Below are 67,138 nucleotides of genomic sequence, written 5' to 3'. Positions count from 1 at the left end.
CCCACATAGGAGGTTTGCTCCACCTTCCAAAACCTGAAACAATTGGGTGCTCCTGTGCCTGAGGCCAGCCCCACCCAGCTGCAATCCTCAGAGAGCTGACAAGAGACCTAATAGGCTAGAGGCTTACAGCAATTGTAAGGCCCTGAGCCTAACAACCTGCCACGGTGGGGGCCTACTCACTTAAAAGAAATACTGCAACACAAATGTGGTATTAGAACTTGCAGCCAACTGTGCTGGGGCTCCCCACAGCTGATAAAGAGACTGAAGGGCCCACAACAACTACAAGCAGCTGAGCATTACAACAGCTGGCCAGGAGCATAACTCAGCCTCCTGGGCGCCTACAGGGAGAGCAAACAGGCCACAGCAGAAGGATACACGTAGCCCACTTAGGGGTCACCCTGGAACATTGAGAACTGAGGGAAGCACACTGGAAGCCTCCTAAGCCATCACTTACATAAGGTCACCTATCCAAGAGCAGGAGACGTAGCTGACCTACCTAATACGTAGACACAAGCACAGGGAAAGAGGCAAAATGAAGAGGCAAAAGAATACATTCCAAGTAAGGGAACAGGACAAAACCCCAGAAAAGGAACTTAGTGAAACAGAAATGAGCAACCTACCCGACAGAGAGTTCAAACTAAGAGTGTTAAGGATGCTCACTGATCTGGGGAGAAGAATAGATGGACTCAGTGAGAATGTCAACAAAGAAATGGAAGATATAAAAAGAACCAAGCAGAAATGAAGAATACAATACTGGAAATGAAAAACTCATTAGAGGGACTCAAAAGCAGAGTAGAGGATACAGAAGAACGGATCTGTGAGCTGGAAGAAAGACTAGAAGAAATTACCCAAGGTGAACAGGTAAAAGAGAAAAGAATTAAAAAGAGTGAGGACAGTCTAAGGGACCTCTGGGACAACATCAAGTGCACTAACATCCGTGTTATAGGTGTCCCGGAAGGAGAAGAGCGAGACAAGGGGGCAGAGAATCTATTTCAAGAAATAATAGATGAAAACTTCCCTAACCTAAGGAAGGAAACAGACATCCAGGTACAGGAGGCACAGAGAGCCCCAAACAAGATAAACCCAAAGAGGCCCACACCAAGACACATCATAATCAGAATGTCCAGAATTAAAGATAAAGAGAGAATCCTAAAAGCCGCAAGAGAATGTCAAGTTACATACAAAGGAAACCCCATAAGGCTATCAGCTGACTTCTCAGCAGAAACCTTACAGGCTAGAAGAGAATGGCATGATATATTTAAAGTGCTAAAAGGAAAAAACTTACAGCCAAGAATACTCTACCCAGCAAGGTTATCGTACAAAATGGAAGGAGAGATCAAAATTTTCCCAGATAAGCAAAAATTAAAGGAGTTTGTCACCAAGAAACCAGTGTTACAAGAAATGTTAAAGGGACTGATTTAAGGGGAAAAGAGAAGACCACAAATAGGAAAAATTATCTATTTCCACGATTAGAACGTAATGGATACAAATGCACAAAAAGAGGTTGGATATGATATCAAAAACATAAAAGGAGGGAGGAGGGTAGTTAAAGAGTACAGCTTTCAGACAGAGGTCAAACTAAAGTGACCATCAATCCTGTATAGAAGAAGAAAGGAACAGAGAAGGACTACTAAAACACTGAGGAAAAAAAAAAAAAAAATTAAAAATGGCAGTAAGTACATACTTATCAATAGCTACTTTAAACGTCAATGGACTAAATGCTCCAATTAAAAGGCATAGGGTGGCTGACTGGATAAAAAAACAAGACCCATATATATGCTGCATACAAGAGACACACTTCAGACCTAAAGACACTCACAAACTGAAAGTGAAGGGATGGAAAAAGATACTCCATAAATGGCAATGAAAAGAAAGCTGGGGTAGCAGTACTCATATCAGACAAAATAGACTTTAAAACAAAAACTGTAAAACGAGACAAGGAAGGGCATTACATAATGATCAAGGGAACAATCCAACAAGAGGATATAACACTTGTAAATATCTATGCACCCAATGTAGGTGCACCTAAATATATAAAGCAATTATTAACAGACATAAAAACAGAAATAGACAGTAACACAATAATAGTAGGGGACTTTAACACTCCACTTACACCAACGGATAGATCATCCAAACAGAAGATCAATAAGGAAACATTGGCCTTAAACGACACACTAGAACAGATGGACCTAGTAGATATATACAGAGCATTCCATCCAAAAACCGAAGAATACACGTTCTTTTCAAATGCACATGGAACGTTCTCCAGGATTGATCACATATTAGGCCACAAAACAAGTCTCCATAAATTTAAGAAGATTGAAGTAATACCAAGCATCTTTTCTGACCACAAAGGCATGAAACTAGAAATCAACTATAGGAAGAAAATCAGAAAAGCCACAAATACATGGAGATTAAACAAAATGCTACTGAACAACGACTGGGTTAATGAAGAAATCAAAGAAGAAATCAAAAATACCTGGAGACAAATGAAAATGAAAATACGACATACCAGAATTTATGGGATACAGCAAAAGCGGTTCTAAGAGGGAAGTTTATAGCAATACAGGCCTATCTCAACAAACAAGAAAAATCTCAAATAAACAATCTAACAATGCACCTAAAGGAACTGGAAAAAGAAGAACAAACAAAGCCCAAAATCAGTAGAAGAAGGGAAATAATAAAAATCAGAGCAGAAATAAATGAAATAGAGACCAAAAAAACAATAGAAAAATTAATAAAACCAAGAGCTGGTTCTTTGAAAAGATCAACAAAATAGACAAACCTTTAGCTAGACTCACCAAGAAAAAAAGAGAGAAGGCACAAATAAGTAAAATCAGAAATGAAAGAGGAGAGGTTACAACAGACACCTCAGAAATACAAAAGATTATAAGAGAATACTATGAAAAACTATATGCCAACCAATTCGACAATCTGGAAGAAATGGATAAATTCTTAGAATCATACAATCTTCCAAAACTGGATCAAGAAGAAGTAGAGAATTTGAATAGACCAATCACCAGTAAGGAGATTGAAACACTAATCAAAAACCTCCCCAAAAATAAAAGTCCAGGACCAGACGGCTTCCCTGGTGAATTCTACCAAACATTCAAAGAAGACTTAACACATATCCTTCTCAGACTCTGCCATAAAATTGAGGAGGGGGAAGCTCCTAACTCATTCTCTGAAGCTGACATTACCCTGATACCAAAACCAGACAAGGACAACACAAAAAGAAAATTACAGGCCAATATCACTGATGACCCTCGATGTGAAAATCCTCAACAAAATACTACCAAATCGTATACAACAATACGTTAAAAAGCTTATACACCATGATCAAGTGGGATTTATTCCAGGTATGCAGGGATGGTTTAATATTCGCAAATCAATCAACGTAATACACCACATTAATAAAATGAAGAACAAAAATCACATGATCATCTCAATAGATGCAGAGAAAGCATTTGACAAGATCCAGCATCCATTTATGATAAAAACTCTGAATAAAATGGGTATAGAAGGAAAGTACCTCAACATAATAAAGACCATATATGAGAAACCCACAGCTAATATCATCCTCAATGGTGAAAAACTGAAAGCTATCCCTCTAAGAACAGGAACCAGACAAGGATGCCCACTCTCACCACTCCTATTTAACATAGTATTGGAAGTCCTAGCCAGAGCAATCAGGCAAGAGAAAGAAATAAAAGGGATCCAAATTGGAAAGGAAGAAGTGAAACTGTCACTATTTGCAGATGACATGATTTTATATATAGAAAACCCTAAAGAATCCACCAGAAAACTTTTAGAAGTAATAAACGAATATGGGAAAGTTGCAGGATACAAAATCAACATACAAAAATCAGTTGCATTTCTGTACACTAACAACGAAGTAGCAGAAAGAGAAATTAAGAATACCATCCCATTTACAATTGCAACAAAAAGAATAAAATACCTAGGAATAAACTTAACCAAAGAGGTGAAAGATCTGTACACGAAAACTATAAAACATTGCTGAAAGAAATTGAAGAAGACACAAAGAAATGGAAAGATATTCCGTGCTCTTGGATTGGAAGAATTAACATAGTTAAGATGTCCATACTTCCTAAAGCCATCTATAGATTCAATGCAATCCCTATCAAAGTTCCAACAACATTTTTCACAGAAATAGAACAAAGAATCCTAAAATTTATATGGAACAACAAAAGACCCCGAATAGCTAAAGGAATCCTGAGAAAAAAGAACAAAGCTGGAGGTATCACACTCCCTGATTTCAAAATATACTACAAAGCTAAAGTAACCAAAACAGCATGGTACTGGCACAAAAACAGACCCACAGATCAATGGAATAGAATCGAAAGCCCAGAAATAAACCCACACATCTATGGACAGCTAATCTTTGACAAAGGAGCCAAGAACATACAATGGGGAAAAGAAAGTCTCTTCAACAAATGGTGTTGGGAAAACTGGATAGCCATATGCAAAAAAATGAAAGTAGACTCTTACCTTACACCATACACAAAAATTAACTCCAAATGGATTAAAGACTTGAATGTAAGACCTGAAACTGTGAAAGTTCTAGAAGAAAACATAGGCAGTACGCTCTTCGACATCAGTCTTAGCAACATCTTTTCAAACACCACATCTGACCGGGCAAGAGAAACAATAGAAAAAATAAACAAATGGGACTACATCAAACTAAAAAGCTTCTGCACAGCAAAGGAAACCATCAACAAAACGAAAAGACAACCTCACAATTGGGAGAAGATATTTGCAAACCATACATCTGATAAGGGCTTAATCTCCAAAATATATAAAGAACTCATGCATCTCAACAACAAAAAACCTACCAACCCAATTAAAAAATGGGCAAAAGACCTGAACAGACATTTCTCCAAAGAAGATATACAGATGGCCAACAGACACATGAAAAGATGTTCAAAATCACTAACTATCAGGGAAATGCAAATCAAAACTACAATGAGATATCACCTCACGCCCGTCAGAATGGCTATAATTAACAAGACAGGAAACAACATGTGTTGGAGAGGTTGTGGAGAGAAGGGAACTCTCATACACTGCTGGTGGGAGTGCAAACTGGTGCAGCCACTATGGAAAACAGTATGGAGATTCCTCAAAAAATCAACGATAGAACTACCATATGATCCAGCTATTCCACTGTTGGGTATTTATCCAAAGAACTTGAAAACACCAATTTGCAAAGGTACGTGCACCCCTGTGTTCATTGCAGCCTTATTCACAATAGCCAAGACTTGGAAGCAACCTAAGTGCCCATCAAGGGACGAATGGATAAAAAAGCTGTGGTATATATACACAATGGAATACTACTCAGCCATAAGAAACGATGAAATCCAGCCATTTGTGACAACATGGATGGACACTGAGGGCATGATGCAAAGTGAAATAAGTCAGAGGGAGAAGGTCAAATACCGTATGATTTCCTTCATGAAGTAGTAGATAATAACAACAATAAACAAACACATAGGGACAGAGATTGGATTGGTGGTTACCAGAGGGGAAGGGGGGAGGGAGGAGGGTGAAAGGGATAATTGGGTACATGTGTGTGGTGATGGGTTGTAATTAGTATTTTGGTGGTGAACATGATGTAATCTATGCAGAAATAGAGGTACAATGATGTACACCTGAAATTTTTACAATGTTATAAACCAATGTTACTGCAATAAACAAAAAATTAAAAAAAAAAAAAATGATCTGTCTTCCAATTGTTTTTCTGTAAATAGGGCTAAAAGTTATAATTAGTATGGATGATTGAGACAACAGTGGGAACAATAGTAACAGAAAAACACAACTGTGTATACAAAGTAATGGGCTAAGTGTTTGTTTTCCAAGGGAAAAAAGAGAGTAGTTTTGTTTTCAAATGCCTGGTTCTTTCATAATGTGAAGTAGATCCATGAAAGAGAAAGCCTGAGTGGATGTAGAATAAAGTCTGCAGGAAGTGAATTCTTTTCCTTCATTTATAACATTGAATCTGGAAAAAAAAGCAATACAATTTTTTCCATAGCTGGCACATTTTTTTTTGCAATTTTTTATTTAGATGTAATTTATATAATATAAAAGTCACCATTTTCAAGTGTACAATTAAGTGACTTTTAGTATTTTCATGGTGTTTTGCATCCATCACTGCTATCTAATTATTGAACATTTCATTACCCCAAAATAAATGTTATACCTCTTCCTAATTCCTTGCTCCCCCGACCCCTGACAACCACCAATCTATTTTCTGTCTCTATAGGTTTGTCTATGTGGACCATTCATACAAGTAAATGGAATAATACCATATGGGGCCTTCATGTTTGGCTTTTTTCACTTAGCATGGTATTTTCAAGGTTCATCCGTATTGTTGAATGTATCAGTACTTCTTTCTGTGGGTGAGAAATATTCCATTGTATGGATATACCATTCATCATCTGTTTATCCGTTCATCAATTGGTAAGACATTTGGGTTGTTTCTACTTTTTACTATTATGAATAATTCTGCTATGAATAGTTGTGCAAGAGTTTTTGTGTGAACATATGTTTTCAGTTCTTTTGGGTATGTAAGTAGGAGTGGAATTGCTGGGTCACATGAGAACTCTAACTTTTTGAGGAACTGCCAAACTGCTTTCTACAACAGCTGCAGCTTTTTACATTGCTGCCTGCAATGTTGAGGCTTCTATTTTCTCCACGTTCTTCCCAACACTTGCCATTCTCTGTTTTTTTTGTTTGTTTTTATTATACCAATTCTAGTGGGTTTGAAGAGGTGTCTCATTGTGGTTTTGATTTGCATTTCCCTAATAACTAATGATGTTGAACATATTTTCATAAGCTTATTAGCCATTTGTATATTTTCTTTAGAGAAGTTTCTACTCAATTCCTTTGCCATATTTTAATTCAGTTGTTTGTTTTCTTATTGTTGAGTTGTAAAAGTTCTTTATATGTTCTGGATCTTAGATAGATATCAGATATATGATGTGCAAATATTTTCTTCCATTGTGTGGTTTGTTTTTCACTATTGATAGTGCCTTTTGATGCACAAAAGTTTTTAATTTTAATAAGGTGCAATTTATCAATTTTTCTTTGATTGCTTGTGCTTTTGGTGTCGTATTTAAGAAATTGTTGCCTAGTCCAAAGTCATAAAGATTTACACTTAGGTTTCCTTCTAAGAGTTTTTAAATTTTAGGTCTTACAGTTAGGTCTATGATTTATTTTGAGTTAATTTTTGTATACAGTGTGAGTTAGGCTCCCAACTTCCTTCTTTTGTTTGTGGATCTCCAGTTGTCCTAGCACCATTTGTTGAAAAGACTATTCTTTCTTCATTGAACATTCTTGGCACCCTTGTTAAAAAATCAGTCGGCCATAGATGTATGAGTTTACTTATGGACCCTCGATTCTATTCTCTTGATCCCTATGTGTATTCTTCTGCTAGTGCCATGCTATCTTGATCACTATAGTTTGGTAGAGAGTTTTGAAATTGGGAAGTGTGAGTCTTCCTTCTTTGTTGTTTTTCAATATTGTTTTTGCTATTATGGGTTCCTTGCACCTCCAAATGAATAGGATCAACTTCTCCATTTTTGAAAGAAAAGTAGTTGTAATTTTGATAGGGATTGAATTGAATCTATAGATCAATTTGAGGAATAATTACCATCTTAACAACATTAATATATTAATATAATTGTGTTAGTATATTAATATATGTCTTTCGATTCATGAACATTTCGTGTTTTGGAGTTCCTTACTCCACCATTTTTGCTGATGTTACTCTTGGCTTAATTTTGATGGGTTTTGTAATTTAAAAAAAGCTTAAAAAAACTTTTAAAAAAACTTCTACTGCAATGCAAAGCTAAAATTTGGCTTTGTCTCTGTTAAACAGTATATTGGTCTTAGAAATTAATTTGTGGTTATTTATTTGGAATATAGTAGGTATTCTTTTAAATATTGTGTTTTTAATGAATATGAGATAAGTCCTTTCTCTTTCTTTTTATGCTATATCTAACCCTAAGTTTAGGAGATTTTGCTCTTAACAATGGTTGAGACTGTCATTTATTTTCTGTTGCAATATGTCCAGATAGCAGTTATTCAGTGTTGCACCAGAATATTATTCTCTGCTTTGTGTTGACTTTACAATCATGTTATTTTCTCGTATGTTAATTTTAAAGTATTTTGTCACTTTGATTAAATAATAGGTAACAGAGTATTGTTTTTCTTGTTTAATCTAGTTATCAGTTGCAACTTGGTAACTCTTTCTTTTGCCTTTCCAAGATTGAATTGTAAATTTAAAAAAAAGTTTAAGTCAAAATGTTTTTCATTATATTTATTAATTAGTTCAACAGTGTTGTAAGAGCTACATGGGAAGAATGATCAAGCTGGAAGATATACTCAGCCTTCTCTAGGTTAAGTTTGTATAGGTAAAATGTTATTAATGTAAATATTTCAGAAATTGTACCTTTTATGTGAAGGCAATAGAGATTTGTCAGTATCTTCACTGTCCATACTATATTCTTAGTCTTAAGAAAACATTGATCAATCCTTATGAATTAGCTATGTGCAGTACGCCTATAGAGAGTTTCTCCCTCCTTCATGATGATGTTATTGGTTACTGTAATAAATTAACTAATTTTGCTATCTAGCAGGAGTCTGCTTCTTGATGCTTGCTGAAGGCTTTTGGAAAGGACTCTACTAGCTATTCTGAACTTTGATACTTCAAAGAACAGACTCTTATGTTCAGGTTTCTGAGCTGTTATTCCTTAGATAACTTTCAAATTGTACTAGTGGATCAAGACAGGATTTCCAGGCCTCTTTTTAGTTTAGAAGCAAATGTACTTCATGAAAGAAGAATGCTTGACCTAAGATCAAGTAGAACAAGAATTACTAGGATTGAATGAACTGAGGAGGGAAATTAAAATGTGGTTATTTATTTGGAATATGGTAGGTATTATTTTAAATGTCGTATTTTTAACAAATGTGGGAAACGTTTTTCTTTCTTTTTACACTATATCTAACCCTCAGTGTAGTAGATTTTATTTCTGTGGATGGAAACAAAACATGTTAAAACGATATCTGATTCCCACTGACTCTCTTTGAATTCAGAAACAGATACTTTTCCTCGATTTCTGGACTTTTCGTGGCATCATAGTTATTTGCATTAGTTTAATAAGAATCTGTCCTTTTGTTTGTTTGTTTTAGGCTGGATATAATTGGGCATGTTGATTCTATAATCATGGCATACCTAGAGCAGAAATATTTGAAAATAATTCTCATTTAATTAGACATAATAAGCTCACTGTTGAGAAATATTGGTGGAGTTGATGCCTACAAAGTCTTTCATGAAAACTGACCTGGGACCTCACTTATAGGGTCTCAGTGTCACAAGTATAAAGAAGATTGTTTCCTGGCAGGCCAAGGGTCTTGGGAATTTTGGGGACTTCTAGATGAGAGAAATTCACCCAACTTTGCAGGTACTACAGATGAAATAATAAGTCGTAGAGGTTCTTAAAAGTCTAAACCAAGATTCCTTAAGAAAGCTTCTGGGCAGAAGTTAATTATGTGACCTTAGTGGTTTCTTAATACTGAAGGTTCAAGATTTGCAGACAAACTCAAGGAGGTCTACCTGGTTAATTAACCCTCCTATGCAGCAGTGGAAACAGTCAGTCTAAGCCTAGTGAGAATATCACTTCCTTTTTTAAAACCAAGAATAATCTATCAAGAGAGGAGACTGTCAGAAAAATTACCAGAAACTCAGAAATAAGACAAAAATGAGGAGTAGCACGTTCTTTCAATACAACTTGGGGGCAAGGGACACTTAGGATTATCTAGGGGAATATGCTTAGTTGATCTCATTAGGTACTACAAATAAAAGGTTTCAGTCTTAGTGAAGTTACTTGTTGAGTTTTGTCAGGCACACATGCAAATAATTTCTGTCCAGTGGAACAGATAACCCCAAAGGTTTTGCGGTATATTTTAGTGATTATTCAGTTTTATACCTAACACATCATTCTTATCCTAACAGTTTTTTGCTACATTGTCTGTAAATATCCAAGCTTTTTAGATGCTCTTTGAACTGGTTATAATACCTTACTGGTCATCTCATTAATTAATAGGTTAAATAAAATCTTTGACACATGTTCATTTTATATTTGCCTGAGAATATAAATTTTCTTTATATATATACAAGAACATATGTTTTTTTTGAAAATTATACTTTGACAAATACTTTGTCAAAATAAGAAGCTACCATGGTTAATACTATCCATCTCTGAGTCCCAGTATGAATTATACAGTATTTTATAGAAAAAGTGCTCTTTTACTTTACATAATTTGACAAAGGCATTCCTTTCTTTTTGTTTTTGTTTTTTTTGTGAGAAAGATCAACCCTGAGTTAACATCCATGCTAATCCTCCTCTTTTTGCTGAGGAAGATTGGCTCTGAGCTAACATCTATTGCCAATCCTCCTCCTTTTTTTTTTTTTTCCCCAAAGCCCCAGTAGATAGTTGTACGTCATAGTTGCACATCCTTCTAGTTGCTGTATGTGGGACGCCGCCCCAGCATGGCCCGGAGAAGCGGTGTGTCGGTGCGCGCCGGGATCCAAACCCGGGCCACCAGTAGCGGAGTGTGTGCACTTAACCGCTAAGCCACGGGGCTGGCCCTTCCTTTCTGTTTTTAATCTTTTCTTTTTTTATGCCTGATACCAAGAAGCAATTTAATTTTATATTCAGCTGCTCAGTGCCTATGGAGAGAGAATTTTGGGGGCAAGTGTTATCCAAGTGTACTAATGGTGAAAGTCTTTTGTGTAGTTTACATATTAACAGAGTTTAAGTAATCAAAGATTATGTACTGAACATGACAAGTTTTATTTTGTCAGATTAAGTACACATTACATCTTGGCACAGATTTTCTCAGGCAAAACTCTGTTCAACAATAACTTGAGTCCTTGCAGAACTTTTGCCTTTAGTGCTTTGAATATTCTTTATTTTAATGTTATATCATTAATTCTAATTTAATTAATTGATTCTGATTAATTCTAAATTTTATAAGAAAAATGCCTGAGATTATTAAGTAAAAAGCATAAAGATATTTCTTACACTATTGTTATTTAAATAACAGTGACTCCTTTATATTTTTAAATTGACCTAGAAGAAAGGCCTTCAATAACACTTCTATTTTGTATTGAAAATTAATCAAACATTCCTTGAAGGGGTGTACCAGAACAGGTTAAAATCTACAAGTCAGCCTTTTCACCCAAACATGCCTTGAAGTCCAGCAATATTAATGATGTGTGGATTTATTCACTTTTATTATGAATCATTTTATCTTCCTCATGACCACAGGAGGAATAAAGAAGAAAATTCTTCCCAGAGAACTTTAACAACAAGAAGAGATTCATCTTTTTTTGAGATAAGCTGTAAGCATGGCAGAGGGCCAGAAGGTACTGGATCTCATATCTCAGATTTTTTTTTTTAATTTGTTTTAAGTTATAGAGTAAGACATTCTCATTGTTAAATTAAACTGCATGGAAATATATAAAACAGAAAGAAAATTCCTTGCTTTTTCCTTCCTCCACCTGATCATTTGGGACTTGCTTATTTATTTGTTCTGATTTAAAAGGCAAATAATGAACTAAGTAGACTGGGCCGATGAATGAAATTATGTTATTTTAATTAGATGTTATAGTAATTTCCTATGCTGTAACAAAGTACCACAAACTAGGTGGCTTAAAACAGTGGAAATTTCTACTCCAATAGTTCTGGAAGCTAGAAGTCAGAAATGGCGGTATTCGTGGGGCCAGGCTGCCTGCAAATGCCCTAACAGGGAGTCTGTTCTGTTCCTTTCTCTTAGTTTCTTTTGTTGCCAGCAATCCTTGGTGTTCCTGTCTCTGCCTCCATCATCACATGGCATTCTTCCTGTGTGTCTGATACTGTCTTACATCTACGCGTGCCTGTCTCCATGTATCTTCTCCTCTTCTTATAAGACAACAGTAATATTGGAAAAGGGCCCATCCTACTCCCGTATGACCTCATTTTAACTTATATCTTAATTACATTTGCAGAGATCCTATTTCTAAATAAGGTCACATTCACAGGTACCAGTAATTAGGATTTCAACATATCTTTTTGGGGGACGCTATTCAACCCACAACAGAGATAATTTATATTTACCCTTTTGATGGTTGCTGACAGCTAGTTTTGCAAGGTAGAGGCAATGCTTTCCCTCTGTGTATGTATGAATGTATAAAATGTATGAATGTATAATGAATGTATAAAATGTAACTTTTTCTTTTTGTGAGGAGATCAGCCCTGTGCTAACATCTGCCAATCCTCTTCTTTTTTTTTGCCAAGGAAGACTGGCCCTGGCCTAACATCCGTGCCCATCTTTCTCCACTTTATATGGGACACTGCCACAGCATGGCTTGCCAAGCAGTGCGTCGGTGCACGCCCGGGATCCGAACTGGCAAACTCCGGGCTGCCGCAGCCGATCCCGCACACTTAACCCCTTGCACCACCAGGCCAGCCCCTATAAAATGTAGTTTTAAACAAGTTTTGCTTAAAGTCCTAGTAAATAACCTAAATTCATTTTTCTTCTCATTTATTTGACTTTGGAAAAGCGTGAAAATCTTTTCCATAAATTGTTTGTGAAACATTTGAGTCAGGTTTGAGTGAAAATGATCCTTCTAGCTCATTTTTCCTCCTGGTGTATGCTAAAACCTTTGTGTACTCCATTTCTCCTCTATCTCTCTACCTGTGGGACTATGCTCACACAGACACTGACCCATTCAATCACTCCTTTGTTTTACTGAGTGCCTACAATATTCTCAGCACTGTGTTGGGTGAACAGGCTGCAGTCATGACTAAGATACAGATTTGGCTTTCAAAGAGGTCTGAGTCTATAGATGAGAGGAAAATAAACAATTGTTTAGAGTGTGGAATTGTATAAGTGTGGAGGAGAGATATATGTGCTAAACCATTTGATGAAGCATGAGGAAGAGAGCCCAGCTCTGTGCTAATGGGCTGTGTACCTGGAGGTCAGCAAAAACTTGCCTTCTTTTTCCTGCCGTCGACCAGAAAATGAACTCTCATAATGCAAATCTGAAATATTCTCTTGCTTAAAATCTTCCAGTGGTTTCTATCAACAAATGAGAAATATTGCTCTTGTCTTTCATTAGCTTGCAATTTTATTTTTGCTCATGTCTTTTGTTTCCATGTATATATTGTTTTATGCTTTCAATTTATCTTACTATATATGTCCATGAAGTTAATCTTTAATTTTAACTTGTAGTTCAGTCCTAATTAAGAAATTAAGTCAGAATTAGAATTCACTTCATGTGAATGGAATAAATGAAGATGAAATGTGTCTGAATAGAGAAGGCTAAATATTGTAAAATGTTGACATTCATAATCATTGTACGTTCATTCATATTCAATGCAATACTAAACAATACCAAGCGTGACCATGGGGATAATTAACTTGATAAAAAAGATTTCAGTTTGACCTGTAATAAATAATGAGCTTAGTATTGCAAAGAAAATAGGAGAGACTATCCATAGTAGTTATTATGAGGAGGGACCAGCCATAGTGGTTATTAAAACATTTTATTAAGCCACAGTAATTCCAATATTTTAGTACTTGTTAAAGAATAGACTAGATAATCAATGGAATAGAATAAATCACTCAGAAACAAGCCTTAGAATGTATGATAATTTAATGTGTGTTAAGGAGGCACTTTTTCTGAGCAGGAAAATATTGGATTGGCTGATAAATGATAATGGGACTGTTAGAAAGCTATATAAGAAAAAAATTCAATTTAGATACTCACTCACCACAATAGACAACAAAATAATTTGAGATGGAATTAAATGTAAAAATTTGAACCAGGACTTTTACTCCCATACATGCAGGATTTCATCACCACAAAGATCTCTCTAGTGCTATCCCTTTATAGTGGGCACCCCCCCTCACCATTCATAACCCTTGGAAACTATTAATTTGTTTTTCATTTCTATAATTTTGTCATTTCAAGAATGTTATATGAAAGGAATCATATAGTATGACCTTTTGAAATTGGCTTTCTTTTCACTTAGCATAACATTTTTGAGATCCCTCCAAGTTGTTGTGTTTATCAATAGTTTGTTCCTTTTTATTGCTGAGTAGTATTCCATGGTATGGATATACCACAATCATTTTAAACCATTCACCTATTGATGGACATTTCAGTTGTTTCCAATATTTGGAAACACTGTTTTCATTTCCCTACCTTCCTGTGGGTTACTTGACCATTTTTTGGAATTCCATTTTGATTTATTTATAGTGTTTTTGAGTGTACCTCTCTGTATAGTTTTTTAGTGTTTTTAAAAATACTATGGGGAATAGATACATATTTCAGATGGAAAATGCAACACTGATAACAAAAGAAAAGATAAAGTTGTAAATGTTATAAATTTATTCAACATGCAAATTGTATGTATTTCAATTCCTGTCCCTTCTTTCTCCAACTATCTTCTCTCCTGGTAAGTCTTTGTTCTTCATTTCCAGAGAAGTTCATCTGATGAGGTCGATAGGTTTGCAATTTCAAGCATTTACATGTTCAGATTCTAAACAGCAGAAGAAAAGGTGGAAATATTAGGGAAATTCCATGATCTACTAAAGAAATAATTTTTTAAATTTCAATTTTAAAAATTTGAACCTAATAAATTTTAATTATTTTTAATGATAGGGCTGTTTGAAGTTTTTTTCACGATTTAAAGTGGCAAACTGAAGGTCTCACAGCAGGTGTTATATTGTCAAAGATGAACCCTGTCAACCAGCCTAAAGGAAGGTCTTGTAGATTACATCTCTCATGCTGTGCTATATGCATAATTATAGTGAAAAGTTTCCTGACTTGACTTTAAGTAGTATAAGTTTATAAACGTATTAGAAAGGTCATAAGTGGTAAATCTATCACCTCTGGGTATAGAATGTAAACTAACTATTACATGATTTAGTTTTTACATGTGGCAAATTCCTGGATTCATCTTTAAACAAGTCACCCCAGACACCAATAATTATACTTTATTTGGATTTTTTTCTACTGAGAAATTCTGTAATACATTTGAAATAGTTTAATTCATAATTGATACACCAGGGAGTTTTATAATACACTAAGGATGTGCTCAAGCAGCAGCCTTATGCAGACAACAGATGTTTATTTATTTTCTTTACGTGGACATTAGATTTTACTGTTTGTACTTTACCAACACTGCAGGGATCACTGTATTCTTCAATGGTGAATTCCTCTGAAATGCAAAAGTAGTGAGAGAGAATGAGTTAAGACATTCAGTAAGAAGCACATGAGTGGTCAATTGTAAATAAACTGTGTAAGCTAAGAAAGAAAGTATGAAGCACAGTTATGGAGCCAATAAAATGACTTATTTCTGTACTAAGTCATTTGGATTGGTGGGAGGGGAGTAAGAGAAAATTGGGCTTGGATACAGAATTGAGGGGCAGGTTTCACAGATGAAAAACTGTGTCTATCTATAGGACACTGTAGAGCCCTTTTTCACAGCTGTGTTTTTCTTGTTGGCGTTGTACCTTCCTCTCTGAACCTTTCCTTAACCTAGGAAGGAGTCAAGTTTTAACACTATCAGCATGCTATGATGCTGGTAAGTTTTTAGTTCAGTCACAAGCAAATGGAAGAATTTCCTGATATATTACAACGTTTCTCAAATTTTGTGAGACTATCCAAGGCACAAGGCAAAAATAGATCAAATTTTAGGTCTCATATCACACATCAGTACTGAGATGTGTGTTTTTAGTTATTCCTACTCTTATTATCTTTCTGAAATAATTCAGTCCAGAACAACTTTATATGAGAATTTAGAAAGAATTGATCCCCTTATTGCTTTATCATCAGTTTATACGAATGGCTCTGAGATTTGTTTAGGGGGCACATGCGTGGTTAACATACAAGAACATGATCATCTGGTGTCCATAAACTCACTTTTTCTTCTAGTGAAAGATTGTGGAGTTTTGTTTTAGTTAAGGTGACCCTTTCCAGGTTAGTCATTTTTGTTCTTTCAAAGCTCAGCATAATTTCACTCACCTGTCTCATAGTAATCATAGGCTTTTACAGTGGCTGGTTTTAAATTCTTTACTTGGATATCTTGTTCCACTGAGAAGGAGAAACTCAGGGTTTGATTGGTTAGCTGGAGAGACAAGAAAACTGAATTGGAATCAAAGATTAACTTAGTTATTAGTTACCATCCTCTCTTCTTAAGATATTATTAAATGCTGTAGTTATGCTATTCATCTGTATCAAAACCTGTGGAAAGAACGGGACATTTTTAGACTTGCATAACACACTCAATGACAGATAAAAGAAGGACAAAAGAGATGATTTTCTGGACAGTCAAATATAGTAAACTGAGCCTTGCTGACCAGTCTACACTCCATTTCCCTCTGCAGCTATTTTCTCCCCCCTTACCTGTGGATGTGAAAAACACTATTTGGAATCTGGATTGGATTGTTAGAACCTCTAGTAGTTCTCTCAGATCTAGCAGAGTCACAGAGAATCTTACCTCTTCAAAGTAAATCAGGACATGGTTGGTGCTCACTTCAGTCCTTCGAATCTGAGGCCTTTCTTGGAGCTGTTGACCAAGAGGATAAGCCAGAGATATGGGATGAGGAAATTTCAGACTGAGAGCAGTTTTCACCTATTTATGATCTAAGTGGCTGCTCAGAAACATTGAAACTACTAATTTTGATTTCTTCAAGAATGATAGTAATAGTGATAACAATAATAGTAATAAATGATAACAATAATAACAGTAATACTTATTAACACCCCCTATATGTTTACAGAATTTTCTTCCTACTCTATATGTATAAAAAAGAAGAGAATATATCATATATATCTCTCTCACATATATCACAATATATGTGTATTTATATACACATATATATGATATATTATCCCTTTTTCTTTTTATATATAGTTGAAAGATAATTCAATGCCACTCCATATACCTAGATGTCTCAGGGACTGCTGGAACCTTATTAACCATGTTTATGACTTATGTCTTATACTTGAAACCATATAACTGTGATACCCATTATTAAAATGATGGTAACAGACTCTAGAGAAGCAAGTTTGAGGGAGAAAACCTTGAAAACTGAATCAATAAAATAAAATTGACAAGCATAAATTTCAGCATTTATTAGGACTTTGCCATCTGTAAGGATTTAGGGTTACCTTTTTCACTGATGTTTTCACAGGAATGAAGCCTGATACCATCTTCACGTCAACAATGACCATATTGGAGCTGGGTCGCTCCCCAGTATAACTACAAAGTCAAGGCATAGGGACAAGGCAGTCACACAAAATTCTTTGGAATTCATTCAAGACAGAAATCTCCCCTACTCTTTTATTTCTAACGTTCCCTATGCCTAACTACCACTCAACTTCTCCATCTAGTCTATTTGCTTCTTCCATGGTTGTTTGGAATACCTATCATTATGAACTCACACTCTGCAGGTGTGGAAACATCATATTCTCAGTGTTAAGGCTTTTTAGTAAGAGTGAAGAAAAATTTCTTGTTAATGAATATTGCAAGAACTCCATAATCTTTATGTGTTACTTTGGACAATGGAGTCCCCCCACAGAAAAAAATTCAGTTTTGCCAAATTCTACAAGAGGTCTGGTAGTGATTTAGGATTTACCTAATGTTGATATGAATCTGGAATTTCCTGTGAGCATCTACTCCACCACAGTTCTTGGGGAGAGTATCAACCTTCAGGCTGAAGGGAACTTTTCCTTCTTTCTTGGGCATGATGTTGTATCTCAGGGATGTCTAAAACAAATTGAAAAAAATCCTTTATCTTTGTACTCAAATAGTCTATCTCTTCTAGAGGATTCATATCTCCCCTGAGCACACATTTCTTTTTCTATTTTGAAATTCAAATCTAATTCTTGAGACGTTTTCTCCCATTTGCAGCATCCCCTAATCTCTGGCAGTCTCACCTGGAGGTACACACATCCCGACCCTGACACTGTTGTGTTGTACTCCCCCGGAATGTCTGGCAACCAGACCTCCTGCAGCAATAGGCGATTGGCATCGTCTACTTGGAATTCTTCAGAGAAAGTCTCTGAAGACTTGACAGTGACGGTAGCTGCTTTCTCCTTTTTAGTGAAAGTTGCTGCTCCGTATTTGGAGAGGGCTTGGAGAGCTACCACTGTGTCCTGAAAAATATGGGTGCAGAAACACAGGAGAGGAAGGTAACAAAGTCATACTGGATGTAAACCATATCAACACTACTCTCTTTCAGAGTTATTTAGTCATAAATGTAGTTCATTAACTGAGTTTTAGTTCAGTTCAGACCTGGTTATTAATCATAAACTGTTCTAGGTACTTTAGGGGGAAATGAAGTTTCCTAATTCAAGCAGTTTACAATATACATATTGAAATGAGACTCAAATATTTGACACAAAGTAGAGGCTATTTCAATGATTTATAAATTTATATAACCGTATTTGTTGTAAAAATTCAGAGAAGGGAGAAGAAATTGAGCTAGAATAGTAAGAGAAGACTGTGAAGAAGGTCAGAAATAATATTATCTCTGAATAATCAAAAGGTTTATATAGCTGGAAGAGAAGTGTCAAGGAGTACTGGGTGGGAAATGTTATAAATGAAGACATAGAAAAGAGAGTGAGTCAATTCCAGAAAAAGTGAAGGGATCAGCCTAATTAGATAGGAGTATTCATGTTTACTGGAAAGAAAATATTTTGGGTAAAATAATAGTAATGTTAGTCTTTGAATGAAAAAAGATTTACTTTATCAGAGAAATAATCTTATGAAAACATTGGTTTCAAAAGATTAATCCACTTTATAGTCGAGGGTCCACTAAGGAGAGAAAATATTAGAGACTGTACAGAGGACAGAGCAATAATTCATATATAAAATAATGAGGCTGGACCTTTCTGGTGATAGAGGAATGCAGAAAGTATGAATTAGAAATACTATTCAATTATTCAACTCCTAGAATATGGTTATGTCTACATATGTATTAATATATTAATTTTTCTTCCTAGAGTCTCTCCACAGACCTGAGTGGAGGAGAAGCCCCCATTGGGGTTTTGTTGCTTGGTGATCCATTTCACAATACGTGAAGCCACAGACAGGTCTTCTGAGGATGGGGCAGGCTGGGCAGTAAGATAGGCAAGGAGCAAGTAAGATGTCATCTCCACTTCAGCAGAAGGAGCCCTGGGTTGATGATAGAGTTCCTTAGCTTCTTGAAGTTTCCCAGGACGTTGCCAGTGGATTGAGTCCTCTTTGAAATGGAAAAGGATATGATCTTAAGCTTAGATAATGGTTTCAATACCTAATTCATGAATGATCCTTATAATTGGAACTCAGCTAGTGAATTGATGTAAATGAAGTAAAAGTATTAAGTAATCACCAGTCAAGCAAATTTTTGCCAAGAAAGTAAATTAAGCTTCTAGTAAATCACATTGTGTCTTTGTGTCTACTACATACTACTTGTTTGATATTAGAAGTTGGGCTGTTTAGAGTCTATCATGTGTGAACTGATAAACTGATCCATGTTACCCAGGGAACTTAACTTTTAGATCAATGATAATTATTCTTATCATCATTAGAATAATATAATGTAATATATATAATATAGTATAATATATATACTATTTATTATATAATATATACTATATTATAATATAGTATATATTATATATAGTATCTATTATATATTTTATATATTGTATTGTATATAATATATAGTATATATATTATAATATAGTATTATATTATATTATAATAATATAATATAGTAATATAATATAATATAAGCATGACAGGTGTGAGTTCAATAAGTCCTCTCTCTTCTTTTGATCACTGGTGATTTTTGGAAGTAAATTTTGCAGTAGCAGCTCATACCTTCTTTTACAGCGTCTTTGTCTAGTGATTCAAGCAGCTCACTTCGCTTGGCCTGGTATCCTGCTAGGGCGAAGGCATAGGCTAACAATGCCTTGGTATAGACAAGACTTCCTTGGGCCTCTGATGTGGCTCTCCAGGCATTTTCCAGGCAGAATAGAGCATTGCGGACAACTGGGTGCTATAAAGAAGGTGAAAGGAGATCTTAAGATAGCAGAACCAGGTTAGTGAACTGTCCCCAGGCTAATACCAAATTAAAAGCCCCGATGTGCCTGTGCAGCATTACCGTTCTGACCAGAGAATAATTTCCTCTGCTGCTTCCAAAAGGATATAGTCCTTTATGTTCCAGTGAAATTTACTAAAATTAAATAATGTGAAAACCAAAACTCATTTTCCTCAGAGATTCATAGTTCTATCATTTTTATTCCTTACATTTGTGAGGGAGGTACAGGGAATGTGCAGTACATACAGTGACAGGCAGTGGCATCTCCAGCAGAGCAATGGTGATGTAGGCAGAGAGCGTCACCTCATCATCCACCCCACCCTGTAAGGACCAAAAGCAGAGATACTCAAACCCTCCAATAGTCATTAGCCAGGGTCAGGTATCTCTACTTTTCCCCTTGGCGTCTTCACTAGAAAGCATCTTTTCTTGTGCAATATTGTTGATTTCCCTCTTCCGCCTCTACTCTAAAATTCCTGAATCTTCCCCAAATCACCTTCCCTCACTTTTATTAATATATTGGGGTTTTTTGCACACTATTTTCATTCAACAAAAACCTACTAATTCATTGCTAGATTTTAGAAGCTTTAGAGTCTACCGCCCTTCCTCAAAGCTATGTCGCCAGGACTTGAGAAATCAATAGGAGCATCACTGCTTCTACATATCGCTGTCTTTTGGGACCAGAACAAAATTAAAGGCATCACCTTAATAGCATTGTTTAGCAGGGATCCAGAGCGTTGGAAACAACCATTTTCCTTTTGCTTCCGTGAGAGCCAGGTAAGAGCATTCAAAATGTGTGAGTCCTCCACAAAGATGTATGACCGGGCTTGCGCAAAGGACTTGAGCACAAATGCAGTGAGCCTGTCCAGCAAAGAAGAGACTGAGACATGAGGACTATCTCATTTTTAAAGCTCACTTTGTGGAATTGCCTCATTGATCCTCACAGTTCAGTGGAGGAAATTGTTGGGGAGATGATACCTGAACACTGAATATTCTCTTGTTTGTCCAGCAAACACCTGAATCTCTTTTTTTTTAATCTCTCAACTTTATTGGTTTCTCTAGAATTGATGCTTTTCACATTTTTTCCTCATGAAATGTTTATTGGAGCCTCCAAGTCTTCCCACCACCAAAGCTGCCATTTTCTGAATGATTTCACTACATCATAGTCTCTTTTTGTCCTCCCCCTCCTCTCCTCCCTTAACGCACAGTGTAGAAGCTTCTTCTCCTATCATTTCACATTATGACACTTTCTGTCCAATGGTTTCATTTTGGGGGATCCTTATTTTACTGCTCTCTACTGTGCTATCAGAGCAGGTGAGCTTTCATAGATGAAATGGTGAGATCATCCAGTAGTGATGACACACTAATGGGTTTTTAAAGGATAATAAATTTCCATGAAAGAACTTCAGGTATCAGAGAATAGCTATATTCAGAATTCTGAAATATCATGCATCTACAGAGAGCATATGGAAATAATTATCTTACCAAGTATTTGCCTGACTTCTACCATCACGATCCCCAAAGGTGCTGTATGAACCATCACTGTGCTTATAATTCAACTGTCTTTGGTATCCTGAAGAGGAAGTTTTCATAGATTTATGAAATAGCAGAGACATTGGAGAATTAATCAATCTTTTCCTTAAAATTTATTGAGGAATCATAAGGAAACTACTATTTTATTAAAATGTCTCCAAGACTTGATGATGCTATTGAATTTTCTGGTTGTATTGTGGGACATTTTATTGGATATCACAGCAACAATGATTATTAAGTCTTAACCAAAGGGATGCTGATTTGCGTTCACGGAAGGAGATATTTAGGGAATCAGTTAAGGTTTCTCCTTTTGGGGTAATCTCTTACCGCTGATGAGGTGGCTGATGGCTTTGGACTTGATCTTCTCTGTAAGCTGTTGTGTCTCATTCAGATAGTTCAGAACATAGATGTTAGGGACAAAAAGGACCATATTCTGCTCTCCACAACCATAGGGCATCTTGAGAAGATTCTGAAGATTTTGCATTGCAGAGCCTAATATATCACCTGGGGAATGAAAGATACAAAAACATCAGAGGACTTCAGAGCTGATTTATGTTGGGATAAGAAGATAGATTACTAGCTAAGTGAGAGTTCAAATCATTTTTGGAGAGGAGAATGAGAAAGCATAAGAGGTGAAGAAAAACAAGAAATAGGAAGGAAGGAGAAAAGTGGGAAAAGTAAAGTAGATGCTTCAAGTGTGGAAAAAACAGGGAAAAAACTGAATGGCAGGATACATCTTTTCTGATGAGCACATGTCTGGTAAAAACCAAATATTTTCAAATCTACTAGGAAACATCAGCACCTTGTCAATATCTTGAAGCTGAGGGCACAGAGAGGTGACCCTTCTTACTTTTTGCAGTATATCAAGGTATAATATGTAGCACGACATCTATTCAACCCCCTTTCTGACTAATACACAATGCAATCCTTAGCTCAGTGCTCTTTGTCACAATCCAGCGCCTAGAGTCAGTGACTTCACTAACTGTGGATGGTGAGGCCCCACACACTAGAATTATGGAGATGGACAGCTACTTCCCTTGGGCTGGGAGACTCACCCAAAACTGAATATGTCGCCCTGGCAGATCCTTCAACCACATTTGAAGGAACATTTAGTGACAACTTTTCAGGTACTCCAGTTTCTAATGAAAGAAAACAAGTACATATAAGGGAGGGAAAAAATGAGAGGTATGTTCTATTTTTGTTTGTAATTTTTTCCTCTATATGATCAAGGTCCAACCTCTCATTTCTCTTGGTCATTATATAATTTCTTTGGTGCAATCCGAGTTTCTCCTAAAGCCAGGACTCATCTCACAGTGAAGTTCATATTAATCATATATATTTGTGCTAAATTTCTATAGATTTCCCTATAAGCATATACCTTATGGTATATTTATTTCCTTCTCTTCATTGTTTATTTAATTTTTACTATTGATAGTGTTTTTTAAAAATCACATTCATTTAATAAGTACGTATTATGTGTATGCTATGTACCAGGTTCTGTTTTAAGTACAATGGTATAGCAATTTTCGAAAGAAATTTTCTGACTTCCTGGGGTTTTCATTTTAATGGGAGTAATGGGATAACAAATAAATATTTAGTATGATAGATGTTTATAAGTTCTATAGAGAAAATTAAAGCAGAGAAAGTGTTTATATGGGTGAGGTAGTAAGACAAGGCAAATTAGGAAGTGCAGGGCACGGGGAGGGGGCTCCCTGCAAAAAAGCTCATTGATAAAAATTCATAGGTGACTAGAGACTTTAAGTTAGGGAGTAAGATTTATAGATATCTAGGGAAAGAGACTTCCAGGGAAAAGGAACAAAAAATGAAAAGACTCCAGAGATTAGAGCATGCTGGGTATGTTCCAAGAGCAGATTAAGATGCCAGTGTGGCCAGAGCAGGGTGAGTGAAGGAGAGAGTAATAGGATATGAAGTCATGGGGTTGTGAGGGTGTGTAGATGACATTGGAAATGTAGGCTTTAACTTTGATGAATATGGGAAACACTTGGAAGATTTGATCAGAGGAAGGTCATGATCTGAAATATGCTTTAAATGATCCCCCTTGCTGTAGGGGAACAAGAGGAGATGATCAGGAGACCAGTTAGGAGGTTATTGAGGTAGTTCAGGAGAGAAAGGACTAGAGTAGGAGTAGACATGGTGAGAAGTAGGAAAATTCTGCATATAATTTGAAGGCGAAGCCAACTAGATTTGAGAATGGATTGGCTGTGGAGTGTAAGAGAAAGAACATAATAAAGAATGACTCTAAAGATTTTTTGTCCAGCAAGAAGAATAGAATTTCCATTATCTGAGATGGAGAAAATTGTAGGAGGAGCAGGTTTGTAGGACCAGCAGAGGTTCAGTTTTGAACATGCTAGTTTTGGGATGCCTATTGGACCTACAGGCCTATAAGTGGAGATGATAAGTGGGCAGTTGAATACATGACTATGAGTTCAGGAAAGAAGCGTGGATCAAAGATGTAAATTTTATGGTCTCCAATACAAAGTTGTTATTAAAGTTCTGTGACTAGATGAGATCATCAAGGGATGCTTATACAGTCATGCGTCGTTTAGTAAGTGAGATATGTACTGAGAAACGTGGTGTTTTGTCATTGTGCGATCATCATAGAATGTACTTATACAAATCTGGATGGTATAGCCTACTTCACAGCTGGACTATACGGTACTAATCTTATGGGGCCACGTTGTATATGCGGTCCATCATTGACCGAAATGTCATTACGCAGCTCATGACTGTATAGAGAAGAGAAAAGATCTGCATACTGAGCATTGGCCTCAACATGATTCCAGATGCTGCAGAGTTGAATATTTTAATGATAATTTTTATATAATTGTACTAATGGTATTAGTAAATATGTAAGCGACCTGAAGTTCTTTTTAAAATAACTTGTTTAAATAAAAATGAGTACATTTAAATTATTAATTGAATCACAACTAGTACTAGTGCCACAAAGATATTTCAATATTTTGATAATTGTTTGGGAAGAAGTTTGTAAAACACAGGTGTATTGGAAAGAATCCTGTCCTATGGTCACAGCTTTAGTCCTCATTATTAGCCAAGAGCTTTTTTTTTTTTTTAATTTTTTGTTTATTGCAGTAACATTGGTTTATAACATTGTAAAAATTTCAGGTGTACATCATTGTACTTCTATTTCTGCATGGACTACATCATGTTCACCACCAAAATACTAATTACAACCCATCACCACACACATGTACCGAATTATCCCTTTCACCCTCCTCCCTCAAGCTTTTAAGTGAGTCTTTTAACTTCTCTATGCCTTTTTCGTCAGGAAAAGATTGTTCTTCATCAGGAAAAGATTGTTCTTCATCAAATGTCCTTAGATTTTGCACATGGGAGAGTATACTAGTTTTTTTTTTCCCAGAGGAAAACATGCCCCAAAGGGCATTCTACAGCTATACACTTTGGAAGTGGCTTAACATGAGAATTTTGTCTATTTTTGACACTTACCTGACGCACAGAGGAGTGTGTTGAAAGTTTCCTCCTTTTCTATTCCTTCAGGCTTTGTATTGAAAGAAAAAATCAAAAAGTAAAGTAATACTGAATGTACAGGAGAAAAATCAATCAATTTAAAATAGAGGAGGAAATAGTGAAAAATTGAGTTGTGGATTCACCCACATTCATGGGAATGAAATTATGTTATATGATAAGGCCTCTGAGACTCAGAGAAGGTATACTTGCACACCTCAACTAGCAAGGGCTTGACTACAGTGTCCTTCTGTCCAAGTGCTGGGACCTCAGGCACCTCACTGCCACACAATTCCAGAGACTGCAGGGCTTCCGCAGTAGCTGTGAAATTCACCTTTCCTGAGGGATAAGACGCTCAAGGAGTTAAACAGTGATTCTACATTGAATCGTTTCTTTTTAAGTTTCCCTAATCTGTATAATGGGTTTTTTTCAATGGATCATTGTTAAAGAGGAGAAAAAAACATGTATCTGGGTCAGAGTGGAAAGCAAATCATTACAAGATCAGAAATAGGATTTGTCAACAACTTTACCACTCACCCAGTGACTTTGGGGTCACAGCCCAGGACACAGTTTTCCGCCCATTTCCACAGACACAGTGAGAGTCTTCATTCTTCTCTACTGGGATGGCCGAGAAGGCAGGAGAGACCTCCAGCTGCACGGTGACCTGTCCCCCATACCCACCCACAAGTTTGAGAAAGGACATACGTGGAGGGTCAGTAATAAGGGAAAGAAGCATGAAAGGCCAGTGCATACTAATTGAGAGGCTCTGAGAAATTATTCACACAAGATAGACCCTGTCAAATATTTTGTAGTTTAGAAGTTTGCAATGAGGGAATTGAAAAATTTGTAGTTTAGATGTTTTTAATCAGGGAATTAGGAAAAAGAATTAGGATAAATTCCTAGGATTTAAGCTTGTGCCAACACAAGGAAGAGATGTTTTCTTTAGTCAGAGTAAAAAAATTAAGTAAGCAGGTGGAAATAATGTCTGACTTTAGGAATACACAGGTAATATAGAGTCTCAAATGAATATAACCTTACCACCTTGACTTGTCAGGTAGCTTTGCTCTTAGTACCTATTCCATTCCAAAATTAGGCTACATCATATTCAGTTATGATTTACCAGAAAATTACCTAGGAAACCTGGGTAATGAATGGTGATTGTGTTCCTTCCTTCTGTTTTCACTCACTTCCAGAGAAGTGCCCTTACCCGAATGCAGTGGAATAAATAGTTGAAGACAGTGGCTTTGAGTGTAAAGGCCTCTCCTCGCACCACAGAGTAGGGGAGAGTGAGTTCCAGGAAGAAGGGCTGGAAGGCTTGAAAAGAGATGATGGGTGAGAGGCCAAGCCCTGTAGCTTCGGACAAGCAGAGTACGCTGGCCTTCCACTCCGTGATGGTGTCAGGGACCTGCTTTGCCAACTCACTTCCACCTGATGAACTAGTAAAGGGAAAGAGAGCAGGAGAGTGAATGTATCCCTTTTCTTAGCCTGGACCACAGCTGACCCTAGAGCATGATAACTTAGTAACCTAGTGTGTTAATGCTAATCTTAATATACGGTTTGGCATTCCTAGTGAGGTCTCTGAAAGTTTTTCTTTTCTTTTTAGGAGAGAGGGTAGTTTTCTGCTTTCTATTATTTTAGGTATCTCAGGACCAAATTAGAAAAAAATCTGCATTGTTTAGCTATGAGATAAATGAACTATGAACCCAGATATTTACTAAAAAGGAGTGGAGCAGAACTGAAAGGACCAGGAGCCAAGATTAACACCAAAATCATAGAGGAGGATGCAAATCTCCAAAACTAAATTCCAGGCAACACACAACTTACTCAAGTGGCACTAAGTCCCAGATCCAAGTCTCAGGGAAATACTTCCGGATGGTCTCTTTCACTTCCGTGGCCGGAAACTCTTCTCTCCTTGTCATTGGATAACCTGCTCTAGCACCATGTGCTAGAGCTAAGCCTTGTGGAACTGCTATGGACAGACAACACACAGGGCCCGATGTGAACCTCATTTTTATCATGAATTTCTTATAGTTGCCTAATTTCTCAGGTAGAATAAGGTCATTTGCTCAGGGAATGTTTATTATTGGAACAATTTAACCTGCCAGTTTGCTATTTTGCTCACTTATCTATTTGTCCTGTAGGAAGGCTAATCCTATTGCTTCTTCAAATAGTCTGGAGGTAAATGTATTCTTCTCTAGAAATGAAAACAAATGTAGCTCCCCCTAAGCTGATTATTCAACTGGTGAAGAGAAGAATAAAGAGTAATTTAATACACCAAATATTGCTTTTACACTGATATAATGACCATATGTTCTCCATTTGCAGTGAGAATCAAACAAGAGGAATGGATGGTAGCCACAGCAAGAGGATTTCAGGAATGATTTTTTATTTAACAGTGAATGAGATATGGAGACATAATAGGATATAGTAAAGTATGTGTTATAGACAGCAGACTCAATAAAAGACAGAAAATAAACTTTAGATTGGCCAGAAAGGATTTTACCAAAGTAGAACTTCAGGTGATCATTGAAGGATGAGAAACAGAGAATGAGAAAGGCATTCCAAGGACGTGGCTACACAGGAAGGCACACAGAGGTCAGAAGGGATGCTCCAAAGGGATGATGAAAAACTTAGCCCTCCGGAGTGGAATGTCTATTTTAGGAGTGTGTTTAACATAGGTGAGTAAATAGTAAGTGTCATTATATAAGAAAACATCATGAAGACTAGGAAAAATAAATTAGATCTGTTAAGGCAGGAGTTAGCTTGATTAAAAAAAAGTGATACTCCAGAGATCAGAAGATAGATAAAGATAATATGAATAAATACATAAATATATATATGATATATGTATGCATATATACAGTATATATGTAAAATAATAGAATTGGACATGCTCTTTTAAAACATTAAGTACAACAGTTCTGTGAATTCTGGAAGTAGTAACTATGTATGAGAAATAAGTAACATGGTAAAAGCAATATTGAAGGGTGATATGCCTCTCATAATACAAGAAATAGATGAAAGTGGAGAAAACTGGAGGGAAGGAAGGTAAATTAGCATGGTTTTTAAGTAATTTGGTTATGAAACAATGAGGAACGGGACTAAGGTGTAACTGAAAATGAGAAAGAAAGAATGGAAAGGTGACAAATACCGAATGCAAAATTTGTATAGAGTTTTACAGAATGTTTGGAGAAGAATGTAATGATGGTACTCTGTTTTCGGGTTTTCTTGCTCATTCCATCACCATATTTTCTCTTAGGGTTGGAAAAAAAATATACACTTGGTATTAGGAGGGATATGAAAATACAGTAAATATTTTTCAGGTTTTTTTAAACAAAAAACATGCTATTCCATGGCATGATGTATTTTCACAATTATATTTTTTTCATTTTATGCTCACAACACCTCAGTGACCTTAATGTTGTCATTCCAACTTTAGATATGAAGAAATTGAGCCTCCAAAAGGTTAAATGAGTCTGCAAATTTTCAAAGTCACATATGTCGTACCAGGTAAGGGTAGGATAAGACCATGTCTGTTTTCTCTTAGCATAGTGTTCTTTTTTCACTATACAGAATTTTCTTTCTGTTGAGAGAATATTCTTATTCATTCCTCTGTTTTCGACTAGAACTTTATTCTTTGTCTTATAATTTCTACTGTATTAAAAATACGTGTTTATTTTATTTTTAAAGAACACTTTACACCACCACATTTCTTTTTGAAAAGGAGGATTAGTAGACATCTGAGCATGCAGAGAGAAATTTCTCTAGGCCTGATAGCAGTAGAAAAGAAGACTCAGAATCTTTTCATCACTTCCAAGTATGCTTGAAACACACAAAGAGACTAATAGTATATCTGCCAAAAGTTGAATTATCTTCTTTTGTTCAGTATATCAAAATCACTTTGATTTCCAAGACAGAATATGACAGAGACAATATTCATATGATCCTTCACATTTCTCAGCCTCCCTTGCAGTTAGGGCAGATGTGAGATGTGCCACTTCCACTGCTGGCCATTAAACCCATGTGCAGACCTACACTTTTTTCCCCTCGAAAGGCACATTGGAGATGATGGAGTCACAAAATGAAAGCAGAATGGATATCCCTGCCTCGCTGATTGGTAGGGAGCTATTCTGGACAGCTACTGGACTCACAGGCAGATTTGTGTGAGAAAAAAATGCACTGTTACCCGCTTAGCTACTGAGATGTGGGGGCTTGTTTGTTACTGCAGTATAATCTATCTTACTGTGACTAATTTAGGTACCGAATCCATAGTGGCTAGGGAGGATTTGAGTAGTAAGAGTAGTGAAGGCTACGACAAAAAGTAGTTGATTTTGATTTCAGAGAGAGAGAGAAAAAAATAACAATTGCTTAAAAAATCCTATTTTTTAGGGGAAAAAATGTTATTTGAAGAAAATTTATCAAAAAGTTGCTGCAGAGGCACAACAGTCAATACTTAGAAAAATAGCTTTTTATCCCAACCAAATCTAGCAAAGCATCGCTTTTCTTTTATTATTCTAGCAAACAAATAAATCTCACCCTTACCTCCCACATAGGCCATAGGCACTCCTGGGTACGCCTGAGGCAGCTGACAAAAATGTGGCCTGTGGATCTTTGAGTTGGTAAAAATATTTAATCCTATAGACTGGAAGAAAATTAATTATTAAAGCATATTGTCAATCCAATCTTGAGACTGGAATATTTTCTTACATTTGTCTTATACTTTTGCTGGCATTATACACATAGCTCATAGGATCATCATGAAAATTCCACACTATAGACAAGAGAGCTATTTTGTAAAAGCCCAGTTCACCCAGTTAGTGAATGGGAGTGAGGATTAGAACCTACTTCTTCTGAGTCCTATTTCTGAATTTTGTCTGCTGTATGCTGATGCCTCTTTAATTATCTTTTGCATCCAGGAAACTGAGTATTTTAGCCTTGGATGTTTTCCCTTCCTTCCCTTCCCCCCCAAAAGACAAATATATATATATATATTTATTCTATATATGTAAATATATACATATACACCTTACGTCTTTATTGCAGAGAGTAATTATTTTATTTATTTTCATTTGAAATTGTAGGGTTGCATGTTGGAGATTTTTCTTCATAGTCTTAGGAAATTTTGCTTTGCTTCTGTTTTGTTGGAAAATATGCCTTTCCATGAATATCTATGTTCAACTCATCCCTTTTGTGATTTATCCTTTCCTCTTTTCTTTATCAGTTTCTTTTAACTAGTTTGAATCTCTGCATCCAAAACACCAGATGCCCACAGTAGCCTGCTGCTTAGAGCCCACCTGTTCCCCACTTCCTCTCTCTTCAACATTAGTCACAGTTAAACACTACTTGAAGCTGTCCTATCTCAGAGTACATGGGACACTGTGGGACTCGGAGGCATGGCTGTCAGTGGTGGTAGTGATATAGAATAGGGAGAAAGAAGCCAGAAATAAATGTTTAAAGATTAAACATTTAACCAATAAACCTAAAGAGTCTTCTTTCTATCCCTCCGCCACCAACTGATTTATGAATCTGGAGGCTCCAGAAGGGGGAGATTTAAATTGCTCTCAGCTAAGCTGTAGACCTCTATCAGAAGAATGACATATGTTTTCCTCAAGGTATGATGAGAGTTTTTAGTCCTTTCTGGTAGAGACAAGATTTAATCTCACAACCTGGATAAACTCCCCTTCCATAACTCTGCCTGGTTATAGTTAATCCTAAAGATACTCATTTTATCCAGCATACCTAAGCGTGCTGACATTTCTATCCCAAGTTTTGTAAGGCTGCTTTCAGTTTCCCTCAAATTTCACTGCACTAAAGGTGATGACTGAAGTATTGTACTTTGTGTATTCAGTCATTTACTCATTCACCACGCATTTATTGTACAAATGACTGATGTAATGGCTGCCATTAGGTACTCACCTTTCCAAGGGTGTCAGAGGCACCATGGAAAATGTTTTGTTTTTCTCACATATTACAGGGGAATATGACAGTGGTAAATAGCTTTGGGATCAACTTGGTTAAGGTTGTGGGCCCTAAACGTACATCACTTGTTGTTTAAGGTACCAGAGAAATTCATGATTGAACTTTGTATGTATACAAAGTTCTGTGCTTCTAAGTTTCAATATTTTTCTATTAGTCATAGCTTTGTTTTGGGGGGTGGAGCAAAATCAGATTCTAGAGCTTAGAAGTTCATTTGTTGTCCACTTTAACAAAGACTTAGAAGTCAATTTTGTTTGTGTTTTTAGGAAGAAGAATTACCTCAAAGATGCTGTAAGCATCATCATCATCATCCAGGATCCTCTTTGGTGTGTAAATGATTCCGTTGTGAGTTATGTCTTCTGCATGGATGCATTTTTCACCATCTTCATTCATGGGACCACTATATCTAATGCTAAGGAGACTCTTTCCTGGGAGCAAATTATAGACCTGCAAAATTGAGAGAACAAAGGGAAAACTCTTGTTTGTTTTTTTTAAATTTTATTTTAAGTGTAATAATGTTCAATCTGAGATTTAAAAAGTCATGGTGTTCATTTAACACTCCATGCCAACATTATAAAAAGCAACACAGATAATCATGCAGAGATATTAAAGTTTATGGATCCTAATCCTCTTGTTGTACAAAAGAAATTAATATATAGAGAAATCAAATTAATTGATCAAAGTCTCACAGCCCATTATTCTTACTTAGGTTGAGTAAGAATAAAACCCAAGTCTCCCATCTCCCCATCCAAATGCCTACTTTTAAAAGGAAGCAGAAAATGTGGACAGTACAGAGAAGCGTAATGAGAGAATAAGAGCCACTCATAATCCCGTCGCCCAGAAATAACCTCTGTAAATACTCGATTCATTTCCTTTTCCCATTTTATATGATTAAGTTATTACCAAGTTTTGTTTTTTGTTTTTGTTTTTTGTTCAGTCTACTATGTTAGGACCAAGTTTAGCTTGAGAAAAAACTAGATGCAGGGGCAACCTAGAAATAAATCAATTCCAGTTCAGTTTTTGCTCAGAGCATAGTGTAAGGCCATCTGCTCAGTCATATAGTGTTCAGTCCGTTAACCATACACTGGTCCATGCAGACTTCCTAATCTGGCTGCTGTCATGTCTTCTCTAGGCTGACTCAATAACCTCCTAATTGTTTCCATTCTTTCATGCTTGCTCTCTTACTCTCAGCAGCAAACGAGATCTTCTTAATAGATGAACCTATATTGTCGCTCTCCTGCTTAAAACGCCTCAGTGATTTACCGTTGCGTTTACTGTCCACTCCAGACTCCACTCCAAGCTAGCAGAGCTCATCATGATCTTCCTTACCTTGCATTCCACCTACAGCCTCTGCCACGCTCTTCTCTCACCACCACATATTAGGACAGTACCTTTTCCTTTGTAGAACATTCCAGGCTTATTCTGACCTCAAGACCTTCAGACATGCTGCTTTCATTCTTTGTAATGCCTGTCCCTGCCCCTCCAGTATCCGACAATCTAGGAAGACACCTCTAGTCATATAGCAAAAATTGTTCTACTCTTTTTTCTGTATCTAATTGCTTTTTCCTTTCATTATACTTATCAAAATCTGGAACTATTATATGTTTATATGTTTTTGTTGTTTGTTCGTTTTAATACATCACAAGACTAAAGTCTAAAATGGTCAAAGACTACATCTGATTGTTTACCATTAGAACTCCTATTCCCAGAGCACTATCCAGCCTGTAGTCAAGACGCAGTGAATACTTGTTAAATAAGTAAGCGGACTGTGAAGCCTATAAACTATAGGGCCTTTTTGAAAGTGATTCATTATAAGAGACATCTTTAAAAGACAAGTTTGAATGGAAATTCGCTTTTGTTCATACTTAAGACCAGTGAGTAAGTGCTTGGATTTGAAGGAAAGCTTAAAAATCTGGCATTTCACATACTACCTTGAAATGTGGTGTGTTAGAAGTAGCAGTAAATGAAATTTGGTTGGAATTCCACCTTTAAAATATATTTTTGGCATGCTCTTTCTATAGTTGCTTAATCTATCTTAGCTATGTTTTTTTCATTCACAAAGTTAAGGTAATAATAACCACCTTAAAGAATTATTATTCATTTATGCATTCAGTAAAAATGTGTTGAGCATCTTCTATACGTAAGGTACTGTGCTAGGCACAGGGAGTATAGTGGTAAGCAAGACTGCTCCCTTCCTGAGAAAATATTATAACACAGAATGAAATGAGATGATATATGTAAAGCACATTGTGCAATGTCTTTGTGGAACTCAGTTGAATTCTAACTCATATATAACTTATAACATTATGCCTCACACTCTAAGGAACTTGTCTTTTCCAGTTATAACTTCCAACTTCTAAAAATGGTCTTATCATGCGTGCATTTTCTCATTCAAGACAGAAATGGGACTCACTGATTGAGGTGAGAGCTCGGCTTCAGGCTTCATTAGCAGAACACTCTGGTCTACTGCACGGAGGGCACAGAGGGAGTGAGGAGTGGCTGTGACCCTCAGGTTGGTGTCTGAGGCTGGCAGGCCCTGGGCTGAGGAGAAGCTCAAATTTACCTGTAAAGAGGGTATGATTATAGCAGCAAATATTCTAATTATTACAATCTCAAAATTCTCTTCTACCCCAGGCTAGGACTGATCCTTTCAACACTTCCTTTCTCTTCATCCATTTTACAGCGAGATTAAGAGGGGAAGCTGCCTAGAGACTATCAGTTAACCACCTCTGGAATAAACTGGAAATGTGGTTCCAGTTAATTCAGGTTTCCCACTCCTTATATAACTGGTCTATATCTAGACCTTATATAACTGAACTATAAATTGGTTTTGGTCACAACAAACTAGAATCCTGACTGGGAATGTGAGAACACACATGCTAACTGAGATACATACTTTGCTGTAGCTGCCCTATCTCCGTGCAGTGTTTTTGTGATGAATGCATGTAGTTTGCATGGTGCTGTGAAAAAAATCACACTCCACCTCTGAGACCAGCCAACTGGTCTCCTCCAGTTGGCAGTCTTAGTCACCTCAGATTCTAACACAGTGTAGTATTGTTTATCAGTATCAGGGATTTATTGGGTCGTTTAAAAAATTAAACATGTAATATGCATCCTAAGAGCTGATAAAATTTTTAAAAACTGTGAGTAAAGAATAAGAACTACAAACTAATGAAAAATTGCACATAATTTTTTCAGAGATTTGATTCTGCTTTGACCAGTAGAAATTCATTGGTAAGTGAATCTATTGTTTCCTTATGTTTGTGTAAACATTTTTTGAGTAGATTCTGAGTTTTATTTTGTATTAAAATATAAAATAAAATAATTTAGAATTTAGTTACTGCAGTAGCATCATGTAACTTTCTAGGTTCTTGAACTGAAAGCTGGTTTGGATTGGAATAAAATGTCAGTGCATTTAGTTAAATAATATTTGACTTGGATTGCTGAATTTACTATGATAATCCTGATATGTGGTCTACTGAATTAATGTGACAGTTTGGATTCATGTATCATGAGATATATATTAAAAAATAATTCATTGATTTATCCTCAAGATGCTGTATTATTCACCTCTATAATTCAATATATTGTGAAAACACTGCTTATGGAGAATTCTATTTTAAACATGTTTGTTTTTATTTTTGGAAAATTTAACTTCATTAAAATATGTGTGTTAATGTCCATGTCAAATGAACAAGTGAGTTATTTGGGATTATAATCAACTGAAAATACTGTTAACCAAGAAATGAATATGTTAGAAAATGTAAAGTATTTTACTGGTATGAGAACCAAAAAAGAACTTTAAGGCATATTTTGAGAGTTTGTACCTATCTATATTAATCAATGTTATCCTTAATGAATAATTACATCCAGTTGAGAATGACACGTAATTTAAATTGTTACATAGTATTTAATGTGTATACTAAATCCGTTATTTGTAAAGTAAAAAAGAGGTACATGTAGTTTGAATAGAAAACAGTTTTTCTCTACCCTAATTAAGATTGAAAAAAATAAAGTATATTGGTTTCAAGGAACACACATCTCAAACTGGCCGGGATCCTCCCTCACATAGTTTGTGCATCAGCCTGTCAGGATGTCTAACTTCTAGGATCTTTAATTTTTAACTTTAATAGCTCTCTTTTCTAAGATTTTGTGGTAAATAAAAAATAGTCAACTTTCCTCTAAATACTGCATAAATCTTCATTTATATTACTTTGGTTTTTTTCTTTTTGCTGAGGAAGATTTGCCCTGAGCTAACATCTGTGCCAGTCTTCCTCTATTTTTTAGTATGTGGGCCACCAGCACAACACGGCTGCTAACAGAGCAGTGTAGGTCCACACCTGGGAACTGAACCCAGGCTGCCGAAACAGAGTGTGCTGAACTTAACCACTAGGCCACAGGGGCTGGTCCAATATTTTACTTAGTTTTTCATAGCATTTCTCCACTTCTGATCAATGATAATTTAAAAGGTATTTGACATGAAGTGATTGAATATAACGTCCATGGACTTTTGCTTCTGTGTGGAAGTTGTATGGTGTTACACCAGAGTTGTCATATGTTTTGCACCAGAAAGAGACCACTGCTGGAATGAGTAAAGTGTGCTGGAAGCTGTAGCATAACATGGCCATTCCAAAGTTTAACAAACAACTGACTACCCCTGTTTAGCAATAAGGGCATTGAAACTCAAAGCAGGAATCTCTTCTAGGTTCATATGAAACACACAGAACATCCAAACAGAACAGAAACTATCCTCTTGAAAACCTGCCCAGGTTTAACAGCATTCTTTAGTAAGATGGAGTTGAAAATTTATATCAGAATCTGCTGTGTGTTTTTCTTAGATCATTGTATTTTAAAAAAGAATAATCTAAATATAGTTCTCACTGCAGAAATGTTCACTTGCTATAAATGCATATTGTTTTAATCTCCATAAAATCCATGGTAAAGAGTCCTTCTAGATGTATTTTTAAAAAGATATCTGAAGTCAGTGGGTCCTATCTGATTGTTAGTGTTAAGATTAAAGCACCAAATTCTGTTGGGAAAAAGCTTATTTATATTTCAGTGGGCTTCTCATTACAGCTATGTATTCTTTGAAAATATAAGAAGATCCCATTTGCAATTATGTTAGATTTTTATACTATAATCATTATTAGAGTGCCCAGGCTATGTTTCTTGAAATGGAGTACATATATGTACTCTTGTTCTGTATGCTCAAACTGGATTTAAACTCACAATAACTTACTGATTTCTGCAGTAGTATATGGAGGTATGTCATGGGAGTATTATGGGATAAAGCTGACATATCCTTGTGAAGCATCATTTTCACTTGAAAAATTTGGAAACAAAACATTTCAAATTTAAAACTATTAAAAGTTTATAATGAAATAGATTTTGAATTCCACACAAATTTTAAGATAAAACAAGAGACTTCAAAAACTGTGCTTGTGGCCGCCTACATTGGACCACTCCACTAGACCTCTCGGTATGGTATCACTCTCTGGCTTTAGAGGTCCTTTGGAGGAAAGTTTTAGGAACACCATATGGCAGTCTTTTAATGTGCATTTGTTGTTAGTGCTGTTGAGTCGATTAGGACTCCTAGCGACCCTGTGTACAGTAGAACGAAACCCTGCCTGGTGTTTTTGTGACATCCTCTCACCTTCTGGTGCTATCAGACAATGCTCCACTGCTATTCATAGGGTTTTCATGGCCAATTTTTTCGGAAGTGGGTGGCCAAGTCCTTCTTCCTAGTCTATCTAGTCTGGAAGCTCCACTGAAACCTGTCCACCATGGGTGACCCCGCTGGTATTTGAAATACCACTGGCATAGCTTTCAGCATCACAGCAACATGCAGCTGCCACAGTATGACAACCAACAGATAGGTGGTGTGGTTGCCTGAGCTCTGAATCTTAACCACTAGACCACCAGGGCTGGCTTTTAATGTACATAACTTCCTTATTTTCCATATTTCAAAAAAGGAGATGGATAAAAGAACTGGGCTTAAACAAAATACCCACCTTATTGGCAAAACAATTTTCAATCTCGAGTTTCTCAGCATCTGCAACAATTTCTCCATTAGGTAAAATAGTATAAACAAGCAACTGAGCCGTAGGAGCAATGTATGATTCCACTTGAAAGGAGAAGGAAAATACCCCTTTCACTGGAAAATAAAGTTCAAGATAATAGATTAGAAAGAAGGAAGAGTTCTCAACTTGATAAATAAGAGGTTCTCAAATTATTTAACTTGTTCTCATTTGGAGCATCCTGAAGAAAAGACTTGCATTTATATCATTGTGCTTATAGTAGTATTCAATAGATAGATGCTGAACTAATGACATTTTTCCTTAAAGACGTAGATTAAATAGTTCATTTCCTCTGCTTAAATAGGAAAAAACATTTAGTGCATGTCTCTATTTGTAGATTAAAAAAATATTTTTTAAGAAAGAAGTGAAGAGAGAAGAACTTCTAGACATCTTTAATTATCTCTATCTATGATCCAAATCAGCACAAATCTTGTCATGTGCATGAAGACAATTCAAAGGACACAACACAGTCTCTACCTTCAGGTCATTTACAATACAGCAGAGACACAGGTACAAATAATCACATACAAAACAAGGTATGCCTCTGATTATGACAAAAGAATTCTGTGTATTTATCTTAGTGTTTGTTTTCTGTGTGAACTACATAGTGCTTATATAATGTATTTGCTTAATTTTCTCATAAATCTGCTAAGTTTGATGTTTGTGGCATAAAATTCTTTAAAAACGATAACCTTCTTGTATCTATAGAAGATTTGAGGGCAGCTTGTGGTGAAAATACACAAAAATAACAAGGTCAAAATAAATTTGAAACCATTAGAAAGGTGGATTTCTGGAGCAGGGTTAAACATAGGCAGGAATTAATTTTATTAAGAAACTGTAACAAAATGGTTATGTATTAGAATAATGAAATTTAGCACTAAGTTTTCTAGAAGTCAAAAACAAATGGAAAAACAACCATTTACATAGTTATCATTAAATAAAATGAAGTGTATTTTTTCTTCAGAAGAGAGACACTTCCTTCTCCTCATTCCACCTCTCTAGGTATTCAATCCATATAGGACTTAAACTCTATTACAGGAACTAATTTTGAAGAAATTGCTTTATTAGACAGTTTGGTTTTGATATGCTATTAGGAACAACCTTACCTGCTCTAGAAATGTCAATATAATGTTCAATCCCATAAAAATCAATGACTAAATAGAAATTTAGAGCGAATGTTCCATATTTGGGTGAATGTATTCAGTTTTTTTTAAGCAATAGAAAACATTTAGTAAGATAGATTTTATACGTCTAAGAGATTTTTCAGACCTAAGAGGAACATATGTTGAGCAGGGTTTCAGAGTGGTGGACGTTGCATCTTTATCATGGCCTTGATAGTCTCGTGCTGACTGAAAAATGGAATGACTAGAAAAAAAGGAAGCTTTCATCTACAAGTAGAGTTAGAAGAAATTTAATAGGAGGCTAAGCTAAAATTCAAAGAATTACAAATAAATTTGAGATTTTGAATACAAACTAAAATTCATGATTAATTATCAAGGTATATTGAAACAAGATTTATATGACTATTTGAAATAAAAGTTGTAAATAATTGGGTTAGGTGACTAATTAAAAATCAGTTTTCATTTAGAAGATTCTAAAGGCTAAGGTGCAATGCTTGCTTCATGTTATGTTGAACTGTTTAAATAAAAAGAGATAAAGGGCAACTAGAGAAATATAATAGACTGAGATGAGACTCTTCTTGGCACAGTAGTTTGTCTTGAGCAAATTGAGACACTGTTCTGGCTACCAATTTTCCCATTTGCAAAATAAACAAACTGGACTAATGATCTCTAACTTCTTCCATTCAGATTTTTAAGAAAGAATGGGATTTGTTCAAACAGAAAAGCAGAAGAGCACTTGAAAATATAACATCTTGAGGGCATGGACCATGTTTCATTGATGCTTTTATCCAAAACTCCTATTACAGAGATGTTTCAAGGTGGGAAGATATACTCTCTTCAAATATAGTTCTGAGGGGGAAGATTTTTCAAAGTTTAGCTGTCATAAATTATAAATCCTTCATTTATGAATTTAAAAATATTTGTTGTGTATCCACTTTGTGTCAGGTACTAATATAAGAAATTATGTTTCGGAGATAAAAGACAAACACAATCAATACATAGTCTTTGTTTTTTCCTGGAGATATTGATGCGCCTGGGGTGAATGGGCTTTTTGATCTTTCTAAATATGCCTTGTTAATAAAAATTGCTGTAGTAAAATGATAGCCTATAACTACTCAAATGAACAGAAAAAAAGGAAGGTACTTACGAGATTTAGCCTGAGGACGTGTAATAAATAAATAGAGCAAATGTACTTATCTTTTTTAAAGGAACCTTTTCTTGAAAAGTTAATTATTCTTCCTTGGATAACAGAAATCAATAGATATTTATGATTCAAAGAAATCCAGAAGGAAAGTGTGATCTAAGATACAGAAATGCTATGAACCAACTGGAACTAAGTGGCATTTAGAAAATACTTCACTTAATAGCCGAAGAATGCAAATTCTAACATTTATAAGATAGACCATATTTTTTGCCATAACACGTATTTTAATACTTTTAAAAGAATTAGAGTCATACAATCTAGAGTATAAAATGAAAAAATGATATTGTATTCATTAAATTCTACAGGCAAGAAACAAGCTGATAAAACTATTCAGCTGCAGACGTGTTATCCTTCTTCAAAAAGAAAGGATGATTCCGAGAGTGGAGCCGTTAGCCCAAAGGGCAGAGACATGAACCAAAGAGGATTATTCCCAGGCCTAATATTGTTTGCCAGCTGGGTTTTAAAATTTCTTTGGCCTGATGACCCTTTTTGACCTAGAATAGATTATACTCAGGGCCTCACCAATACCTAATTTAAATGATTGAAATGATATTTGGGACTTTCGAGTTGATGAGACTTAGAAGAGATTTTGGACTTAATGCTATAATGGATTGAACCTTTTAGGGATGTTGAGATGGGGTGAATGCATTTTGCATGCGGGATGGCTGTAAATCTTTGGGGCCAGGGGACAGTTTATGGTAGGCAGAATAATGACCCGCAAAGATATCTGTGTCCTAATCTCAAAAACTTGTGAATGTTACTTTCTATATAACAAAAGGGACTTTGCAGATACGATTAAGTCAAGAAACTTGAGATGGGAAGATTATCCTGGGTTATCCAAGTGGGCCCAATGTAATCATAATGCTCTTTAGAAGAGGGAGGCAGGAATGTAAGAGAGAGATTTGAAGATGGTGTGCTGCCGGCATTGAAGATAGAAGAAGGGGCCATGAACAAGAAATGCAGGAAATCTTTGGAAGCTGGAAAAGACGAAGAAACAGGTAACCCCCTAGAGCTCCAGAAGGAATGTAGTCCTGTTGACACCTTGATATTAGCCCAGTGAGACTTCTGACCTCCAGAACTGTAAGATAATAAATTTGTGTGGTTTTAAGCCAGACAGTGTGTGGTGAGCTATTACAGCAGCAATAGGCGACTCATACAAAAATACACACAGTAAAATTGTTCTGTGGTGATTTTCTGCATTTTTCAATTGTTTTCTGCATTTTTAACACATTTAATTATAGAATGCATATATTTTATTTTAGGAATAAAATTTAAAATATAGAAATGCTATAAAAAGAAGAAAGAAATACTAAATGCACTAAAATAAGCCTAGTATGTCATCCTTTTGTGTCAGCTTTCTCATTTTTGGTTGATGGAGGAAGGCTGGTGACCATTTCCTCTACATGGAAATAACTTTGTCTTGCTAAATTGTTCAGGATTTGACAACATGAGAGAAACAAAAAAGTACTTACTGTCTTGTTCAATGGACAACACATAGATTCCTGATTGGACAATGCTTCCTCTTGCTTTGATCTGAAAACAGAGGGAAATGCATTCATTAGCATTTTAATGGGTACATAATAAACTTACTTAAACACATTTATAATATATAAATAAACAACAATCTCCTAACTCCAACCCAGAAGTTATTTTTGATCACTAAATTACTCTTCCAATATTTTTGTACATGTATAGTTACACACGTTAAATAAAAAACATACAATTTTACGTTTTACTATTTTACTTAATATTTACTATATATCTTTAATATTAATATTGAATATTTACATATTCTTCCAACAAATATTTTGAACATCTATTATATGCAAAGCAATATATAGTGGAAGTAGCTATAACATATATGTAAGTATTCTCTACTGTTGTTTCTCTTTTTTGTTTTTTTTTTGTGAGGAAGATCAGCCCTGAGCTAACATCCATGCCAATCCTCCTCTTTTTGCTGAGGAAGACTGGACCCTGGCTAACATCTGTGCCCATCTTCCTCCACTTTATATGGGGTGCTGCCACAGCATGGCCTGACGAGCAGTGCATTGGTGGGTGGCCGGGATCTGAACCCGGGCCGCCAGCAGTGGACCGCACGCACTTAACCTCTACACCAAGGGGCCGGCCCCTGTTGTTTCTGTTTTTAAAAAACTAAATAGGGGCTGGCCCAGTGGCACAAGCGGTTACGTGTGTGCGCTCCGCTGCAGTGGCCCAGGGTTTGCCGCTTGGGATCCTGGGCGCACACCTACGCACCGCTTGTTAAGCCGTGCTGTGGTGGTGTCCCATATAAAGTGGAGGAAGATGGACACGGATGTTAGCCCAGGGCCAGTCTTCCTCAGCAAAAAAGAGAGGATTGGCATTGGATGTTAGCTTGGGGCTGACCCTCCTCACACACACAAAAAATAAAAATAAAAAAACTAAATATATTGATACTCTCCATGTACCAGGCACTCAACTAAATAATTTAGTTTTTAGATTTTATTTAATTTGCACTATAACCCCAGGAAGTATGTATAAGTACTGTTTCCAGGATTCAGGTGAGATGACTGATATTTCTCTTTACAGATGAGATTAGGTAAATTATCAAAAGTCATATAACTAGGAAGCATTAAAGCTAAGATTCTAACTACTGTTAATTTTTTTACTTTTTCATAGAATTTTTAAAAATATTATTTATAGTTAATGTTGCTGTAAAGAATTTCCTACACATAAATTTCTCTTCTTAAATTGACTTACTTGGGTAACTATCAGCTTTGAATATTTTAAATTTTGGGACATAAGTAGGTATATTGGCCTCAAAAGTATCATACCAATTTATTATATGCCTGTCAATGTACTTTTTCCCTGAAATTATACCAGTCACGAACTTTGTAAATTATTCAGAACCTTTATAGATGTAAAATGCTACTTCTTTATTGTTTTAATTTTTACTTTTACAATTAATGTCAAAATTGAATATTTTCCCAGAAGATTGTTTATAATTTTTATTTCCTGTTGAATAAGTTCTTGATTTTTGTCCTTAGCTTATTTACCTGCTGAGTTCTAAGAAAAACATTCTCTTCAACTAAGAAGGCATTTGTCATAGGTTCTTTCTCTCTCACTCAATAATTTTCCATTAGAAAAATAGGAAAAAAAACCCAATAATTTTCCACTGGAAAAATAGAAAAAAAAAACTTAAAAGTTTCAGTGGAGACCAGAGCATAAATGAGAAATTAAAGCATTAATAATTTGTTAGGAAGCAGCTTCTCTTCAAGCATAAAAACAAAAAAAATTTATATTGATATCTTATAAAAGGTATTACTTAGATAGGAACCCAATCTTTTCAGCGTCTACATAATTAGAAAGAAGTACAGTGGCTTTTACTCTTACCAAATAATAGAAGGTTAACTCTTTTTCCTCCTTCAGAATCTGTCCATTCAGGATGTAGTGTGCCCGGATCTCCTGGGTTTGCCCACAGGTCATAGTGCCAGCTACAGGTTCAAGGTGAACATAACTCTTGCTCGGGGAGAAAATATGCTTTGCAGTGTGCTGTGCTTGTGTATGAAATTCTTCAAGCCACCAGTTATCAAAACAGTGCTTATTCTGTTTGTAAGTCACCTAATGGAAGGAATAAATAAATATGCTATTTGTTATTAATACATATCATATATATATTGGTCACTCTCTGTCATTTTGAAGATTTTATATGAACCACGCTTACCTGGTTCCATTATAGGCTGCTTTCCCAAATAAAGCGTAATCTATGAATGACTTTCTCGTAAGTTTATTTAAGATTATGCTATACTGATTTAGTAGATATTATTCACTCACAATCAAGATCACTCAATTCCTTTTTCTTAATACCCTTATGGCTGTAAATTGCATAAGGCCATTTAAATATTCAACACAAAACAAAAATAGTGGTACACCAAAGAAACCAAGCAAAATCTAATTTTAATAAAATGGTAAAAATGTTAAATTTTTCAAGGGAATATGAAGATAATTTAATAAACATCTCCTGAAACTAAATCATCTTTTAAACAGGGTCTATCTAAAGTAAAAGTTTTTTGACAGAATTTTTTGTTTCTTATAATTTAGGTCTCCACATTGTTTAATTTCTATTTTACTCTTTACCATCTTATTTTTATCCTTGTATCCTTATCTTTATATATACCCTTCACTTATGTGGCCCCGGTGATCTCTTTATTTTTGGTCCCACATGCCCCTTTCTACTTACCATAACTGTAATGAAAGAAGATGTGAAGTTGGTGGTATCAATGGAAATGTCCACCAAACCATGCTCATTAGTAGTAAAGCTGGAATGGTACATATTTATACCCACATCAACAACTATTGTTTCATTGGGGATTGGCTGATCCTTCTCATCAACTAGAAGAACCTAGAAATATGAAAGTGTTAGCTGGTTTCACGTGTCATATAGCAATAACATCTTCCACTCTTTGTCATGTTCACCTTTTGACCTCTTGGCCGTTATCTTTTACTGAAGATCTTAGAATCTGAAAATAAGATTTGTTTTCTGGGCTCTAAACTATGACTTTTCTTTTTGATATTTCTATTTGTATATCTCATGAGCATTCAACTAAGAATATCCAAAGGTGGACTCATAATGTTACCCTCCCAAATTTTCTTTATGTCCTGTGTTCTCTATCTCAATGTAAGGTGCTTCTATTCATCCAATAGTTTCTGCAAGAATACTGAGGGCCTCTTTTCATCATTTTCTGTCTTTAACTGCCTATATCTTACCCATTGCCAAGTGCTATCTCTTCCCCTTTTAAGCATATTTCATTCCTATTTACTTCTCTCAAAATCCCAGTTAAAACCACAATATTTTTTACCCATTTGGTTTCCAATAGCTTTCTATTTAATCGTATGCAATCCACCCTCTTGCTGCTTCATCCTTGCTTCAAACTGGTCTCTCTATAGCCTGAGCTAGTCTGACCGTGTTACTCTTCTTAAAACCTCCAGTAACTTAACCCAAAATTCTGAACTTATCCTAAAAGTCCCTTAAAGATCTGTTCTAGCTTACCTACAATTATTCAGTCTAACCAGTTATATCTTCTGTCTCAGCCAGTTACACTGGCTACTTAGTTCTTTGCTCTTGAAAAGTTGTTTCACACCTAGAGTATTGGCTATTTTTACATATTTCTTAAATTTCTGGCCAAGTCATACTTATCCTTCAAGTCTTCACTTTTCTCATACTCTTCTCTTGACTTTAAAAGACCTTGCCAAATCATATCTATACATGTATTAATTTTTTGCCAATTTGAAATGAAATACTAGAATAAATGAAGAAAATATAAAATTCATAATAAGCCACTAAAAATGAGGAAATTGCCTATAAACTGTCAATTCAAAGATGAGTTACTACAAAAGAAAATTAAAAATGCCTAGAAATCTTACATCTCCTATATGAAAGAAAATTGATATTTACTAAATTGGATATCAATCCTAAAATTTACCAATATTATTACCAATATTGAGTCTTGAAATTGAAAAAAAGTTTCTAAAACTATCAATAATAAAAAAATTCAAATCATCTAGATGAAAGAATATCTTTTTATTCTTTTAATGGAAAGTGATACTACAAAATCATTGTTTGCAAAGAGGCAATCAAAGAGTATGCAGTCAAACTACACAGGAAAAATGTATTATAGAAGTATGTCAGAAAGGTTAGAGAGACTGTATTAAGATGGCAGTGTAGGAAGTCTCTGAACTCACCTCTTCCCATGGACACAACAAATTTACAACTACTCTTGGAACAATTACCCCTGAGAGAGAACTGAAAACTGGATAAAAAGAACCTCCACACTGTTTTCCATAGTGGCTGCACCAGTTTGCACTCCCACCAGCAGTGTATGAGAGTTCCCTTCTCTCCACATCCTCTCCAACATATGTTGTTTCCTGTCTTGTTAATTATAGCCATTCTGACGGGCGTGAGGTGATATCTCATTGTAGTTTTGATTTGCATTTCCCTGATAGTTAATCATTTTGAACATCTTTTCATGTGTCTGTTGGCCATCTGTATATCTTCTTTGGAGAAATGTCTGTTCAGGTCTTTTGCCCATTTTTTAATTGGGTTGTTAGTTTTTTTGTTGTTGAGATGCATGAGTTGTTTATATATTTTGGAGATTAACCCCTTATCAGATGTATGGTGCAGCCACTATGGAAAACAGTATGGAGATTCCTCAAAAAATCAAGGATGGAATTACCATATGATCCAGCTATTCCACTGCTGGGTATTTATCCAAAGAACTTGAAAACACCATTGCATAAAGATACGTGCACCCCTGTGTTCATTGCAGCATTATTCACAATAGCCAAGACTTGGAAGCAACCTAAGTGCCCATCAAGGGCTGAATGGATAAAGAAGCTGTGGTATATATACACAATGGAATACTACTCAGCCATAAGAAACGATGAAATCCAGCCATTTGTGACAACATGGATGGACATTGAGGATATTGTGCAAAGCGAAATAAGTCAGAGGGAGAAGGTCAAATGCCATATGATTTCCTTCATTAAGTAGTAGATAATAACAACAATAAACGAACACATAGAGACAGAAATTGGATTGGTGGTTACCAGAGGGGAAGGGGGGAGGGGGGAGGGTGAAAGGGATAATTTGGCACATGTGTGTGGTGATGGGTTGTAATTAGTATTTTGGTGGTGAACATGATGTAATCTATGCAGAAATAGAAGTATAATGATGTACACCTGAAATTTATATAATGTTAGAAACCAAAGTTACTGCAATAAATAAAAAATTAAAAAAAAAAAAAAGAACCTTCACAATAAGGGGCAGTGCTGACTGAGGTGGAAGAGGCAGAAATTCCTTTCTGGAGAGAAGAAAGCTACCTTCTAGCTGTGGTACTTCATGGCTGGCCAGGAGCAATCCTAAAGTATGCAGCCTTCCCTGGAGGAGTGGGGAACCTGAGAAGGGGGGCTTTACCACAATAAGCAACTTTTGGATTCAGCACAACTGAGACAAGTTTCATAATATCTGGCTTTGCTGGCTACTAACAACAATGGGAAATACCTCCAGAAAAGCTATCAGACATAAAGGGAAGGAAAAGCCTGCTCTTAAAGGGCCCATTCACAAATTTGCCCATTTTGGAAAGCAACCTAAAAGCACCAGAAAGAAAGGTTCACAGTCCTTTGGAGAAAAGAGACTCACCTGCTAGGCTCTGGGTGCATCTTGGTGAGAGGTGAGACCTCTCCAGGGACTGAGATATTGGCAGCAGCCATTATTGTGACCTAGTACAGGCATGCTGACACAGATGCTGGCAGATGCCATTGGAGCTCTTCCCCTGGCATGTTAGCCCAGGGTCTGCCCCACCCACTAGAGCACTGATTTAATCCAGCTGAGCCGGGGCAGGCAGCCCATCCTAGGGACTGGCCCCACTCAACAGCAAGCCCTCAGGCAACTTGTGGGCCTGCATAGGCAGGGTGCCTGGAACCTCTGCACTGGGTGAGTGGGTCCACCTCTGTGGGGCAGGGCATGTGCAAGGAGTGGGTGGAGTGTGTGGGGCATTGGTGGAGTGTATGTGGCCTCTGCAATGGGGCGACTGCAGGTGGAGCAGGACTGTGTTGATGGGGTGCCTGGCCCTGCAGGTGGTGAGTCCTGACAGCTGCAACACATTCATGCTCAAACAGCCACATGGGGATAGGCCCCACCTTCCAAAGCCTGAAACAATTGAGTGTTCCCATATCTAGGTCCAATCCCACTCAGCTGCAACCCTAAGAGATCTGACAACAGCCTTGCAGGCCAGAGGCCTACAGCAATTGTAAGCTCCTGAGCCTAGCAACCAGCCACACTGGGGGCCTCCTCACTTAACAGAAAAACTGCAACAAGAATGTGCTAATAGACCTGGCAGCCAACTGTGCTGGGGCTCACCATGCCCAATAAAGTGACTGAAGCATCCATAGCAGCTACATTTAGCTGAGCATTACAACCAGCTGGCCAGGGGGACAGCCTAGCCTCCCTGGGCACCTGCAGCAAGATCAACTCTGCCACAAAAGAAGGACACATGTAGCCCATACAGGGGTCACTCCTCAAACATTTGGAACTGATGATGAGATGGAAGCACACTGCTGGACCTCATAAGGCATCTCTTACATAACGGAGTATGTAAGATTGGGAGACATAGCTGACCCACCTAATACAAAGATATAAGCACAGAGAAAGAGGCAAAATGAGGAGACAAAGGAATACATTCCAAATAAGGGAACAGGGCAAAACCCCAGAAAAAGAACTAAACAAAACAGAAGTAATCTACCTGACAAAGAGTTCAAACAAAGAGTCATAAGGATGCTCACTGATTCTGGGAAAAGAATGGATGAACTCAGTGAGAACTTCAACAAAGAATTGGAAAATATAAAAAAGAACCAATCAGAAATGAAGAATGCAATACTGGAAATGAAAAATTCACCAGAAGGACTCAATAGCAGAGTAGATGATAGAGAAGAACGGATCAGCAAGCTGGACAAAAGACTAGAGGAAATCACCCAAGCTGAACAGACAAAAGAAAAAAGAATTAAAAAGAATGAGAACAGTCTAAGAGACTCTGGGACAACATCAAGCACCCTAACATCCATGTTATAGGTGTCCCAGAAGGAGAAGAGAGCGACAAAGGGGCAGAGAATCTATTTGAAGAAATGATAGCTGAAAACTTTCCTATCTAAGGAAAGAAGCAGACATCCAGGTATGGGAAGCACAGAGAGCACCAAACAAGATAAACCCAAAGAGGACCACACTGAGACACATTATAATTAAAATGTCAACAACTAAAGAAAAAGAGAGAATCCTAAAAGCTGCAAGAGAAAGGCAACAAGTTACATACAAAGGAAACCCCATAAGGCTATCAGCGACTTCTCAGCAGAAACTTTACAGACTAGAAGTCAGTGGCATGATATATTTAAAGTGCTGAAAGGAAAAAGCATACATCCAAGATAACTCTACCCAGCAAGGTTATCATTCAGAAAGGAAGGAGACATAAAGAGTTTCCCAGACAAGCAAAAACTAAAGGAGTTTATCACCAAGACCAAGCCTTTCAAGAAATGCTAAAGGGACTTAGTTAAGTGGGAAAGATAAGACCACAAATAGGAATAAGAAAATTATCAAAAGAAAAAAAAGAAATAAAATCACTGGTAAAGGCAAATGTACAGTAAAGGTAGCAGCAGATCAACCACCTATGAAGATAATATGTAGGTCAAAAGACAAAAGTGTTAATCTATTTCCGTGATAAAAGGGTAACAATACACACACTGAAAAAAGAGGTTAGATATGATATCAAAAACATAAAATGTGGGAGAAGGGGAGTAAAAGAGTAGAGCTTTTAGCAAGACGTCAAACTAAAGCGACCAGCAACTTAATATAGATTGCTATATATGTAGCTTATTATATATGAACCTCATGGTAATCACAAACTAGAAACTATAATAAATTCACAAAAAATTAAGAGAAAGGAACCCAAACATAATAGTAAAGAAAGACATCAAAGCACAAGGGAAGTGAGCAAGAGAAGAAGAGAGGAAGAGGGAAGAACTACTAAAATACCCAGAAAAAAAGTAACAAAATGACAATAGGTACATACTTATCAATAGCTACTTTAAATGTCAATGGACTAAATACTTCAATGAAAAGCTTTAAGGTGGCTGGTTGGATAAAAAAACAAGACTGATATATATATGCTGCATACAAGAGACACACTTCAGACCTAAAGACACTCACAAACTGAAAGTGAAGGGATGGAAAAAGATACTCCGTGCAAATGGTAATGAAAGGAAAGCTGGGGTAGAAACACATATGTCAGACAAAATAGTCTTTAAAACAAAAACTGTAACAAGAGACAGAGAAGGGCACTACATAATGATCAAGGGAAAATTCCAACAAGAGAATATAACACTTGTAAATATCTATGCGCACAACATAGGAGCACCTAAATATATAAAGCAATTATTAACATACATAAAAGGACAAATAGAGAGCAACACAATAATACTAGGGGAATTTAACACCCCACTTACACAAATGGATAGATCTTCCAAACAGAAGACCAATAAGGAACAATTAGGCTTAAATGACACACTAGACCAGATGGCCTTAGTAGATATATACAGAACATTCCATCCAAAAAATGAAGAGTACACATTCTTTTCAAATGCACATGGAACATTCTCCAGGATAGATCAAACATTAGGCCGCAAAACAAGTCTCAATAAATTTAAGAAGATTGAAATAACACCAAGCATCTTTTCTGACCACAGAGGTATGAAACCAGAAATCAACTACAGGAAGAAAATCAGGAAAGCTACGAATATGTGGAGACTAAACAAAATGCTACTGAACAATGATTGGGTCAACAAAGAAATCAAAGGAGAAATAAAAAAAATACCTGGAGACAAATGAAAATGAAAATATGACATGCCAGCATTTATGGGATACAGCAAAAGCAGTTCTAAGAGGGAAGTTTATAGAAATACAGGTCTACCTCAACAAACAAGAAAAATCTGAAATAAAAATCTAACAGTGCACCTAAAGGAAGTGGAAAAAGAACAAATAAAGCCCAAATCAGTAGAAGGAAGGAAATAATAAAGATAAGAGCAGAAATAAATGAAATAGAGACTAAAATATAGTAGAAAAAAATAAATGAATAAGAGCTGGTTCTTTGAAAAGATAAACAAAATTGACAAACGTTTAGCTAGACTCATCAAGAAAAAAAGAGAGAAGGCTCAAATAGAAAGTCAGAAATGAAAGAGAAGAAATTACAATGGACACCTCAGAAATACAAAAGATTATAAGAGAATATTACAAAAAGCTATATGCCAAAAAATTGGATAATCTAGAAGAAATGGATAAATTCTTAGAATCATACAATCTTCCAAAACTGAATCAAAGAGAAATAGAGAATGTGAATAAATATGAAAAGACAACACTGGGAGAAGATATTTGCAAACCATATATCTCATAAGGGGTTAATATCCAAAATATATAAAGAACTCATACATCTCAACAACAAAAAAAACTGACAACCTAATTAAAAAATGGGCAAAAGATCTGAACAGATATTTCTCTGAAGGAAGATATACAGATGGCCAACAGGCACATGAAAAAATGTTCAACATCACTATCAGGGAAATGCAAATCAAAACTACAATAAGATATCACCTCGTTCCCGTCAGAATGGCTATAATTAAGACGACAGCAAATAACAAGTGTTGGAGAGGATGTGGAGAAAAGGAAACTCACATACACTGCTGGTGGGAGTGCAAACTGGTGCAGCCACCTTGGAAAACAGTATGGAGGTTTCTCAGAAAGTTACGAATAGAACTACCAAATGATCCAGCTATTCCACTGCTGGGTATTTATCCAAAGAACATGAAAACATGAATGCGTAAAGATACATGCACCTCTGTGTTCATTGCAGCGTTATTCACAATAGCCAAGACTTGGAAGCAACGTAGGTGCCCATCAAGGGACAAATGGATAAAGAAGATGTGGTATATATACACAATAGAATACTACTCAGCCATAAGAGATGATGAAATCTAGCCATTTGGGACAACGAGGATGGACCTTGAGGGTGTTATGCTAAGCGAAATAAATCAGAGAAAGTCAAATACCCTATGATCTCACTCATAAATAGACGATAAAAACAACAATCACATAGAGACAGAGATTGGATTGGTGGGTACCAGAGGGAAAGGGTGGAGGAAGGAGGGCAAAAGGGGTGAGTAGGCACATGTGTATGGTGGTGGATTGTAATTAGTCTTTGGGTGGTGCACAAGATGTAATCTACACAGAAATTAAAATATAATGATGTGTATATGAAATTTATATAATGTTATATACCAATGTTACCGCAATAAACAAATTAACTAATTAATTAATTTTAAAAAAGGATTATGATGTTAAAAAGTGGCAATCTGAACAAGAGACATAGGATTTGAATGTAGAGAAAAGTAAAGGGCTGCCTATAGACTCTATTTTAGGATTCCATTAGAATGACAAAAAGTTCCAAACATTTTCAAGCCAACGGATTAATTAAATTTAGATCTCCATTCACTGAAAATGTGAATACACCCTTTTTAACAAGGCCTTTTTTTTTTTTTTTTGGTGAGGAAGATCGGCCCTGAGCTAACATCTGCCAATCCTCCTCTTTTTCTGCTGATTAAGATTGGCTCTGGGCTAACATCCGTGCCCATCTTCCTCCGCTTTATATGGGATGCCGCCACAGCATGGCTCGAGAAGTGGTGTGTCGATGCGCACCCGGGATCTGAACCGGCAAACCCCATGCCGCTGCAGCAGAGCACATGCACTTAACTGCTTGCGCCACCGGGCTGGCCCCTAACAAGGCCATTTTTAAGTTGAGTAGCTGAATAAAATAAGACTTTTATACATTTCAAAAAAAAAACATTTAATACAAGTATGCTTTATTTTTCTGTATTTTGTGATGGTATTTGCTTTTTAAGCAAGTAATTTGCTATAATTTCCTTTCTTACTTTAAACAAACATTTATTTTCATAATAAATTTTGATTTTATTATACAAAGACTCATTTTCTTAAAAGCCACATCCCAAAATTATGATTATATTCAAAAGATATTTTACCTGCCCAAAGAAAGGTAGCCCACGTCTATAATGTGAATCCACTCTTGTAAATTTCAGTTTGCTTAAGGTATTTGTGATTTCGCATGATCCATGCCCAGTTAATTCCAACCCTGAAAGGAAAGCAAGTGAAGTTGAGCTGTTCTATGTATTCAATTCACCTTCCACCTCCACTCATCATAACAGCTTTGCTCCATCATGACAAAATACCATTCAGAATCCCTTTTCTTATTCTTTCCAGAATTTCTCACACACAGAAAATACAAGCAATTTGGCATTATCATCACCTTCAATATAAAAAATATTGCTATTCCTAATTCTTGAACTTTTCTGCTTGTTCCACCTATGTTCTTGATGAAGTTCTCATCTCCTCTGTGACCTTGCTCCATCTTTGTTTCTGTCTCTCTCACATCCATGCCCTTCCCCCACAACTTTCTGCATACAAAGTGATTATTTACATTGGCTTAAAATATGCTTTAATGTCTATCACTACTTCTTCAGAGAGATCTTTTTTTTTCCTTGTGAGGAGGATTAGCCCTGAGCTAATCTCTGTTGCCAATCCTCCTCTTTTTGCTGAGGAAGATTGGCCCTGGGCTAACTCTGTGGCCATCTTCCTCTACTTTATATCTGTGACTTCTGCGACAGCATGGCTGGATAAGCAGTGTGTAGGTCCATGCCCAGGACCCGAACCTGTGAACCCTGGGCTACATGCCGAAGCAGAGCACGCGAACTTAACCACTATGCCACCGGGCGGGCCCTGGCTTTCTTTTTAAATTATCCACTGAATGAATCAAGTTACACTTTGATATTTCAAGTTACAATTAATTATCTTTGACACATTCTCATTAACATAGTTCTTTCTCATCTACTCCTTATTTTGGTTAATGGCATTTCCATTTCCCAGACCCCAAATTTGAAATCTTTGGCTCATCTTTGAATAGTATTCTGACGTATCACATTGTAACACATTTTCACCTAGCCTGTCCTCTTCATGTCTGCTAGAATTATCTTTTAAAAATATGAATTTATTTAGGTCATTCTCCTCAAATATATCTGAAGATACCCAATGCTTTTCATAAGAAAGTCTAACCTCTTTAGTGTATGATTTGCTTTTCTGTACACCTTAGCACCAGCCTACATTTTCAGATTCTTCTGAAACCAAACACATTTGTTTTATGCTTATCATGCTTTCCCAGTCATCACTATCTCTCAAAATACTATCCATTCCATACAAATCAGTTTAAATGCTACTTTATAAAGCTTTCCTTGGCTCTATATTAGAAATAATTATCTTTCTTAATACTCATTTGGCCCTTAGTTTTTACATTTCTTGTGGAAATTTTATTATTTATACACACATACATATATACATATACATATATATAATTTCTTTTTAGGTTTCTAATTCCTTGAGAGCAGGGAGCATGTCATTTGCATAGTTCTTGAGAACTATAAAGTGTTTTTTACCTGGAATGGAAGTTTGATAAATGTTTAATAAATTAATGAATTAATAAATATTTAAAAATAATGCAAACCTGTTCCCTCCTCTCTGACCTTGGCTTCCACTTGTAATGTCATGTCATACCCTTTTTGTCTCAGCTGAAATATTTTAGTCTTTACGAGTTGTGTGAAACAGCCTTTATTGTCTGCCTGAAGAGAAAAGAAGAGAATTTCTGGGTCCTCTGATTTGCTATCAAAAAAGTCAGTTATCAACTTATATACATTTTTTGTTGGCTATAGAAGAAAATTTTACAGATTTTCCGACTATCTTTTGGGTGCTTATCCTTTCTTAAGCTCAAAAATAACATAAAATCTCTTCATTAATCGTTGAATTACTCATTGCCAACCTTTGCCTCCTCCCCTGTGTCTTCTGAAAGCCTGTTCCATTTCTGCCACATTAAATTTCCTAGAGTTACCAAATGGGTCGCAGGATTTTATAATTCTATCTCTTTGTGTATGTTGTTCCTCAAATGATGACATTCTTTCTCCCATTCTTACCTTGGCCAACAGTTACTGCTCTTCTAAACTCAACTCAGACATAACATCTTCTAAAAAGCCTCTGTAATCGTCTCCACCTAAATATCAACTAAGGATTGTATTTTCTTGACATCCAGAACATTAATAAAAACATTTATATTCATTGAATAGATGAATCATTATAATAATCACATTTCCAAGCTAAATGTTGAAATATGTATTTTTTGTGTGTGTGTGAGGAAGATCGGCCCTGAGCTAACATCTGCCAATCCTCCTTTTTGCTGAGGAAGACTGGCCCTCGCTAACATCCGTGCCCATCTTCCTCCACTTTATATGGGATGCCGCCACAGCATGGCTTGACAAGCGGTGCATCAGTGTGCGCCCAGGATCTGAACTGGCGGACCCCGGGCCACTGCAGCAGAGCACGCACACTTAACTGCTTGCGCCACTGGGCCGGCCCCTGAAATCTGTATTTTAATAAAGATTTGTTTTCATTTTTGTACTTATTTACATAATAAAATTTAATCATATTTAATTTACTTATATAGAGATGTCATGACTCACTTGAGAATAAAAATCAATTCTGATGTCCCTGATATATTAAAGATTTTGGCAGCTAGATTCCTCTCAGGTTTATCTTGCTTATCAATGTTTATCTTGACATTCATCATCATATTCATCACCCTAACCTTTCATTTATTTGCTCTCTTCAGCTTTGATAACTATTTTTTCCATATCTTGACGTGTCCGCTCACATTGCAACACCCTGGACTTTTACGTACTCTTCCTCTGAAATCAATAACTTATACATTTCATTTTTTAATATAACATATTCTACTTTCTGCTGTTTCCCTTAGTTATTCTTATTACACTTCTTCTGTGATGTAATCGAGGCCTCCAGTCCATTGTCCCCCCAAGTCTCCCTCTCCTCATTGTGATGCTGGTTTCATATTCTTCCTTATGTGGTTTAGATTCCATAGCATGTCACTTGATTCGCCCATTAGCCAAATTCTTAACATCTGCCCAAATTAGCTTTTGATAAAAGCCAATTTTTTTATACTTCTACATCCTTTTATGCCCTTATACCTGGCATGTTGATTGCTGTTGGAAGGAAATTACAAAACTTGCCAAATAAATACCACTAAAAATCCATGAGCCGAACCCTCAAGTGGGCTTCTAATGTTGCCAGGCAATCTTACAATGTTTGTTTTACTCCACAATTTTCCTAGGTCACTATTTCAAACACTACTCTCCATTGTATTGTATTGTCAATACAATACTGTATTGACAATACAATACTGTATTGTATTGTATTCTCTGTTATTATAATCCACAAAAAAACAAGATCTGGCGTTAGTGTCCTGGGGAGAGTGGTTTCCATATACCTGTTGACTGAATTCTTCACAGATACTTTGCGAATGTATTCCATGGCAGTTGGAATGGTATCGTGAATATTTTCTGCATATGTTAATTGTCACCAGACCAGGGACAGGCTTTCCATATGTGTATCTAAAACAATAAAGCAGTCATACAAAAAGATATTTAATGTAAATTACTCAGATGTTTTTTCACATGATTTGATCCATTCATATATTCATCTTATTCATTTACAGTAATTGTATTTCCTTACACAGCATTTGTACTTTAGAAGTGCTTATACTGAAATTGTGTCTTAATTATCTAAGTGGGCATACATCTATAACTCTAAGAGAAAATACTGAATATTTTTTAAATGCTTCCAAATGGAAAATTAACAATGTGGTTTTTCTCAGATCTTGCCTCCCTCTCAGTTGAGGTTTTACTATAAGCCTGTCTTATTTCCTTCTTTCTCTGCTGTCAGATTATCTAGGTTATTATTCCAGCTTTGACAACACCTCCTGAGTTTGTTTTAGGGAAAAAACTAAGGATTTGTGGAGAGTATATTTCTAAGTTCTCCCTAATTCATATGTATTTTAAGAGTGTAACTGAATGTAAATGGGAAAGCACCAGCTATAGAACAAAAATGTTATAAATGAACAGTATCATAATGACTTAGCCTGATTCTGCCAAATCTGATGAAAGGATATGATGTGGTATGGTCTACATGTTTGTGTCTTCCAAGAATTCATATGTTGAAATTCTAACCCCCAAAGATGATAGTATTAGAGGGTGAGGCATTTGGGAGGTACTTAGATTATGAGGGTGGAACCCTCATGAATGGGATTAGTGCCTTTATAAAAGAGGCCCCAGAGAGATTCCTTGCCCTTTCTACCAGATGAGGACACAGCGAGAAGGCACCAGTCATGAACCAGAAAGAGAACCTTCACCAGAACGTGACCATGCTGCTACCCTGATCTTGGACTTTCCAGCCTCCAGGACTGTGAGCAATAAATTTTTCTTGTTTATGGGCTACCCGGTGTGTGGTATTTTGTTATGGCAGCCTAAGACATGATGACTTAGTCTATTGTTTCTCAAAGTATGCTTTATGGACCACCTACATTGAAATTACCTGAGATATGTGCTGAGATTCAGAGTCCTGAATCTTTCCTCAGATTTATAATTAGAATCTCTAGAGGTGGGGCCAAGGAATCTACATTTTAACTAAGCACCTCCATAGATACTGAGGCACACTTAAGTTTGGAACCTATTGCTTTAGTCCAAACTATGAGGTAGGTGAGATTTGGCCTTAGTAGCCCCAAGCTTACCCTTTTGATTTTTTTTCCCCCAAAATTTCTAAAAGTGCTGATAAAGTAAATTATTTGCTAACTTTCAATCACTTTATTGAATCTTACGTTTGCATGTGAATCAAAAGACTTTCCTTCTGATGGAACAATTTAAAGTATGAAAATTGGTGATAAGGATGAAAGTATGTTTCTCATGCTGTTCTCAAAAGCAAGAGGGCAAGTCTCTCTCTTCAGTGCATGTGGAGGATGCTCTACTGCACTAAAAGTCAATCAGGGAAGAAATAACTATGGCATGCATTTTTAATTCTACATTATATATCCAGCATTTAAGATAGAGAATCTGCTTAGCTTCTTTTTTTTTTTTTTTTTTTTTTTTTTTTTTTTTTTTAAAGATTTTATTTATTTTTTGCCCCCAAAGCCCCAGTAGATAGTTGTATGTCACAGCTGCACACCCTTCTAGTTGCTGTATGTGGGACTCGGCCTCAGGCTGGACAGAGAAGTGGTGCCTCGATGCGCACCCGGGATCCGAACCCGGGCCGCCAGCATCGCAGTGCGCGCACTTAACCACCAAGCCACAGGGCCGGCCCTGCTTAGCTTCTTTCTAACTTTCATAGTTTAAGAAACTGGGAGCAATTAAAAAAAAAGTGGGATAATAAGACACAGAATAGCACAGAAGATATAAGCATGAGCTTCAGAGCTGGATGGCTGGGTTCAGTTTAGCACAGAGTCTGGGATATATAAATGCTTCATGAAGCTAGATTTTTTTTTTTAATTGCAGAAGCAATGTAGAATAACTGTGAAGAGTTCAGAGTCTGGAGCCAAACTGTTGGATTTAAATTCCAGTCTGCCATTTACTATCTGCAGGAACTTGAGCAAGTTTTTTACCCTTTGTGTGTTATAGTTTCCTCATTTGTAAATTGAGGACAATAATTATCCCCATCTCACAGGGTTAGTGTAAGAATAAAAATGTTAATAAGTGCATGGCACTTCAAACCTTGTCTGGCACATTTTAAGTGTTCAGTAAATGATTTTATTAGTAGTAGAAACGTCATATGCTGCCACCTCTGCTCCCTAGTCAGGGCTCCGGCAAGTTGGAGAGAGAGCCATTCCTTCCCTAATTAAAGCACTTCAAAGTCCAGTAATTTGCAATACAAATAGAGTAGAGAAATAGAAATGAGATGAAAAAATGCAACTCACAGGCCACAGACGGATACAGAAAATTCTTCCTCTAGAAAACCAATTGTCTTGGGCATTTTCACTTGGACTTCAAATTTAGGCAAAACTGTTGTCAATAGAAGAGAAAGAGACGTGAGAGTGAGGAGGAGATCTTGCAAGTATTAGTAATGATTCTATTTGTTGTTAGTGCCATTGAGTCGATTCTGACTTCTAGAGACCCTGTGTACAGCAGAGCTGAACCCTGCCAGGCCTTTTTGTGCCATCCTCTCACCTTCCAGTGCCACATCAGACAATGCTCCACTGCTATTCATAGGGTATTCATGGCCATTCAGGAGTGGGTGGCCAAGTCTTTCTTCCTAGTCTATCTTAGTCTGGAACCTCCGCTGAAACCTGTCCACTATGGGTGACCCTGATGGTATTTGAGAAATACTGGTGGCATAGCTTTCAGCATCACAGCAACCTGCAGCTGCCACAGTATGACAACCGACACACAGGTGGAACCACGGACAGACAGGTGGTGTGGTTCCCTGACCCGGAAATGAATGCAGGCCAACGTGGCAGTGAGAGCATCAAATCTTAACCACCAGACCACCAGGGCTGGCCAATGATTCTGTTATAGAACCCTATAACATTGGATCACATGAACTGATTTCAATTACAATAAGCAGCAGCAGGGCTACTACTGACAACAGAGATGCTGTTTATAACCATGGGCACTTTGTACCACGTTAACTTGGTTAAGCTGGTACTGCGTTTCCTAAATCTCCTCTGAATTTCTTCAAGATTTCAAAGGTGGAAGAAAAGCAGCATCATTAGTGTCTGAAGATCATCATGGTTAGATGTGGCACCAGGTGCAGAGGGGCCAGTAGGTTCCAGTTTGTCCTTATTTTTTCCCTTTCTGTGTCCAGCTCTTCTTCCCAACTATTAGTTCCTGCTGACTAACAGAGGCCCTAGGCTCACCACCAGACACTTGGTTACAGAAATATTGCAGTGGTAGATCTGAAGAGGCAACAGCCTTCCATAGATTCTTCTATCATAGTTTCCCTTCATGGTCCATTCTGGCAGCTGAAGGTGCCCTTGCAAGTTCTGATTTATCCATCCCCACCAACGGCTTCAGGAGAACTGGTTAGTAATTTCCTCTGATCTACCAGCTCCTCCTGCTGGATCCTTGCTTTTCCACCCTCTCCCACAGTTGTATAAGGTTAGTTATTCCTATAAATAAATCCCTCTTCTATAATCCTCATGGCAGTTCTGGTGAGTTTTAGGAATCATGTTTTTGTGATGAGTCTCCTCATCCATGGCATGATATATTTCATTTACATTAGAAAATCCACATAACTGATAACTCATAAGATGGCTTCATTGTCTGATTACTATGATTAAGGTAGTGTAGGTGTAGGTTATAGACAGCCAAGAGACAATCCCAGGAAACACCTTCAGTTATAAGACATAAATCAACAGATGCCTGTAGATAACACAATGTATTGACTAGCTATTTATGTTTGAATAAGGTCAAATGGACCTATTAAAATCTCTCTTATTGGCTCTTTGATTTTGGTAAATTACTAACTTTTCTAGTATTGATAGGCTCATTTTTAAAATGGAGATAAAATAGTATCTTCCTCAGAGGGCTGTTGTGAGGATTAAATGAGGTAATGCATGAAAAGTGTTTAGCAAATATTTAGGTAAATAAAAAAGCTTGCTAATTTTCAACTGTTGTATGCTCAATTTTCACTTGTCACCTATGTGTAAAAACTATCCAGTCTTAATACTCTAATTTCATAAATGTCTTGGACACATGCAGAATTCTTACCATATTCATTCACGTCAAAGGGGTGTTCTATTCTTCTCCCTGACTCCTTCTGCAGCACGACTTTGTAGGTACCCAGAGCGGGCTCCGCTGAGAGTGGTAAAGAGAGCTGGCTAAGTCCCCCTTGCAATTTGAGACTTTGCCATTGGAAAATTCGACTCCTCTTGGGATTCTATAGGTAAAAACATTATGATTTCATAGAAACAATTGAAATATATACTTTTGAATAGAAGAACAGCTTTTCAGGGAGGGTGATGTTGGGAGTTAGATAGTAGATGGTTGGTAAATTGGCACCAAAGGTATTAGCGAAGTTTTCTAGGAATTCTAGACTGAGAAAAGGGCAATAAGTTTACCAGCTATGAGATATTACAGATTACAGTACCTCTTTTTGAGATTATGCATATCCATTTTGTTCAGAAATATTGGAAGAGTCACTAAATTGCATCATCTTAGTGAATTTTGTTCCTTAACTTGCATCTTATCCACTCTCCAAAGGATTTGAGATAGAGGAAACAGTGTTTGTTTAGTTTTGGTGAAGTGCTAGTGGGGAGGGAGGAGGTGGAGAGAGGCAATTTAACATAACTTGTAGTAAGTCCTCATTCTAAATGAGATACATATTACTTACCTCAATGTAAACCACTGGGAACTGAAAAGAAAGAAATAGAATAAGTATGAGATAGAGTTTATAAAGAGAAAACCATGCCATCAGCGTTGATAGAATATCTGGGTCAGAGGAAGTGAGTCTGCATATTTCTTGTCCAAACAAGGAAATGTGCCCCAGTTTGGTTCACAGCACTTTATATGTTTAGTTTGGGATGTACATCTCTTAAGAAGTCATGAATTTCCTTTTATGAAATAACGTACAATTGAGGAAACCTAAACTTAGGTAAAAAGGTCCAAATAATAAGTTTATTTTGCAGATGATATTTATCTCTGAGAAATTCTCCATTTCTCTAAGAGAGAAATCAAATGCACTTATTTTCTTTCGTTCAATAAAAATAACTGGGTCTTTAAGAGGATGATTTCAACAGAAAGTTTATTTTAAGGATGTAGTTGATGAACTGATCTCCCTTATTCTCCAACAGTGGGACCCTTATGAGATTTTTCTATGGTACATTTAAGTATCTCATATTGGTCGCAGGTTCTCTAAAAGAATGGGCTTTAAATTTTGGCCTGTTTCCCTCAACCTCACCCACTGTTAATGAGACTCACCGTTTCATTCAAAGGATGAAAACTGACATCCACAGAGACAATGCGGAATCTCACTGAAACACAGAGATATATTTCCCATGAAACTCTCCAGTGGGAATCCAGGGCAATCACACAGGTAACAACATGCAGGATTTCCATGACTGCAGAGTAAAGAGAACCACTCCTGCCTTCCTTAAAATTGCCCTTGTTCATTTGGTTTCCTATACCTGTTTGTCCTGGTTTATAGATGGGCTTGTCTGTCTGGACAAAGACGAGGCTCTCTACTTCTGTTATCTGCATTGGCTTCCTCTTTATGAACTGCTGGGTTGGCCCTTTCACCTGCACAGTAATGAACGCTGAAGAAGATGGCAACTCTGAAATCTGTAAGATAGAAGTGAGCTGAAGAATCTGCCCAGACCCACATCTGAATGTCTTAGCCTTTATGGTTTTCTCATTTCTCTGGTTAGTCCCGTCAGAATTAGTAAGAGATAAGGTCGAGGATTATGTCCCCTGTTTTATAGATTATTATAATTTTGTAACATAACAGTAACAATTCATTGATTTAATTAAAGGGAAAATGCCATTGCAATAAAATGAACCAATTCTTCAATCAATCAGGACAATGAAGGAAATAACGTGCTCACATTTTCACAGCAAAATGGTGGTATTACGATAATTATTAAATTTTATTTTCCAATGGTCAGCAACGTTACATGTTGTCATTAGTAATAAGCCAGTATGATAAGTAAATATTTAATACCTTAAGTAATAAAAGGCTACAAGAGCAGTACATTAACCATCAACTATCTGTGAGATCTTAGATAAGAAACTTAACTTTATGAATTCAGTGTTTATGTCTGTAATGGCATGAACATTATTTACCTCAGAAGTTTACTTTAAGAGCAAACAAAATCCTTCCTATAACTACGGTTACTTTTTGTATATTTCACTACTTATGTTGGTAAATATTATGTAAGCATATTCAGTAGAACTTTCATTTTTAGAATCTAATTTGAAATTCATTCTGTACGCCTCACTTTTTCTTTATTATGCTTTTTTATTGCTAGAGGTCAGAATACAAGGCATCAACTGACATGCTCTTTCTCTAAGGATCTCTCTTATCCCAAGGAGAGATACTGACAAGGAAAGGGCGGCAGTAGAAGGAATTCTCTGTCACCAGGTCTGTGAGGAGGTTCCTGCCCTGCATGCCATACTCCAGAGTTATACTCAGTGTCACTGTCTCATTCAGGTGATTAAGCATGACACAGGCCTTCTCAGGAACCCCAGCGTAGAGCTGTGATGGGACCAGCACCAGGTACTGCCTGTGGAGAAGAGGAGTCTGGATCAACCATGGAGGGGTTAAAGAGACATCATTGTTGTGGCTGTTTTCTAGATAATCTTTGCTATTATCACCAGTCATAGAACAGAGCTAGATTCCAGCAGGAGTGTAGAGGAGTGTATCCTTCAAAGGCCAATCCAAAAGACCTTAGAAACTCAGAAACCGCAACAAGTTAAACATTAATATGCTTCTCTTGTGGAAATATTCACCCTCATGATATTAGTAAACCTATTCATAAGCTATGGATAAGCAATCAATGAGTTATTATGTATTTTGGATAGAAATAATTTTCAAATTTAGAAATTTGAAATCAATCAAGAAAATGTGATATATATATATAACGTTATTCAGTCTTAAAAAAGAAGGAAGTCCTGTCATTTGCTGCAAGATGGATAGACCTTGAGGGCATTATGCTATGTGAAATAAACCAGACAGAGAAAGACATACTTGATGGTATCACTTACATGTGGAATTAAAAAAAAAAAAAGTCAAAAAATCTCAAACTCAAGAAACAGAGAGTATAAAAGTGGTTGCTAGGGGCTGGGAGGTGGAGGAAACAGGGAGAATTTGGTAAAAGAGTGCAAACTTCCACTTACAAGATGAATCGGGTCTGAGGATACAATATATAACATGGTGACTATAGCTGATAACACTATATTGTATAACCAAAATTTGCCAAGAGAGTAGAACCTAAATGTTCTCACCAAAAAAAAAAAAAAAAAGAGTAAATACGTGAGATAGATGTGTTAATTAACCTGATGAAGGGAAATCCTTTCACAATATTATGTATATCATAACACCATGTTGTATACTTTAAATATCTTACAATTTTATTTGTCAATTATATGTCAAAAGGCTGAAAAAAAAATTATTTTTTTAGTAACAAAAAAATGTGATTAACCAATTAATCATCATTGAAACCATTAAGAACCTGTCTGCACGTGGTCTTGGGTTTCATATGGATGATACCATGAATCTCTTTGTTCCAGGAATCACTAAAGAGGCAATATTTAATACATGGGAAGGAGCTGAATTGCTTTTCACTACTGTTCCAGAAGCAGCCTTAGGTCTTTTCTTTCTTTCACTCTGTAGTGATGGAAGACAAGCCAAGCCTAGCTAGGCTTATCACCAGGCATGTTAATTTACATCCCCAGCAGAAACTATCACTCTCCTGTCACTCTTTGCCCATCATTTACAGTCATCCAAACATGCTGCACTTTGCAATCCTCTGCTTGCCCATGCCTCTCTCTTTCTGAAATAGCCTTGTCTATCTGGAAAACTTCTATTTGGTTCGTAAGACTTACCTCAAAAGTAACTTTCTCTACACAGACTTTGGTAATGCCCCTTCGCTTATATCAGGTCCCACGAGGAGTTAGGTGTTCTCTGTGACTATTTTCATAGAATCCTGCAATGCCTGCTTCTGTTTTTGCACTGTATTTCATTCTCTGTGCACCATCTCTCTCTTTTCTATACTGTGAGTTATTGAGGGCAGGGTCCACATCTTGTTAATCTGTATATTCCCAAGACCTGATGCCAGCCCCAGAGGTTTGTTGAAGGATTGAGTGAACTGACACACAATTCCTGGCTTGTCTGTAGGTCATGCATCCATCTTGGCAATCCTTGACTTGGGGAAAACAATGCACTGAGTCACTTCACAATGGCCTAGACACTGCAGCCCTTTTCAGGAGCCAACAAAGAATTTATCTTTTTTAAAGAGTAGTAATTCTATATTCTTATAGGATAAGTGTTGTCAAATTCTGTATTCTTATTTGGTGAATGTTTCATAAATGTTACTGCCCTATGTCTCTGAGTTTTCTAGAATTGGTGTATGCCTCTTTCCATATGAGCAATAACAACTTACCAACCCTTCCAAGCCCTTTTGACAACAGATAATATCATACGGGATCAGGAAATAAATAAAAAGACAGAGATCAAGAAGTAGATAACACAATGGGAAAGAGGAGGGCAATAGAATTTTATAGAAATCTTGCTTACGGTTTTGAAGTAGCTGAAGCATCTCTGGGAAGGAGCAGGAAAAGGAGAATCAAGACTGGATTGGGCAGTTGATTTCCCCTCATGGTGTGGAGAGGAATAGAAAATTGTGGGAGTCTGAGCCTGTGATTCCTTGAACTCGGTTCTTGCTCCAGAATCACTGGTTTTTATTTTATCTGATGGGCAGTTAAAGTAAACTGCTAACCATTTACTTTTGTAACATATTAACTACTTTCAGTATAAAAAAATCAATTCCAGATTATTCCCATGACCATCAGTTTTCTTTCTTCCACTGTCTCAAATTTTCTAAGTGCTTGGAAAATAGTACTTTGAGGCTACACTGGCTCCAGTTATTAATTGGTACTTTAAATATTTTTAAAGAAAAACTAAATAAATTACATGATTTAATGAAATCAATCAATATCCTTGACTTTTTCTTTTTTTTTAAATAACTATTAATGTAAAAACATATCCCAGACCTCTTCTTGGCAGTCCAGGGAGCATCACATATTCCCCCAAGCCTTGTCCTATATGGTTCTTTAAATGAAACAAAAAAAATGAAATTTATCACAGAATGTTAAGCAAAATAAGTTTGAAGACAATCTCTCTATTTAGTAGCTTAAGTTTGCTTTTTATGGCTATCCTTGTATTTGTTTATGTATAAAGAAAATGATAGTTCATTTGTATCTAACAACCCCTGCAATACATATTTATTGTTTCTTAGTTCATTTAACATCTAGAATACAAAGCCAATTAATTTATTCTATTCTTTAAGGAAATGACTTTTATCTGATGAACATTCTTATTTAATTTTATCTTGAGCAGTATAAAGATATTTTATCACTAGTGATTCATCATCCTATTTGCTTAAATGGTATGTTAGAATCTGTTTTTATGGAATTCTGAAAATAACAAAAATCCACACTGTTAGATTAAGACGACTGGGTCCTACAAAGTTGAAGTGTGTGTGTTCAGAATAGAGAGCTGGTTTAAACTATAAGATATGATGAGAGACAGGCGCTTCTGTGGATGAGGTCTATTTTGTTCTTGATATACAATTTTGTATATGATCTGAAAGGGTAAAAAGTGAAGACAATGTACATGACAACCCTTGGTGAACTGTAAAACTACAGATCTATAAGATATTAAAAATCCAGTGATGATAATAAACTATGGATGATATGATGCCAAGTCAAACAGAATAAACTGTAATGACTCATTGTGCTAGCCCTTGATAGTCGGCAAATGCTTGCTGGATGAATATAACTCCTGCTTCATTTTAGTTCCTTCTCTCATCTGAATCTTTATGCTCTCTCCACTTCCACTGATCTTCACAGCTCTTTTTCCCTCTGCCCCTACACTGCCATAAATAAATACTCTTATTCTCTACCAGCTTAATATAAGATAAATTAACTTACATAATAAATAATAAATGACTTTTAAGAGGTCTCTATATTACTTTTCCTAGGTGTAATTATACGTTTTTGGATATGCACCAAACCAATATTTTGGCCAAATGCCTAATGCTAATTATAAAAATCTATATTTGAATGAAGCAAAAATCATCACCGTAGTTTGAACTTCTGGAATGGAAGAATAAATCCGAAGTGCTATGGAAACTTTATCATTGCAATATTTAAAAAATTTTAGTAGATACATTTTAAATATTTAAATATTCCGTATAGGACATAGAGAGTACTTTCTCAGCTCAGGCTTGTATACTCTGATGGTCTTCAACCTTTTTTCTTGTGTTTGCTAAAAGAATTTTATTAGTCTATAACCCCTAACACATACTGAACTTGACTTCTAAAATTTCTCATCATAAGCAAGATGACAAAAAAGTGTATTATAAATACTGACATTTAAAAAATAAAACTGTAATGTCAGTTTTTAAATATATACAAAGAAATGTAAATATTGCAGTCATTTGTTGCCTATCATCATCCATTTGAAACTTATATGAATTTGTTTTTACCAGTTGGAAATTTTATATCATTCTTATTTATTCTTGACCTTGTATTTCCATTCTAATTCCCTAGATAATTTCATCCTGGTGTTTTATGCTTCAATATTTTTAATGATCATCCACTCATACATTTCTGAAACTAATGATAGTCAAAATTATAAAAGAGGTTCTTGTACCTAGAAAGTTGTGAGTAGTAATAAAATTTTTCTGAATTGAGTTATCATTACAAGTATTATCAGTAATGTAATTGTTAAGTATCAGTAAGATTACCTATCAAACTGCATATCAAAACTATATACTATAATTTTATAGTATACTACTATACTATAATTTTAATCTACTATAATTTTACTAAATTATACTACCTATAATTTTAATAAATATTAAACATGAGAAATAAAATTTTGTTTGAGAATCATTCTTAAATAAATAAATTGTATATTCCATATATCTGGCTCCCCCAATCAGATTTTGTATCCTGGGATGAATATTATTTATGCTAGATTGAGACAAGTTTCAACTATATATTCACTTTTTATTTTTTCTATTCTACTCTATTTCTATTCTATAATATTCCTATTCTATTTCCTATTGTATAGATGTAAGCACCAAGAAATCTTGTTCACATAAAGAGAAAGATAGAAATGAGAGAAGTTTTGTTATAACAATGTTATTTAATTACTTAAACTTATTTTCTAAGTTATAAGCTGAAGGTCACATTATAATCATCATTAAAAAATAATTTTAATTATCTATCAGCAAATACACCCTCCTTAATTTTGTGAAAGCAAAGCACTGGAAACTAGGTCAATTACAAAAGGGTTTGGAACTCAGTCATTAGAATCA

At 36.1% G+C, this 67,138-nt stretch overlaps 1 protein-coding gene across 1 annotated transcript; it reads right to left on the bottom strand.

Annotated features, from left to right (window-relative positions):
* Nucleotides 1–14,471: 14,471 nt before the first annotated feature.
* On the bottom strand, nt 14,472–64,412 carry LOC101406482 (pregnancy zone protein-like). The gene is made up of 36 exons (XM_014793845.2): nt 64,330–64,412; nt 62,137–62,317; nt 61,223–61,376; nt 61,017–61,069; nt 60,430–60,450; nt 59,808–59,976; nt 58,016–58,100; nt 55,541–55,664; nt 53,714–53,828; nt 52,182–52,291; nt 43,789–43,950; nt 42,942–43,169; nt 41,045–41,105; nt 37,182–37,324; nt 33,584–33,733; nt 31,450–31,617; nt 29,737–29,836; nt 27,019–27,163; nt 26,402–26,630; nt 25,732–25,858; nt 25,412–25,533; nt 25,177–25,228; nt 22,746–22,829; nt 22,018–22,194; nt 21,643–21,730; nt 20,862–21,018; nt 20,407–20,481; nt 19,941–20,118; nt 19,094–19,317; nt 18,011–18,229; nt 17,710–17,840; nt 17,243–17,333; nt 16,569–16,637; nt 16,094–16,196; nt 15,246–15,287; nt 14,472–14,606 (listed from the first exon to the last, which is right to left on the bottom strand). Exons 1-36 carry the CDS (start codon nt 64,410–64,412, stop codon nt 14,584–14,586), a joined length of 4,443 nt encoding a protein of 1,480 aa, XP_014649331.2. The 3' UTR covers nt 14,472–14,583.
* Nucleotides 64,413–67,138: the final 2,726 nt, after the last annotated feature.

The sequence above is a fragment of the Ceratotherium simum genome, chromosome 17, assembly GCF_057802395.1.
Source record: "Ceratotherium simum simum isolate JZ-2026a chromosome 17, ASM5780239v1, whole genome shotgun sequence".
NCBI lineage: Eukaryota > Metazoa > Chordata > Mammalia > Perissodactyla > Rhinocerotidae > Ceratotherium > Ceratotherium simum.
The sequence above is the reverse complement of the archived record's forward strand: the minus strand, read 5'-3'. Positions and strand labels throughout refer to the sequence as shown.

Bases quoted from the DNA above. Each gene is read 5' to 3' on its own strand.
- LOC101406482 (XM_014793845.2), bottom strand. From the start codon at position 64,412: ATGAGGGGAAATCAACTGCCCAATCCAGTCTTGATTCTCCTTTTCCTG. The intron at 27,164-29,736 runs GTAAGGGTGAGA...GTCTGTCCATAG, and splicing joins GCCTATGGCCTATGTGGGAG to CAGTTCCACAAGGCTTAGCT. The intron at 25,229-25,411 runs GTGTGCAAGTAT...TTCAATACAAAG, and splicing joins TCAAGCCCTTGCTAGTTGAG to CCTGAAGGAATAGAAAAGGA.